This window comes from Ambystoma mexicanum, chromosome 10, assembly GCF_040938575.1.
Source record: "Ambystoma mexicanum isolate Mex_15411 chromosome 10, UKY_AmexF1_1, whole genome shotgun sequence".
NCBI lineage: Eukaryota > Metazoa > Chordata > Amphibia > Caudata > Ambystomatidae > Ambystoma > Ambystoma mexicanum.
The window spans coordinates 902,747,212-902,819,300 of NC_090932.1; positions in this window are offsets into that span (position 1 = coordinate 902,747,212).

The following is a 72,089-nucleotide window of genomic DNA, read 5'->3' on the forward strand; positions in this document are numbered from 1 at the left end:
ACACTTGTACAGATACAGTAACGCAAGTAGACAAAGTGATCTTAAGGCTGGCTATCTAGTGAATAGTTTGCTGTGATGTGCAATGTATATACATAGGAATGTATAGAACCTGGATATTCCACAATGCACTTTATCAGGGCCTGAAACCCTGTGACTGGAAAGGGTTTTCAGTGTGGTGCTGTTGGAAAATAACTGATGGCAGAGGAGGCATTCAAGAAAGGCTTGGCTGGCCTAGCACCAAGAAGTCGAGGCCACTGTGAGCCTCAATGGCCATCCAGTAGTTACATGAACGTGAGAAAGAAACAAACTTTTGTTTGAGGTGGAATGAAAAAACACTGGAGGCGTCAAAGGTTCATTATTTAATGGTATTAAATACAGAAAAGAGTTGGGAAACATGGTCTCCAGTCACATGGTCAGATCAAAATAGACATTGGGTCGAGCTACACCAAAACCAAGAAGATACTCCCTTTTATTCTCAGGCCCAGAGAGCTTCTACAAAGCCACATTCAAAGCCTTAATTGTCTGGCAGACTGCAAGAGTGATTATAGATGTTGGGCTAATTGGATGGGGAGGTATGACCACGCTGACCCTCCCTGTATGTGCAGTGGTAGCCTGCATGCTGCTAGCGTGTGGAATATTCCAGAAGGGTACAAGGGTGCCAAACCAATGGTAGAGGGCAACATATCAAAGAGCCCTATAGTTTATGTAAGCAATAAAGTGTTGAGTATTAGTATGACACAGAAGATGACTTGCACCTTTAGTTGCCCACCTGACAGAAGAGACCCAAATATCTCCTGTCAGTATGGAACGTATACTTAGATGTTCCCTGTAAGCCTATCATATAGCCAAGTAGGTTTTTGTAGTTTGCCGTATAGTGTGATGTCACTGAAGACAAGTTTTTACTATAAAAGTTGTGTTTTTCTCACATGCGCTGAGAGAAATCGAGCAAACGTCCGTTGGTGCCCTGTTTTCGATAAATTGCAAATAAAACAGCACTAAGTTTTGCCAACTTCCTGAGTCAGTTTGATTATTGATGTTTGAGTAATTCTGCATCCCAATCCATCTCTAAGTATTGCTACCAATGTTCCCTCTAATTATTTTTCCCCTAAGTGAGGAAATGGTTAGCTTTCGTGCGCACTTTATTTACCATATGCGCAACTGAATAGCGAGGTAAGCCACTTTGTGAGCATCCGTATTCAGTGAGCCACCATCTCCGAAGAGTTTGGAAGGGTATTTCCCCTTCCCAACCACTGCAATTCTTTACAAATCAGATTAAAAGATGCATCTTACAACAATGTTTTCAAACATACATAGGCTAAAAGAAATATTTTATATGTGATTATAAGAAGAGCTCATCAACCAGTCCAAGACTTCAAGATATGCCATAGTACCTACCAAAAGTACTCCAGTGTACAGAAACAAATGTGTGTGCACAAGAAAACCTTGAATACTCAGGATACACAACTGAATAACGAGGTAAGCCACTTTGTGAGCATCCGTACTCAATGAGCCACCATCCCCAAAGAGTTTGGAAGGTTATTTCCCCTTCCCAACCACTGCAATTCTTTACAAATCAGATTAAAAGATGCATCTTACAACAATGTTTTCAAACATACATAGGCTAAAAGAAATATTATATATGTGGTTATAAGAAGAGCTCATCAACCAGTTCAAGACTTCAAGATATGCCATTGTATCTACCAAAAACACTCCACTGCAGAGAAACAAATGTGTATGCACCAAAAATCTTTGTAAACTCAGGATAAACAATATGTTTAGTTGTGGCTTTTAGTTTGTTGACATTGCTCAGAGACAACACAGAAAGTGTTTAATGCCTTTGAAATAAAACACTCATGTATTTACGAAAAAACAAGTATTTTTATCACTGATGTGGTTGTCAAATAATTAAGATAGAAAATTGAATAATGGCAGCTAAAAGGAATGTGTAAGAAAACATGCCAACAGGAGTTCATGTGCCACTTTAATGAAGTAATTCAAGGACCAGGAGAACATGCCTCTATTTGTGTAAGGGTGATTATTGCCTCAAAATAACTGCACCACAGAACATGATGAAAATTCCAGGGTCTCTGCTTACTAACCACATTACGTTGTCCTGTTGTGACACTATTTAATCAAAACAAGCCATTAATTTTTACTCTCTAAAAACAGGAAAATGTGCCCAACAAAAATATGAAACCATGAACATATAGGAGCCTTCCCCCTGCTTCTAGCCACAAGGTTCCACTGATATCCGATCGCCCATCCGAGGCCGTCGCCATGGATCCCTTGACAGCCACAACATCCAAAGGCTCGGGTTCATAGGGGAGTGAGAGTTTCCAATGGGGGTGTCGGTTGCGGACTAGAACTTCGTCTCCCGGCTCAAGCCGTTGAGGCCGAAGACCCCGTCGCAGGTTTTCTTGGTCAGTTCTCACTCGCCTTTCCGTTGCAACCCGCTGGTTGTCAATCACTCCCGGTTCCTTCTCCCCAACCTCAGGTAGCAGACCCCGGGGACATCTCTTGAACAGCGTTTCTGCGGGAGCCACTCCAGTTGAGGCATGCGGGGTGGTTCGATACACCCGCAGGAATTGGTACAGGGCCCGTTGTAGGGGTTGACCCTGTCCCTGGGCGATCCGGAATGTCTTATTAAGAGTCCGCATGAGTCTCTCCGCATCGCCATTGGCTCGGGGCCACAGCGATGATACCTTCCTGTGCTGCACCCCGCAGCTCTCCATTAGCTCGGAGAACCGCTCACTTTGGAAAGGAGCCCCATTGTCTGAGCACAGGGTGTGGGGAAAACCGTGGGCTGCAAAGATCTTCTCCACCGCCACCACCACATGCTCAAACGCCACGGATTCGACGAACTCCACGTCTGGATATCTAGAGTACTCATCGACAATTGCCAGGAAGTGGGTGCCCACCGACGTCGATCCAAAGTCCGCGTGGACGACCTCCCAAGGCCGGGTGCCTCGGGGCATCACTTCTATTGCTGGCTCCCGTTGCAGAGGAGAGGCTGCCTGACACCACACGCATGCCGCTACAAAGTCATCAACCTTCTTCTCTAGTTCAGGAAACCAGACCTTCAACCGGAGTCGCGCCTTGGTCTTGGCTGCGTCTTGGTGTCCATGGTGTGCCAACGTGATGACCTCCCTCACTTTTGACAGGGGGACGACAATCCGGTCACCGCGGAGCAGCAGGCCCGACTCCGAAAACGACAACTCGTCCTTCACTTTCCACAGCTGCTCAAGTGTTGTTTTGGCCTCATGTGTCCGCCCAGCCACAGCCTCGAGGACGGACTTCCAAGAGCCGTGTTGCATCGAGTGCCTCAGCATTCGTCTTGGGCCGCCACGGCCTCCAGCTCCGCCAGTGGCATCGCATTTGGTGTGGCCGCCTCCACCACCATCTGTACATGGCTGTCAGCCTCTTCTTCACAGACATCATGCCCCTCTCCCCCGCACACCCCCGGGTGGCGGGACAGGTAGTCCGCCGCATTCTTGGCCCCGGGCCGGTACACCAGGGTGACAGAATACTCAAGGAGGGCGAGCATCCACCTCTCAATCCTTGCCGGCGGCTTTGACGATGACCCCACCAGGATTGGAAGCAACGGCTTGTGATCAGTCACCACCGTCACCGGACGACCCAAGACATAGAGTCGAAAATGTCTGCAGCCCCACAGCACCGCCAGGGCCTCCCGCTCGATCTGGGAGTACCTCTGCTCAGTCTCTGAGAGTGCCTTGCTGGCATATGCCACTGGCCGAACTCCCCTGTTGCGATCCACTTGAGTTAGCACGGCCCCCAGGCCAAAAGGACTGGCATCAACAACGATCTCTGACTCCAGGGCTGGGTCGAAGAATGCCATGGTGTCTTCCATCGTGAGGGCAGCTTTGATGTCCTCGAAAGCGGCCTGCTCAAGTGGGCCCCAGTGCCACGCTGACTCCTTCTTCGTCAGGGCCCGGAGTGGTTCCGACCTTGAGGCGAGGTTTTGGATGAAACGTCCACAGTAGGTCACCATCCCCAGAAAACTCCTCACATCAGACACCGACTCGGGATGTTGTGCCGATTTGATGTCCTGGACCTTTCTTGGATCGGGCGATACCCCTCCCTCCTTGAACACAAAACCGAAGAATTCAATGGAGGTGCGCATGAACTTACATTTTTCCTGTGAAGGGTAAGGCCCAGTGATTGGAGTCGTTCCAGGGTCTTACCAAGGCTCCTCATGTGGGCTACCTCTGTCTTTGCGAACACCAGAATGTCATCGCTGATGTTGAGGACGCCCTCGAGATCTGCCAGGGCGCCCCTGATGATGTTCTGGAACACCTCGGCGGCAGATGACACTCCAAAGCTCAACCTCTTGTATCGGTACAACCCCCGGTGGGTGGTAAACGTTGTTATGTACCTGGACTCAGGGTGAAGAACGACCTGGTGGTAACCTACTTCGAGATCCAATTTCGAGAAGAACCGAGCCCCTTGTACTTCCGCAATTATGTCGTCGATCGTGGGTGTGAGATGCCGCTCCCTCTTTATTGCCTTGTTAGGGAGCCTCATGTCGACACAGATGCGGACCGAATCAGGTTGCTTAGGTTTTCTGGCCACCACGATCGGAGACACCCAGGGGGTCGGGCCCTCCACCTTTTCGATAATGTCCAGGTTTACCAAACTGTCCAGCTCCTTGTCCACTTGCTCTCTCAGATGAAACGGTACCCTACGATGTTTCAGGGCAATCGGTTGTACCGACTCATCAATGTGAAGCCCAACCGGTTCGCCGGTCATCTTCCCGATCCCACTGAAGAGTGCTGCGTACTTGTCTAGGAGATTATTGATGTCTTCCAAATAGACTGAATAGGCGAAACTGACAATGCCCAGGGCCTCGGCAGCGGCACAGCTGAGCAGGGTGTTGTCACTCACAGGAGTCACATAGAAGCGAGCCTTGATCTGTGAGCCGTCATGTTCAACACAGGCTACAAAGGCACCATCCAGTGGTATCGGTTCCAGCCTTCCAAACGCAAAGATGCGAGCCTTCGGTGTGTCCAGACCTGGGAGGGGATCAAGCGTGTCATAATATCCTCTGGCCATTACATTGACGGAGGCCCCCGTATCCACGAGCACCGGGACTGGGGAGTGGTTGACCTCCACCACACATCTGGGTTGTCTCAGGCTCTTCCTTTTCAGAATTTCCACGCTCGAGACGAAGAAGATGTTCTCCTCGTCCTCCTCCTCGGCACCCTCCACCTGGGGATCCATTTCTCCCTGATCCACCTGGGCCACATTCGGCGGCGGGTTCTGGCATGGAATCCACGTCCGTGGGTGGCCTCTCGGCACCATCACAGGCAGGGCTGCACGGCATACCCTTGAAAAGTGATCGGCCAATCCACATCTGCCACAGGTCTTTCCCACCGCCGGACACTCTGTCGGGTGAGGAAGGTCATACCCGCACTTTTGGCATGACTCCGCGGCTCTGCCTGCCCTGTCACGGGGTCCTCCACCAGGACGTCTCATGCCTCTGCCACCTCGCCACACAACGCACACCTCCTCCGATCTCACTGATCGGGATCCTGCCTCCATCTTATTGGCCCGAGCCTCTGCCACCTCATGGCAACGGCCGAGCTCCAGTATGCGGGGCAGAGTGATGCCTGGCTCTCTGAGGACCTGCCTCCTGAGTTTGCCGGAGGAGCATGCCTGGATTAACATCGTGCGCATCATGTCTTCTGCGTACGTCCACGCACATCCTAGGGAGAGGCGGCGCAAACGACCATAGAAGGTGTCCAGTGTCTCGTCATCCTTCTGTTTGGCTGACAGCATAACAAATCTCTCATAGTCCACATTAGCAAGGGGAAGGAAATGTGCAAGAAGTGCCGCCTTGGCCGCATCATAGGAGGCATTAGCAGGTGTGAGGGATTCAAATATCTCCTGGACCGCAGGCCCTGCAGAATACAGCATGGTGGCCACTCTGCTGTCATCGCCCGTCACCTGAGAGGCCCTGAAATACATGTCAAGGCGACTCATCCATCTCCTCCACCGGGGGCCCATGCTCGAAGGTGGCCCCAAATTCCAGAATGGGCTGCAGAGCAGCGTGGGCCGCAGGTGCTCTCGCCTGAGCCATGATGGGGATTCCAGGTTGGGCAGCTGGCAGCACTGCGGGAGGTCCTTGCAGGGGCAACTGTGGAGCCGGTACCGGCTGTTGCATTGAAATTATTGGAGGCTGCCCAGGCTGTTGAGGAATCGAAGCAGCCCCTGCCCCGTCATCCGAGTCTTCAGAGTCAAGCATAGGTCTGAGCGCACAGGCACCCCCACCAGTTGTTCTGGAGGCCGCAACTCAGCCACCCTTCACCACCCACAGTGTGAGTGCATTCAACAGTCAAATCCGATACCAGGTACACACTACGAGCCTGACAGCTCACCTGGGACGGGCACCAGCTCCAAGGACCAAGAACACAGAATGCAGGCGTGAATGTCTCTCAATCACAACCTTCTCCGATGATGAAGAGGATGAAGAAGATACCACAGCGACATGATGATGAAGGGGACGAAGAAAACTGCTGTCTCCATCCGCTGGCATCCACCAATGTATAGGTGTCCCAAAAATTAAGCCATGAGCATGGATTAGGCTAAGCAGGTCCAGCCATATTAACCCTTCTTCTGGCTTTCACACGACGTAGTTGCACCAAAACTACATAACAATCCACAATCCAAACATGGGTGTGCAGATCAAGCTGCCTCCAAGCAGAATTGCCAAAAATTTGGCCCGGATTCACTTCCCCCTCCAAACCGGAGCTCGGAGAACATCCGCGGCCTATCAGACAAAATGGCCGTTGGCCGCGTGTACGAGCCGCAGCCACGGCGTAAGACGAAGCATCCAGGCGCTCCGTATATGCAGAAAAATTTGGAAGCCTGCACCGCCGGGCCTGGGCATCCGTACTCGCTCGTCGCCACTGTTGGGGGGAGGTCCTGAGCCCCCCCGCTGCGTTCCCGTAAGCCCCCCCACCTGAAAGGACACACACACACAGCCTTTCGGTTCGGGCTTCCCGGTCGCTCTGCTCGCGGCCGGGAACGCTCCTTTATTTATACATTCGGCGGCGGCGTGCTACGTCACGCCGCCGCATAAGCCGGTCACTACGGGCAGCGCCACACATACTCTCAGCAGGATGTTGTGTTGCTTGTTTTGTTAAAAGTTAAAATAAAATAAAAACAAGCTAAAAAAAATGTGTCTGGATAGCGCAGTATTCCCCCTTACATAGTGGCACACATTTTTCTGATTTTTTTGCTAGCCCTGTTTTCTTTCACTTAATAATGTTGATGGAATTGCCCTTATTTGAGTTACAAATCGATGTGAATCAATTTTCATAAACCCGCTATTAAGAACTATGATTACAAATGCAACACGAATGCAGCTGTGCATTCTATTTTCAATGTGGGCAAAAAAGAATTTGGAAAAACTTACCACCGGAAACGCTGCCCTACTGCCAGAGGTGATAAAGGACACGTGATTTGAAAGAGCCGGAAGCGCATCTGGGAAGACAGTGCACAGGAAGTGGGTTTCTTCTGCTGTCTGACGCGCCCTCAGGGCGCTGGGGATGACACTTGTTATCCGTCTCATTTACCTGATGGCGCGGCGTGATAAGATGACATGAAACACTTTTAACTGGAGGCAAAGTTAACAACTCCTCGTGAAACTCCCAGCGTAATATTACAGCGGCAGTCACTGGGATCTGCTTCCAGCCATCAGAAGCGAGGAGTCTGCTTGCAAATGCTAATGTGCTTAGTGGTCTCTCCCAAAAAGGAAACATATATAGCAATGTGCAGGATCCCATTTACAAACTGATATTTTCCCTTAGTGACCAAATTCCAATTTAGTATTGCAACTTCCATTTGTGAAATAATAGCGTCATGCACCTATAAATATTTCCTCACTTAAAATGGTGGTTCTATGAACCTTTGCTGCACATTTGTCGCCGAATTGCAATTTTTCTGTCTGCAAAATGTGGGAGGAGAACCCCCTTGTAGCTCCCTCTTACTAGCCCCACACCCATATATACCTTACCCCCACTTACCATATGCATTTTGCTGCAAAAGAAACTGCATAAAACCAGTCAAACATGCATTCAGTGAAAATACATGCAGTGAAAGTGGGCTAGACCAAAATTGTGTATAAAACTGTTTTACTGGTTTCTTTCTCAGTTGAACCGGTAAGGTGATATGTTGAGTTATGAGTTCTTTCCTGAGATGTGCATGTGAAGTGCAGGGCAAATTTGAAAGCCAACATGGTAACTTGTGTGAGGCAGATAAAACGAGTTGCACTAGGTTTGGCTGTGAAGGCACCTCTCTTTTAAAGTGCTAGTAAAGGACAATGTTGTAGCTTCAAGTGCACACTTCCACAAACTACCATATTGAAACATAAAATGTGCATCGAATTATTAGTTAAAGAAGACATTATGCACTAGTTTATTTCTGAAAATGCCTAGGCCAAAATGTAATTTTGAACAATTATGCACTACTTGCTGTATGTACCCGGCATATATATATATATATATATATATATATAATATATATATATATATTTGTTATTTCTCTCTCTCTCTCTCTTTCTCTCTCTCTCTCCCTTTCTCCCTCTCTCCCTCTCCCTCTCTCTTTTTCACTCTATGAGGCTCATTATGAGTTCCGCGGTATCCCGCAGGTAATTTTGGCAGGATACCGAGAAACTAGTGTACCATCTCCGCTGACCGAATATCCCAGTATTACCAATATTACCAGGAAAATAGTGGCAGAGCAGACGCTGGTAACTCCCCATTCGGGTTGCCCGGATCACTGGCACTGTTTGTACCGGTGCCAGTGATTCAGGCATTTATCTGTAGGTCAGGGCCTGATTTATAGGTAGGTCAGGCCTGCCGGTAGATCAGAGCCCCTACCGGCAGACTTGCAGTTTGCCGGTCCGGAAAGGTGCCGTTATTACCAGCACTTTATTTCCGGACCGGCAAACTTGTAAGTCTCTATCTCTCAATCACTCCCTCTATCATAGGTGTGTATTTGCCAGAGTCACCCCAGTCATTGCTGACATCAGCACAATCAGAGAAAAAACACAGATATCCATAATGAGACGCGGTGCTTTTATTGTTAAACGTAGAAGAAGAGCAGCAGTGTCAAAGACATCTTCCAAAGTGAGAACAGGCCTTTTATATGGATTATCCATTGTCCATGCATTGTCCTACAGAAATGTCGACATAAAACGGAGGCACATTGTCCATAAAAGGTGAGGCGGACACGCTATGCTGGAGGTGCTGGGGTTCTGACGGTCCCTTTTAGGGAGCAGACGACCAGGCTGCAGGGTAAACAATTCTGTTTGTTAGTTTCGTTTTTATTCTTTTTATTCGTTTTTCGGGATACTGTAACACATGTATGTATTCAGCAGCCCCACCAACAAATCAGTTTCCTTAGTGTTCCCAAAAGAAAACGACAATTGGTTTTAATCTGAGCATGAACATTTTGAAAGATAACATAGTTTGTTTTTGAGGCAAAAGCAGCTATTATAAAATGGCATTTATTTGTAAAAACAGTGCACATTGGCCCATTTTCAAACTTTACAATGCTAATTTAAAATCTGCACTTGTATATATTTATTATAGTCATTATAAGAATACAGCATGTCAAACCCTAGAAAAAACGTTTTGATTATTTTCGGATTACAAGATTGACAGACTAGTAAACTCACCCTGTACTCTTTCGAAATGCCCTCATGGGAGATGGGGAGGTGGAAAATAGCACCAATGATTACTCCTGTCGTCTTTGCATAAAATAAAGGAGCATTTTGGCAACAAAGAAGTCACTACAGATCTTTAAATTTGACAAATGTGTCTCTGTTAAAAGTCTGCACTCTAGAATCTCTACACGCATACATAGTGCACACTGTGCTTGGTGCTCATTTGATTTTGTGCAACACTCACCCTGACATTAAAGTGTTTACAACCATGAACCATATACACTCTTTTGGGCAACCTCAGTATTTGGATTAACGGGTAAAATGGCTGCAACACCTGCCACTTTGTTGGGGTCTGATTATATTTAGTTTTCCAAGTGATCAGAGCCCTGGTTGGCTGTTTGTGTGCCCAGTCCCCAGTGCACATACATCTTTATAGAACTATTTATATACGATTGTAGCAAGTTATACAGAATGGGTCTCAAACATGTTTCACTTACGTGGAAACGTTGGAGGAATTACAGCCTACTGGCCAAAGTTAAAACATGCACTTAGACTCTGCTGAATCTGAGGGGGACCAGTATCTCCACTCATGCTAGAATATGTGCACACTGCTTTTGGACCCTCATGACACTGTTGCTTTAGGTCACTCCTTCAGAGGATTGTATAGCTCTGCTGTAGATAAACCTTTGTAGAGGAGGTCCCAGACATGGCCTACACCCCAACCCCACAGTTTGAGGTACCAGGAACATACTCGCCAAAGTACGCGACGTACGAGGAGCAATTGAACCAACAGAGAGCTATACTGGGCCTATGCCCAATGCCCATCAGAAGAGCAATACCTGTTGAAGTGCCTATAACCAGACAGCCATGTGCATCTCGGTACCCACTGAGACAGCCGTACCAACAGCTGACACGAAATTAAGGCTACTCACAGGCTGTCCCCGAAGAGACCCAAAGAGCCCTGATGGAGGGTAAATGGTGATGACATAAGAGCCTGAACAGACGTACAAATAAACATAAACGACGAATGAAATTTGACACACAAGGGAGAAATGCTAAGAATAACGATGTAATGGACATGTAAGAGGAAACGATGTTAATATAAAGAAACGTAACCATGAAGGGAGATGAACACACGTAAACTGACTGAAATGCCTGTAAATAGGCTTGGAACGCAAGAAGCTAAGAGAACGGTTCTGCTTGCAATGTTTAGTAGAAGAATAGAGCGGCATGCGCCAATTATATATCTACCTCAATTAAGCACAGTACACAAGTGCGACTCCATTTTGTAAAGCAGAATTAAGCCTATGCTGCAAAGGACTAACAGGGCCAAGATTCATATTCCAGCCAAAGCCAAAGGAAATAGCGGAATCGAAACTTAGTAAGAGGCAACTCATGCCTGGGAATTCGAGGTCAACTCCAGGAAGGGAGGCGAGCGGAAACTCTGAAGAATTGTAACTTCAGAGCATGACTGCCCACCAGTGAAGGTCGAGATAAAGAGGCCCCAGGCAGGTGACAAGGCTGAACAAAGAATTAAATACACGAAAAGAAGGAAAAAGAAGCAAATTCACAATGAACAGACACGTGACCAGCCAAGGGCAAAGAGGTACCAACGTCTGATGTTACCCAGAACCTGAGGATGCCATAATTTTTCCTGATAAGAAGCTACAGTTTCGAGGCCATCCTCAGCCAACTAATTGACACATAGCCCTAAAGCACTGATTGATGGAAGGGAGGCAGGGTGAAACTTGGGGCACTCCACATCTGGGTGTCCATTCCGCATGCTGCTAATTAAAGTGGAGATTTATGCCTAGGGGTGTAACCCACCCAATCACAAGGGACCAAGTAATCTAGGGTCCTATAGTTTGTAGAGCCAATCAGACTTCGTAGTTGTAGTGACGTCTATCACGAGTGATGTAGAGGGATGGGTGTAGATGCCCACCCGATAAGAGTTATCCAATCCACACGCTCTGTTACCATATACAGATATAGCACCTATACCTAAGTTACCTTTTCCAACAAATAGAATTGCATGCCAAACTTATGAGTTTTACACATCAATGATGATGCGAATTTGCAATAAAAGTTACTGTCAGCATGAAGAATTTGGAAGTTGAAGCGAGACAGGTGATCGCAATACTGCTAATTTCCATTTGTTTCCCCGTTTCTTGTACTTGTCATTAAACAGACTTCCCTTTGCCAAACCATTGAGTTGTCCTTATTGATTGGTGTTGGAGTAAGAGAATCCTGCACCCCATCCTCCTCAAGGTGCAGCTATCTTGTTTTACAGGTACCTGAGGGTGAGCTCTGACCTATGGGCCCATCAGAGGACGCTCCGCCCTCGAGTACACCCTTCACTCCCAGGCCTTGTATCCCTGGGACTGTCACCTTAATACAAACCCTCTGCAGCCTTGGTAGTCTTGGAACCCGGGTATAACCTGGCTTTCAACAAATTACTTTGTAGATTTTGCAAAAAAAAGGACGGTCAATTGGAAACCCCTTAACATTTAGTTGTACATTGTAAAACCCTGGTACTATAGAGTGATACCTGTTTTAGGTGGTTTGCTCATAATTCCTTGACCGTGTCTACGGGTACATTTTGGCACTAGTTGCAGCTCAGGACTCAAGTTTCACTGGTGTTGGCAACTATTAGTTTGTTGGAAGTGTATTTTCTATGCTTGGTGAATTGGTTACATTGGTGTTGCTTTTGCAATTGAAGAACTGATCGTTCAGGATTGTTGTTCATGTTTGTTTGTTTTTTCTTTTGCCAATTCGGTGTAAATTTCCTACTTTAGAAAGTTTTTCTTTAGTTTGTGAACTTTCTTAAAACCATATCACCATAATCATTTTTTTAAACCATTAAACTACATTTGTACCTTGGATTACTGTGCCTCGTGTTTTGTAGGTCTGCCGCACGTTAACATGGAAAAAATGGACTCCACACCGATTGTTTGGGTGCACCCTATCAGAGAATGCACACGCAGGCAGGAAGATCCATCTTTCAAGTCGCACTTTGCCAGAGTTTGCAGGGCAGAATGAGGCATGATGTTTGGCTTCTGTGAAACAGCTGCCTCCTGGCTGTCTGTGTTTGGCCCCCTTTCCCGTCTGCTTTACCTGTCTCCGTTTCTGAATAATTCATGTTACCATCTGCATAAACAGAGCACCTGGCCTAAGGCTAAGACATTCACCTAAATAATTTAGCATAAACCTCTGTGGTTTATAGTTAAATAGTGTTGTGGCTTCATACGACAAACCCTCGACTGTGCATCAGCGCGTACCCAAGTCCAAGCTCCATAGAAAAAAAGTGTTGCGCAGTGTGAAGACTTGTTTGTCTTGACGTGAAAAGTATTCCTCTTTGGCAGCGTGTTTTTTCCTAGTGATTTTCTTAGAGCAACATAGTATTCACTTAGGTTTTAAAACCAGAACTATTTTACTCCCCTGCAGAAACGTTTGCTTCTTTAATTGATGGGGAGGAAGTGGGTATGTGACCACAACTCTACCGGTCGGTCCCAACGTTGTTTATACATGTGTTGATTTTATTTGTTTTTGATAATTTGATATAGCCGTGACCCAGCAGCAAGGGGCAGCAGGAGGCTTTACACAGAATATGCATTGTAACAGGGCCATCTCTGACATCACGTACCGCACACAGGACAGCATCTAGTGTGTGCCGGGGTGGGCTGTGGTGTCCGGTGGATACCGGATTGCAGAAACCAGGATTTGAGATTGCAGAAATGAGAGAGGACTTTGCACACAACTAGGATAATGCTTTGGACAGAAATATTTTTACAATAAAAAGAGAAAAGGGTCTTCATAACAGTAACTTACCATGTCCTCCCTTCTGGTAGACACATTGGCCCTCATTACAGTTTCACCGGTATCCGGCTATATATAACAGGCGGCGGAGATGCTGGTAAATTCACATTCCATGCAGTCCCGTACTCCTTGGGATGGGATTGCCGGAGTTACCCTCATCGATAATACCAGTGCCGGGGATTCCGGCAATTATTTGCTGGTAGGGGCTTGAACTCCAGACAGGTCAGGCCTGCCACTAGTTCACTACCCCTAGTGTTTCCCCAGTCCGGGAAAAAAGCCGGTGCCGGTATTGCTAAAACATTTTTAGGCATTTTTTCCAGACCGGCGACCTTGTAATGAGGCCCATTATGTCATGTATTTTACAACAATAACATGCCACCTTAAAGACACAGGGTTGCAAATATTGCCCTGTTAAGGTGCATTATAAGTCCACACTCCTTGCTCTTCCCCAGGCGAGAGAATAAAGCGCTTGATGATGTCATCATGATTGGACGGTAGCATATTGGAGGCTCCTGATATTGTAATACTCGTTTTTGTTTGCTACTTTCAGTTATGAACAATCTGCAGCAGGCCCAGTTTTGCAGAAATGCACTATATTGGCAAGTGCTGAAATGTGGTCATTTGCAAATCTCCCGAATTGCCCGCTTTGTGAATCCGACACCTTGCCCGCTTTGATGTTATCATTACATATGCAACCGGGCACAATTACAAAGAAACAGCTTCACATAGCATGAATGAGGATGACACATTGGACATTCAAGAGGGACAATAACTGGAGGCGGCAGAGATTCCCATTAGCAGAACAACAGAGAACGACTGAGGAGGATCTGAAAGAGAGTTCGTTTGACTGCCCTGGAAAAATGCCCTGCACTGCATTGCAAACAACTGTATAGCAGTTGGTTTGGCCCGAAGTGCAGAATCATGACTGCGGTGCCAACAAAGGATGGTGATACCACCCATTTCATGCCCTTTGACCATAACTACGAGGAGCAGCATGCAGGCAGCATGCAATATTGAAGTGAATGTCCCCTCTTTCCGAACTCCCATTTTATTAATCTAGTAAATATAGTTCGTTCATCCTGTTCTCCAGAAGATCCTTGTACCACAACCATCGCAAAATTAGCCAATGGTCCTCTGATTCGGGAGCTCACATAAGCTACTAACCTATCTCTTCTGGCTGCTACTGGGGCTCCTGAGCTCAAAGCAGCCGTAGAAAAATGACTTGCAGGACAGTCCACGCTGGACCCGTTGCAATGCTGCCTATGTCTCTCCTTTCTTTTACTGCTAAACTGCTGGAATCAATGGTGACACCACAGTGGCAAACATTTACGGTAGAGCACCAATCGCTGCGCCCTCACCAGGCAGGCTTTTAACTGGTCCAAACTACCGAAGCAGAGGTTGTCTCATGGCAGAAGTGATTTCGAGGCACCTGGATGAAGATGGTGTCAGAGCTCTGATTCATTTGTGCCTCTCTGTAGCCTTTAACACCAGAGACTATGATATTCTGTTTGCTCGTCATATGAGACTAGGCGTTCAGGCTACACTGCTAAACTGGTTCAGATCCTTTCTTAACAGACGCATACAAATGGTTCCACTTCCATCTTGTGACTCTGAACCATTTGCTTTATCATGGGGGGGTGGACAAATCTCTCAAATTTCATCTTTGCTGTTTACCTTATACCTCCAACCGTAGGTACAGCTGTCACTTCATTATACCATGATATTCTATACAATCGCTGAGGATACTGTCTGGTTGGAGGATAACCTGGAAGATATGGTGTGGAAGAAACTGTGGTGGAGTTCCTCAAGCAGGCCTAATGGGTCTGAGGTGTCTGAAGGTGTTGATGCAGCCAGTATGTGGGATGGAAGTAACCTTCATCAGAACTTTATGTATGTTTCTATGTTCATGAATCCTGTTTTATTGAAGGCTATGTGACAAGTTCCTTGGAGCAACCCTGATCAGCGAATGGTCTGATGACACTTGGTCATTGCTGCCAAGTTGCTCCATGCCATGTGTGACACCTTCAGCCTGTCCATGTTTTGCACATTGCACGTTGGGACTTGTAGTTTAAGCTTCTCATTGAAAAAATAGGCCTACAAGTCCCAGCATGCAGTGTGCGAACCTTGGACTGGATGGATGTGTTGCATATGACACAGTGACACATGATTTCAATGCTTGGGGATTTACTGATACGCTTATTGGATCGGTGTTGGCAGCCAGGAGTATGTGAAGGGTGCGTTCAGCCATGTGGTGAGTTGGTCTACTCTAAGCCAAAGTGCTGCCACACTCTCTGTAAAGTTAGTCATCCATTTGCTTTCGACCTCACCTGACCGTTAAGGCCAAGAACGGTATTTAAATGGAAGAGCGAGGTGGGTCATTGGAGTTAATCGGTCAAGCTTTCATGCCCTGGGCTGCTCCACTGCTCTCCCTGGTGTTTCATAGCCTTTATCTTCCACCCAAATAGGGTTTTCCAGCAGGATGTAAAATGGCCGCACACGTGTCCTACTGATCAAATATTTCAACTATCAATGATCAGGGGCACGCTCAATTCTGAACCAGTCACTGAAGAGAGAACGTTTGGAGTGTTTATTATTCGCTCATAATGTTTTCCTTATTTTGAATACATTTTATGTTAATGTTCCACATTTGATGTCTGTCTGCTCTTTTAGTTCATGTTTTAACCCTTTCTGAAGCAGATAGCTCTATTGTGAGTTCCAAGGTCACACAATTATCATTTTCCTCCGTTCATTGTCTGATAATTGACAACTGGTAAAGTGCACACAATAGAAAAGAAAGTGAGCTAGAACAAAAGCACAACGAGTGTCCAGCACCCACTCTTGACTTCCTGCCGTCTTCTAAATGTACAGTAATACATACATGAATCAATCAAGGTGAGGACGCAGGTTGGGCACTGGGCAGCCTCGCCTTCCCTCCGTGCATCGTGCAAGTCAGGCTACTCCGCCCTCCCAAAGTCCCTCCCTTAGGTATCAGGTGCCTCCGCCGAGCTTTGAGGTCAAGCAGACTCTTCCCCTGAGGCTCACCTGGGCTGAGGGATAGCTCTACTCATTGCTCCTGTCAGGCGGAGAAGCTGTTATCCGAGCCCGGATGAAAGTGGGCGCCGGGGCTCTGAAGCCCATCTCCCAGGCCGCGCGCCTTTCCCCGGGATTCCAGTGAATGCAGAAGCCGTCCCCGGGGACGCCAGTTGCTCTGCTACTGAAAGCCCATCCCTCTCGCGAGTCCCTTTCATCAACGGCGACGTAAATGGCTCCAGGGGAACTTTATACAAAGATGCATGGTGTACCACACACTAGCTTCTAGAAGTCGAATGAACGTCGCAGCAGTTTCACAACTGCGTCCTGTTGCACCACGGTGTAGGAAGTGTTATTTAATTCCCATCGCTGTTACTTTTCAGGCTAAGGCTCTGCTCCTTACAGAGTTTTTTTATTTGTTTATTTGTTATTTTGACGATGTTTGTTCCTGACAATCTTGCACGCAGCGTTAAAACAGAAACAAAATAAAAATCAATTCAACTGCTATTTACGGCACAGTTTACATCACAAGCAGTGGTGGAAAAGGAAAAAATGTGGTGGGGGATCCCACAAGGTCCGGGGTGGGGACGGAGTTTGGGGGGGCGAGGAGGCAGGGTTTGGGGGGGGGAGGGCGGAGCTGGCAGGTGCCCTCCGATCAAAGTCCAAAATAATAGTTTAAAACTGAGCTATTTCTTTCATGCTGCTTCTTTTCCAAACTATATATCAATTCCACTTTAAAGCACTTTCATGGCACTGATGATAAGTTACTTCACTATGCGGATAATAGTTTTGACTAGTGTTGCTGAGTACATTTTTTTTTAAATACACAATTTGCCTCCCATTTTATAAAAAAAAATCACCCCCTTGGGCACTATTCAAACGGGGTGATTTCTGTTCGCCATAAGCAACGTTTACTTTTATTTGAAGCACACCTGGCACAGCGCCTGCAGCTCCCCTCTGAAAGCAGTTGGGTGGCTGCATCGTGTGGAATAGTTTCAATGTTAATAGGGGTATTTATTTGTGCAATGTTTGTTGATACCCGTATATTTATTTATTTCATTATGCAATGTTTGTTGGATACCAGTATCGACTTGCTTGTTGAATTGTGTTAATGGGGTTCGGTTCCTTTCTTGGTTCATGTCAGGTGTGTTCTTTCCGTCCTTGTTTTTGCTGGGCTCCTTTTCTGTGTATTTACTAATTTTGTCATGCATAGATGTTGTTCAGTCGTTTTCATCCTGTTCGGAGCTGACAAGCCAGGTTTTTAGAAGTTTTATGAATTTTATGTGGTCTTCAGTAGTTCATGATCCTCTCGGTACAGAGTTTAATGGCTAAGAATACGGATCCGTCAAGTGTTTTTCTCATGTAGAGTTTGGGTTCTAGGTGAATGTCATTGCTGGATCTAAGTGTTCTTGTTGGTTTTTAGATGGTGATTTTCTTTTGTATGAATTCCGCTCCCTGTCCGTTTATTGCTCTGTGTGTTATGCACATTGTTTGGAAGGAGATTTGTTTTTTGACTGGGAGCCAATATAGCATCCTTAGTGCTGGTGGGATGTGGTCTCTTTGGGAGAGTTTGAGAAGTCTGGCATCTGCAGTCTGTATTTGTTGCAGTTTTCTTAGTTCGTAGTCAGGCATTCCAAGGTATGTGCTGTTTGCATAGTCTATCCTGGACAAGACGAGGGAGATGATGGCAAGTGCGTTGTGCGTGAAGGAGAGGGAGGGTAGAATCTTTTTGATTCTGTGAAGATGGAAGAAGCTTTTCTTAATTATCGCATTTACTTTTGGTTGTAGTGTTTACTCATTGTCCATTAGGATTCCAAGGTATCAAATCCAAGGTATCAAATACATGCATGTATTTATTCACGTTCCCTTCTAAAATATGTCTCAGTAAGGACACTTGAGATTACTTTTATAACTTTTCAGTGCAATATGAATGGGGTGTAAACATATGAGGTAAGATATAAATGTGATTGATTACTTTACCAGACTTTTAGTTGCTGTTATTTTAAGTTCACTGAATTTCATGGTCCTAGTTCAGTAAATGGCCTGGGACACTTTTCAGCAGCTGTTGGCTTTGCCATTGGGTTCAGTTTGTGCTTGTCTTTTCTGTTGGGTAGGGCCTCTTGCTCACAGGGAGCAACTTCCATATACTATTACCAAAAAGTAGATTTCTTGTTGCACCCAAAATATATACCCCAATGTGCCTGAATTCAGATAGACTATTGGTACACAAAAATACCTACAAAAAAAGGCACTTACTGAATTCAAAGATGACCGATTCTTTGGCATAATACAAGAACATACCATTTTTTTCATTATAGCTCTATGATTTTTTAAGCATGAAAAAAACAATAACATAGCACAAAACAACAGCAGAAGAAAGTGTGTTCAGTCTTGTTTACATAGATTTAGATCTTATGCTATCACTCCAGAAAGCAGCAAATGCCAAAATAGGTGTAATTTTTAATAATGATTTAATTAAAAGGACTAGTCCGTTTGAAACCTCACATTGGAGATTAGGAGACACATTGTTTCATTAACATTTATGTAAAAAAAGGGAGTTACAATGGACATCAACGGACGTTCGCTTGAGCTCTCACTGCATTTCTCATAAAACAGACTTATGTGCAGCCTTATATGCAAAGAATATGTCAGACGTGACGTCATACTACGTGGCAAATAAGAAAAACCTACAAGGGATTGGGATACATTCAAGGGGAACATCCAAGTATACTTTCTATATGGGCTGAGATTGTGATTGGCTATCTACTGTCAGATGAACAATTTATGCCTACCTCTAAAACATGTCATCTTCAACACTATTAAGTACACAGTTTATCATTGGTCTTCAAACTATAAGGCCCTTGGTTATACTGCCTTCTATAATTGGTTGGCACGCACGTGCCATGTCTGGAATATTCGGTTCACTTAGCAGCACGTAAGCTCAGACTCAGGTGCTAGGAGGTGGACTTGACTTTACCACCCCACCCAATTAGCCCAACATCTCTAATCACCCATGCCTTCTGCTTTGGCCTTGCAAAGTATTGTCTCTTTGAATATATGGGAGTACATGCTTTCACTATCGTTGTTGTCAGACTCCACGCTAAACTCTATTTTCATCCTTGGCCCACGTGACAGGAGACCACGTTTTGGTCCATTTTGCAGCATTCAAATGTCTTAAATGAATAAAACTTGCCACTCTTGGTGTTCTTTCTTTGCACCTTAACAAGGGATGATTCAGCTTCACACATTTGCTGCCTTCAAGAATAGATAACTGACCTTAGCTGCTTCAGCTTTGACACCAGGCCAGACAGCCTCGCCAATCGTTTCCACGATCTCACCTTATATTTATTGCGACACAGTTCTCGCCTTTTCTCTCCATGGATCCTGGTTTACTAAATTCATGACACCGATGTCCCGTTTCTATACAATGGCGGTTTTGCCTGTAGTCTATTCACTACATATAGCCAGATTCCAAGATTACTTAATCTACTTGCGTTACAGCATCTGTACAGTTATTTAATGGCTTGCATTTTCTGCAGTGCTTCGCACACGTGCAATCTTCTTTTCGCATATGAAAGTTTTCTTGATTCTTAACTTTGTCATCAGTTTCCACAAGATCCATACATTTTCCTCAAGCCAGTATTCTCAGTGTGTCACACTCGTCTCTTGTGACTTCACTGGCTTCTCTTTCACTCTTCTTCATATTCCTTGAGGAAGTTCCTCCTTCAGATTGTTATCCCTTTAGGGATACATTTGATATAGTTTTCTCAGAGGATACCGTCTTTTGAATACTAACTGCAGAATTGGCACAACTGCTGGTGTTAAGCATGGCACAATCTCAGGCTTCCAACATATAGGAAGTAGGGGGGCAGGATTTCCTACAGAGGCATGTAACTGCTCCTCTGCAAAAGTTATTTATGCCAGACATGCTAGTACTTTGGCATAGGTAGCTGACGGGTTCTCTTTCCACTCTTTCAAGAGATTTACGTGAATACATTGAATTTTCTGTTTCCTATTTGGTTGGGCTACTCTATAAGTACAGGTTCCTGTTCTTTCTACTACTTCATAAGGTCTGTGCCACTTGGAGACCAGCTTCTTTTCTGAGGTTGGTAAGAGGACCAGAACTTTCTGTCCTATGGAGAAAGATCTTAAATTATTATCTTGTCATAAGTGGCCTTTTGTTGGCTCTGAGCTTTTTCCATATCAGTATAAGCTAAGTCTAGGACGAACTTCATATGTTCCGGCATTCGGGTGGTGGTTTGCAAGATGGGAATAGGGGCCTCCTCTTGTTCTTCCCAGGTTTCCAAGAGCCTATCCAGGACATATCTCGCCTCTCTTCCATAGAGCAATCCAAAGGGAGAGAAACCCGTAGACGCTTGGGGGCTTTTCCACACTGCAAATAGTGCTCATGGGATCATTCTGTCCCAGTCTTTCCGGCCTAGTCTACCAGTTTTCGGAGAATTCGTTTTAAGGCTTTATTGAATGTTTCTCACCAAGCCATCGGTTTGGGGATGGTACACAAAAGTTTTCAAGGTGGTAATGTGGAATAGCTCTTTGACTTCGCCCATGAGCTTACTCATAAAATTCGAGCCTTGGTCCATTAGTATTTCCTTGCGAAATCCAACCATGGAGAAATATGGTAGAAGGTGTTTAAGGATCTGCTGGGTGGTATTATTTCGCATTCAGAATGCTTCCGGATATCAGGTTGCATAATCCACGATCACAAGGACATATTTATTGCGTTATATTGAGGTTTCAAGCGGTCCAATTATGTCCATACCAATTCTTGAAAAGGGGATTTCTATAATCAGCAATGGGTTCAGAAGAGCAGGTGATGGGATGTGCATACTGGTCTTTTGACATATTTCGCAGGTCTGTATGAAAGTGTTTACATTGGTGTGGATACCTGGCCAGTAAAACTTTCCACAAATATGCACCTGGGTTTTAGATTGTCCTAAATTTCCCCGGTAAAATGTGAATGATTGATTAATAGTGCAACCTTCCGGCTGCTTTTCGGTATTGCCAATTATGTTTTTACCAAACCTTCTGGGGATGTTTCTTCTCTGTAAAGCAATCCTTCTTTTAGAAAGAAAAAGGGACGCCCCTTCTTTAAGCCTTCTTCTTCTTCGGGAATTGCTTGTAAAGTGCTTCAGCGAGAACTGGATCATTTTGCTGGGCAAAGGCTAAGTCAGGATAAATGGTGGGTTCCTTTCATTTCTTCAATGTTAATTGATGCATCAGCTTCCTCAAAGCCTAACTTACCGCTTTCTGTTTTATCTGGTTCACTTTCTTTAAAGTGAGGAAATGGAGCTTCTTCCAAAATCCTCTGGGCAATTTGATCTCCCTGAGGTTCTTCAAAAGGGATATCGCCATGGTTTTGTTAGAGAACCTTCACATCTCCCCTAAAGTCGGGATCTATAATGCCTGCTAAGACATCTATCCTGAACTTCCATGCTAGGCAGATTTTGGGGCCAATCAAATGTAACTCCCTGAAGGGGGTATCAAAACCAAGTCTGTAGGAATCATTCTTCTTTTACCAGGGGTGAATAGTAGCTTCCCTACTGCTATAGATATCAAACCCTATTGATTCCTTGGTGGCGATGGAAGGGCGAGAGGCTCTCTGACCAGTTTACGGAGAATTCGTTTTATGGCTTTATTGAATCTTTCTACGAAGCCATTGGCTTGAGAATGGTACACAGAAGATCACAAGGTGGGAATGTGGAGTAGCTCTTTGACTTTGCCCATAATCTTACACATAAAAGTCGAGCCCTGGTCTGTTAGTATTTCCTTGGGAAACCCAACCCTGGAGAAATACAGTAGAATATGTTTAAGGATCTGCTGGGTGGTATTATTTTGCATTCGGAATGCCTAAGGATATCGGGTTGCATAATCCACGATCACAAGGACATATTTTTTGCCTAATCTGGAGGTTTCAAGCGGTCCAATTATGTCCATACCAATTCTTGAAAAGGGGATTTCTATAAATCGGCAATGGGTTCAGAGGAGCAGGTGATGGGATGTGCGTACTGGTCTTTTGACCTATTTCACATGTCGGTATGAAAGTTTTTACATCAGCGTCAATACCTGGCCAGTAAAACTTTCCACCAATATGCACCTGGGTTTTAGATTGTCCTAAATTCCCCCTAGGTAAGATGTGAATGAGTGATTTCTAGTACAAGATGCTGGTTGCTTTTGCGTATTACCAATTGCATTTTTACCATACCTTCTGGCAAGGTTTCTTTTCTGTAAAGCAATCCTTGTTTTAGAAAGAAAAAGGGACTTCCCTTCGCTAAGCCTTCTTCTTCTGGAATTGCTTATAAAAATGCTGGATCATTTTGCTGGTCAAAGGCTAAGTCAGTATAAATGGTGGGTTCCTCTGCCTTCCTTTCTTCGATGTTAATTGATGCATCACCTTCCCCAGCCTAAATTAACTCTTTCTGTTTTATCTGGTTCACTTTCTTTAAACTGAGGAAATTGAGCTCTTCCCAAAATCCCCTGGGCAATTTGATTTCCCTGACGTACCTCAAAAGGGATCCCGCCATGGTTTTGTAAGAGAACCTTCACATCTCCCCTAAAGTTGAGATCAATAATGCCTGCTAAAACGTCTTTCCCAAACTTCCGTTCTAGGCCAGATTTTGGGGCCAATCGAATGTAACACCCTAGAGGGGGTATTAAAAGCAAGTCTGTAAGAATAATTCCTCTTTTCCCAGGGGGAATGGTAGCTTCCCTACTGCTACAGATATTAAACCATGTTGATTCCTTGGTGGCGATGGAAGGGTTAGAGGCTCTCTGACAACGTTTTTGAAATTGTTCGGTTCCCCTTTCAGACCTCAGCATCCCTCCTTCGGGTTTACTCTGGCTTTTCTTACTTTTACAAGTCTTAATCTCTTTTCAAACAATTGTCCAGGCTTTGCCCATTTTTGTCGGCTTCCCTCCGCCAGATTCACTCCGGTAAACTTTTACAACACACTGTTCATGCGCTCATTTCACCAAGCGGGATTCACTTCCCTTAGCCTCGCAATAATATGTCAGTCAAAGACTTTCAACGGTACATAGGATTTTACAAGACCCCTGTATGACCACTTTGACCTCTTTTCACCTCTTCCCAAGGGCTTCTGGTTACAGTAGCTTCTACCATTGGGTAATTGCCCAGAGTTTCCTGCCTGAGCACCCAGATGGTGCCGGACTCCTCTGTTGCTCGTTCCCCACCTCTTTCTTCAATAGTTTCTTTTAAAGCTTTTCAAAGTTCAAATTAGCCGTTTGGTACTTTTCATTCAACACAGTCCAGTTTCTTATCGACCCTCCCTCTATTCAACGGCTGTGATGAACCGCTTGGCTTTCTTTCTCCTTTGAGTCAAGGTTGGTACCACGGAGACCAGCATCTCCCCCCGGCTTGGTTATCAGTGGAACGGGCTTGTGTACCATGCACATCTGCTTCAACACATGCTGGCTAATGTTTGCAGTCTTATGATTCCTTCTGTGGAGGATTCACAGGCCTTGGTTGGAAAGAGCAAGGTCACTTCTCTCCTTGCCACCCCCTTGGTATGCGCCGTCTTTCTCCTCCTCTTGAACTGCTGTACTAAGTTAGCTCTCATGTCATGCGGTCTGCCTTGCTCGCCCTGTGCTCCACCTTTTATCTCTGTGGGGAAGGGAAAGGGGCATCGGGTGTGTGATTCTGGTCAATTGCCTGACTTTGCCTGACCCTTACATTGGGACATGTCAGGTAAACGGCTCAGGTGTCAGTCCGTTGCCTTTCATGTTGTGCGAAAGTGTTCATGTTGAAAAGGTGGGGGCAGTGTTTTGAAATATCCTACGTGGTAGGATGTGGAAAAGGTGTTGAAAGAAGGGGAATCCCTCACCTCACCCGTCAGTGTCCCACTCCCACTCCCCAAGGACCCCCCATCCAAGTGATCCTCCCTCACTGGTCTGACCGTAGGACCTGGATCGAATAGCGATGGCTGTGTCCTAGCCACCTGGATGACAGTTCCCCGGGACTAGCTAGTGACAAACATTCATGTTTCTCACAGGGCATAGAGGAGACAGAGGACAGGATGTCCTGGGTTTAGGTTGTGAAATGGGGGGCCAGGTCTATTCTAGGGCATCCCCTTCTCCTGGGTCTGTAGCCAGCCAACCAGAGTGTTGTATTAGTGTCTGCCTAATCTTCAGAGGCATTAATATTCTCATGCGCTTATTCATATCAGCTCATGCAGGGTTACATCACTGAATAACACTGAGGCTCATCTCTATTAATAGGCAATTCCTTTGCCAAATTACTTAAATCTCTCAGTATCCATGGAATGTGGAAGTGAGTATGTGTGGCTCTATTCTGTCCTCAACTGGTGTTCCTGGCACCTGTCTTAACGGAGCTCTTATCAAGGTAGGTTTCACACCATATACAGAACCCCCCTTGCCATATATGGGGTGTAGGAGAGAAAGGTGTGGACAATATAATCACTGGTACAGGGGCACCTGGTATTTGTGCCACAGATGCAAGAATTAATCATGGTCCTGCAGTAGGCACAGAGTAACGACCAGAGTGGGGGCATTTGAGCTTGCTGCAGGTCCCCCAATGTCACACTGTGAACATCAGTGAAGAAGTCAATAAAGTCCTGCACGGATTACTCATCTGGCTTCTAATTCTCCCTCTTCTCTATAATCTGTGGGCACACTAAAGCAGGAGATCTACATGCCCCTCCTGTCCATACCCGAATCTGTCCTCATAGTCATTCGTTAGTGTATGTTAGGCCTCTAGAATTTGGTGCGTTGTGTCTTACTGTAGCTTCCTCAAGTAACATATCATACACCCCCACTGTCTAGAGTTTACTTTCCCTCCTGGCACTTCCAGTGCACATCTTAAAGCTAGTAGTTTGTCCAAATGAAATGTGGCCTCTAAATTAAATTGGTTATGTCTTTTACTTTGGGTTAACAAATGCTAGGCTTTGAGAACTTCACATGTAGCACTACTTTAATTGGCATACATAAAATGTGATGGGGTTCCCACCTGTTTGCTACATTCTTTGCCCATTTTCTGTCACTCATTTTAGTTTCACTCACCATATAGCTTTCACCCCTGTACCACTCCTCAGTTGACTCCCCTCATTTGCGGTCCTGAGAAGGGATGCAGATTTACAAATACTGTGCTGAGTGGTCTTGAAAGAGTCTATTGACCACTCACTCTGTTTTTCACCCCCATTCTTCCTATTTAGATCAGGCATACTTTAATCTCTCAGATCGAGTAATTCCCCTTTTATGCCCCTTTTATTTTACCCTATTCCTAACTAATTATTTCACCAAAATACCAGAAACAGTTTGGGATCCAAAAACATTTACCACACGAAAGCAAAATATGCCAGTGAGTCAACGGACTTAATTCAGACCAACCTATCTATTGTAAAACTGCACGTATTTTCCCATGTTTTTATCAAGACACAGCAATTATATAACTCATGTAAGGATCATAATAATAAACCGGGCACAAACAAGCTGTAAATTAAATAGCCTGTCCAGTATCCACCCTGTGTTCAAATACCCCTGAACTAAGTCAGTGTCTTCCTTATCCATCATCTAAAATCTCCGCTCCCCTGTGATAGCTGCCCGGGCACACCCACATGTGGATTGCTTTCTCCCGACCACTCCTTTTTTTTTAACTAGGACTTCTTACCTCTTTTCAGTTATGCTCGTGGAGCGATCGAATAGAGACCATTGGCGAGCCCAGGGATGCGTACATGTTGCGGACAGGTCCGAGTCACAGTGGCAAACCTTGCAAGAATAACAGCACATTCTTTTATTTGGGAGATGGCAAAACAGAAATGATTGTATTCATTGGCCTGCAAGTCAAGAACACAGAATAGCAACCCCAGAATCCCAACTAACTAACCTAACCCACCTTATAGGCCTGTGTTCTTTATACACACCTGATAACAAAACTAAAGAAAATTCAAGAAACCCCACCCACTGGGCCTTCTGGCACAATCGTCCCACCTTGGCTACAACAATAGATCCAGACATGGATATGGAAGTCCATTGTCAGTTTTCATGGAATAATTAGAACGTAATTCTGGTTTGACGTAACCTACCAGGGGTGGGCATTACCTCCGGGAGAGTCCTTCCAAGTCAACCAAATCAGCCAAGGGGCATTCCTTCACTGCCCCTATGACTACTTCCATTGTTATTCAGCAGTCTGTTGTCCTCACAGGTTCAGAGAGTTTAAATCCATTGGTAACTCTAAGCTTGGATACTACAAAAGAGTTCTTTCAAACACACATGTGTAAATGTCCAGCATTGTTTTCAGCCAACGGGAAAGGGGAGGTATTACATGTCCACTAAAAAGGGAAGAAAACAAGGCATGACATCATCGGAAAGGGAATTCAAAACTGAAGATCATATAGGGAGTTCTCAATCCCTTCTGCAAAGGAAGGTCCCCCCCCACCCTCCTCATCATATTCCAGTTAATTATGTTCATGGGTATTTTCTGTTTGAATTATTCCTGAATTTGAGCTATCTCTTTTACAAAGGAATTATCAATATAGACACATTCTCCAAAGGGTATTCAGGGCTGAGTTCCGGAAGTGGATTAAGACAATAGCTGACTTTAATAGAAAATACATTTACATTGGCATATAGATCTCCTGAATATATTCACTAGATTTAGCTTCCACAATGAGTTGTTTTCAGTTGAAATGGGAGCTGTGGACTGTTTTAGAAGATCCTTTTGGGAGCTGGATTTGAACCATAGTTTTTCTAACCACCTCAGTGTATGTATATCTTAGTATATTTTAGAGAACGACAACGAGTGACTGGGAACTAATTCATGACCAGAGCAGGATTGCCAGTCGATATCTGCTAAACTGAAGCCGATTGCCCTGCAATAGTATGTACACTTCATTGTTTGGATGTGGATGACTTGAGTGTTCTTAATCCCATGAGCACTATCTGTGTAAAGGTACAGGCTGTTGCTCTATTGCATGGTTTGACCTGCACCACATGTTATTACAACCAATGTTTTTTGTGCCCCTTTGGGATCACTCTCTGTTAGGAGTAGGTTTTCTTTTTATTGTATACCTTTTCACTCAATTGCTTTCTTTGCACTACATGTTTTGTGCTTAAAGAAATATATCATGACATTTGGCAAGCAACCAAGTGTTACGTTTGTTGCATACTCACGGTTTTACTACTATTTCTACATTTGTGCAGTGCCATAGCATGTATATATTGGGGTTGTGTTACTGTAAGTGCACTGTGATACACTGGAGTGCTGCTCTACAGTAAATATTTCTGTTTTTCTATCTATTGCTGTACCTACTAAAATGTGTTTTGTGGACCTGTGAATTGTGTTTTTTAATGTATATTGTAGGACATGTTGTGGAGATGGGTAGCCAAATATGGCTCCAATGTTAAATTTAGCTGTTCCCATTTAGAGCACCCTTGATTCTAGCAACAGCTGCTGCTCATCTTGTAATCTGGGCCCAAAAAAGTAACTCAGCTCACTAACTGGCAACTGCCAATAAAACAGGTGGCAGAGGGTGGAAATATTTTAAGTGCTAGATAATCCCAGCTCTTTATTCAAAGTATACAAAAAGCTAAGAGGAAAATACAAAATCCCCAGTTACGCCTTCACCCAATTTTTCCAATGGCTCCATTGCTGGACGATTATGTTTTAAGACAAAACTTGTCACTGGTGATGTCATCATGACATGCAAACAGCAAAACCTATGCATATCATTCATTGGTTTGCACCCATAGTATATGTATATTTCCTCTAGGTGCAACACTCAGGATTGGAGGGCCCCTTATCTACTGTCCAACCCATTTAGGCACTTACATCCCCTTCCTTTCATTTAAACTGAGGTAATGTGGATTCCTATTGGTTGGACAGGCTGTGCTCAACCTTCTACTGACCAGGTGTTAAATATATGGAGTTTGTTATAAAAAAAGATAGAGAGATCAGTGTACAACTTATAATTTGCAATTAACTATGTGCTCTTGTTATCTCAATGCTATGTCTCAAATTGAAGGCTGTACTCTCTAAGTAATCTCCTACAGCAGGTGTGCTTCTCTTAGTTGTTGACATTTTGAAAAACTGCAGTCTTAAGTGTTCCTCGAGACCATGTCTTCACTTGGAATATCTATATTTTATTTAGAATTTAGCTACTGCTGAACTCAGAGATCGTCTGGCTGAATCTATTATTGTGTCAGCTAATCCATTTATTTTGCCTCCCTCGGCCATGCACCTGGACATGAAGGCCTTGTCTGCCTTACACTGAAGCTCATTAAATTTAGCTATTGCACACTGGCAAGCTTCCGAATAACTTTCCTATGTTTCTGCCATGCTTAACTTATCGCGTGGACTTGAAATTCCATTCTCCTGAGCACTGTGGGACTCTTCAGGCTTGATTGAAATGTATAGTTGTCTAATTCATTTTGAGTTTCAAGGCCTAGCTGGATTTTTAAACCCTGCTTTTCATTTATGCTACTTTTAAAAATGAACTTTTCATATTAGCAATTCATGTATCTATTTTACTGGGAGTTAAATGCATTTTCTGCCATGCATGAATTCCTGTAAGTGTATGCAGCATCTTGCACCTGTCATTTTGAGCTTTGTCTGTACCACTGTATTGAGACCCTGTCTATTGTATGCTGGAATCATAGCTCCTTCATGAATGTTTAGCACACTGTGCGCTTCTGTTCTTATCTAATTTTAATTCTACACTAATGCCATTTTAACGTACTCATTCTTATTTCAGTTCACATATGCATTGCATGTTTAAATGTAAGTTTGTGGATTCTGCTTTTCAGTGCATGCAATCATGTGTCATTTTTATATCTCAGGAATGGAGTATTATTTTCACCTGCCTGGTACTGGATTTAAAAGCTGATACAGCCAGATTCATCTGCATGCTTACATTCCCCCCTCTGTTTGAGTCACTGACCACTCCTTCATTTTTTCTCATCACATTATAGCCATCCTTGGGCAGCAACACTTTAGTGACCCCCGTCAAGCTACACACTTGTGCTGCGTATTCTGCTGAGCCGCATTTCAGAAACCAGCAGTTGCCATTCTCGCCACACGTCATCCAGCACTCATTGTGGTTGTGGGTATCTTCTGGACATGTAAACAATGCTCCAGGTGCTCCATCTGGATGACCCAATGGGGACATGTGACCATAATCTTAATCATCAGTTTTAGTTTACTAATGTCCATTGTCACCCACATTGATCATTATTGTCGTTTCAAGTGCTTTTTTGCCAGGTTTTTTACATTGGCGTTTTGCTATTCTCGGGATGTAAAAAGCTGTTGGGACCAGTACCAAGAATGTTAACAGTATTTTGAAAGCATCTGTCAACCAGGTAGGCATCCAGGAGAACAGAAAACTGAACCAGCTCCCATCCTCAATGTTATTAACTTCCTCTTCCATTTTATTATCCAGCTCTTGCAAGGACTACATGGCGTCTGTTAAGGTCTCATTCTCCTCATCGTGTGAGGGTACAAAATGTACGACAACTTGGGCCTATCTTTGTGCACACTCCTCCCTCCATTGCTGTGAGGAGGTCAGAACATGTCTGTTCTGTAGGGTCATCGGTCTGACGGCTCGTAACTTCGCCTTGATGGAATTGAAGCCTTTGACTGTGGCATTAATAGTTTGTAACAGTGCCCATCTAGTTATTTGGGTGCATTGTTCATTAGCTGCCACTTGCAGGGCAGGCATTAGAAAGGATGTGAAGAACATTGAACATTGCTGTTTTACCAAATAATGTATGCTCATCTGGTATTTCATTGAATGCAGTTTTGGCCTTCTTGGAGAAGTAGTTAGTTCTTTTTTGTGTGCTTTAGGCCTATTGATCATTTCTTCTTGTTGAGTGCCATTGAAGGAAAAGTCCCAAATTGAATCTCACTTTGTAGTATCAACAATGTTGGTGCATTCAATAATACTATTGAATTTATGCCACCCCAGTTAGGTGGAAGCTGCATACAAGCTCTTATGCCACAGGCCCAATAGTGGTCCATGAGTACAGCTGTGCCAGCTTTCGTACCTGGTAAACTCATAATGCAATTCTACCCTTCTTTTTTACCAAGTTTCACTGAATCTTTATTTATAAAACATAATTTTGGTGCTTTATGTAAATTATGGGTAATGGTCCTGCTTAATCTTCCAAACATGTTAAAAACCTGATCGTTTCTTTCCATTCTCTCATGGCACACTTTATCTGTATTTTTTACCACCTCCATTGATGCAGACACCACTGCCTCTGCTTTGCATCCCATTATTTTGTTTATCCATCCTCCCAAGAAGAATACCTTTGCTTTTATTTGCTTTTGAGATCTGTTGAAGCAATAGCTTTCTCATTCCGGTGGGTATCTCTACAGTTTAATATGTACTGATCCACTATTTGGACATATCCTCTATTAGGGCCTGATAACATGTACTTCAGCACCTTATTTTAGGTCTCATATTGTCCATCATGTCTCCTTTATATAGTTGTCTATGTATGGGAATTCTGACACCGTCAAATACTTTATCATGGCCGATTGTCCTTGGAACTGTCCTCTTGTCTGGCACACTGAAAGATGTACCAAGCAGCGTTCTCTAGGTTTAGGTACATCTTGAGATATAAATACACTAGAGTCAGTCATGGCATATGGGATACGTGAGCAAACAAAGCAGCACTCACTCAATCTCTCGCTGCCCACCTTCTCCATTGACCTATACCAAGAATTTCTATCAATATTTATAGAGTTGTCTAAATACCTTTTCATGTTATATTCATTGTCTCTAATAGTTCTGCTAGCCCTTACTTTCTCCACAATTGGGTGCAATACAGTTTCCTGCTCTAACTGGAAATTAGCTTGTCCTTCTACTTCTTTACTAACATTGTACCATAGGGACATATTCTCAGTACCAACATAAATCCACTGTGCGCTGAAACAATTTAGGAAATAGAGACAGCAAGAAGAGAAAAAGAAAACAATAATCATGACAGCTATGATGTCTCCAGTCTGAAGATGTGGGCTGCAACATATATATTGAGGAATCAATAAAACGTCTCTAAAATGGTGAGAGAAAACCTTGTATATGTATGTTTGTATATATATTACAGGGCCTGCGGCAGCAGCACTGTAGTTATGGTTAAATTGTCCAACTCATAGACAGAACACTTCTTTGGCGGCTTATAACTTTGGCACGGTTTGACGAATCCTCACCAAACTCAGCAAATAAAGTAAATGGCACCCTTAAAATGACTTTCTGAATTTTGTTATAGTTTTGTCCATGGGGGGAAAAGTTATAGGGGGTCCCAACATTTTTGAAATCCTCATAGACACAATAAAAACAAATGTTTGCTTGCGCCTACAACCCAAACTTCTGGATGGATTTTCACAAAACATGTGCGAGGAGTGGCGGCTTGGTCTCAAAAGAATGCATTTGCAAATTTGGTGTAAATTCGTCCAGTCATTTTTTTTTTAAATGGGCAAACAGTAGGTACAAAAAAAATGTGTGATATCCAGGTCTGGTCTGCAGACTCATTTTCTGATTCAGAGTCTGCAGACACCTCTGGACCAATCAGATCATAGTGTGATGGCCATGGACATCGTACGCATCCACTGATTGGTCAATTAAAAACATGAGCTGTGTCAGATTTTTATAAATGGTCGCCATGTTGGATCGGTGGATACCGGCCATAGTCTGAGGACAGTGTGGTGAAGAAAAAGTCTGCAAAACACATTAGGGGTTATTTGGTGGCTGAAAGAGGGCCTGGAAAGGGTCAGGGAGTGGATTAAAGTTGATATGGAGCTGTTTTTATAGGTGAATAAAAGCATTGCAGGGGCTGCCGAGTTCACGGACATCACAGTAGTCTGTGGACCTGCACGAGCCATCCGGGTCTTTTAAGGATGTCTGGAATGGAAAGAGGACATTGGGGGACTAGCCAATCAGTTGTGTGGGGCTGGAAGAGGAGTTGAAGGGTACAGAAGTGCAGTGAAGGAAGTGCTTTCCTCATTGTTGTATGTAGAGAAGATGGCTATGGCTAAAAAGAAGCACAATGTGTGGATGGTGGAAGATTTTGGGATTCATACCTTAAGCTTTATACTGAGTCTCGTGGAATCGCTACTACTATTGGATTGGGTGAAGTGGAATTGTTGTGGTATGCAGATTCTATGTCAAGACCGTAGGCTCCCATTATGCTTCTCTTTCTTTATTAAAGAAAGCACTCAGCAGCAAGATATATATATATATATATATATATATATATATATATATATATATATATATATATATATATATTTTTTACGGAAAATATATCACAGTAAACTTAACAATGAAAAGATGTAATCTGTCTTAAGGGTCTGTAAACTAGGAAAAACTACATTTCCCAGGAGACTGAGGAAAGGTTCAGCACAAGGTCACCAACATGTGACCAGTATCCTCCAATGAATGTCCAAGTCCCCACATAAACAGCCTTCAATATGTGCACTTCCTCTTTCTTTGCTGCTCACAGCAAGAGATAAGTACATCATATTCAGTTCTGTATTACTATCATCTGTTGTGTTTGTTACACCTTATAATATATTTACCTCGTATTGATATCAAATTTGCTGACTTAGCCGCGCTCATTGCAATTTGTGTATATTATACGCTTCACATGATTCTACTATGTGTTTTCCCCTCCGACGCCAGCTACTTCCTGCTGGCGTCGGACAGCATGCGCGGCAAAATAGTTATATTTCTCGGCTTTCGAGCCGTGTATTTGTTTTGAGACAGTTCGCCGCGCGAACCTTCGCCCACGTTCTCCTTTGCTTCCCCGATGCTTCCGTGTGAAGGGAAAGTTTAAGGGAAGCGGTGGATTCAGCCTCTGTGTGACCGCGGTGCCACCCGCGGTCACCAGAGGGAGCACCTGCTCCTGCAGGTGCTCTTTTCAGCTTTCTGACGCTCGCGATCGCATTTTCCGGTCCATTTGCATAACGAATTTGCGATCGCGGGCGCCAGAAGCTGATTTCAATCACCTCATCGATCCACTTTAAAAAAAAAAAAGAAAAGGGAGAAAGGAAGAAGAGGGAAGAACAAGTGAGACAGACACGTCTATACTACCCTTTGACAGGGCTGCTTTGCTTAAGACTCTACCAATATCTGTGGACTTGAGAGAAGGTGGTCTGTGCCCACAGACATAAAAAAATAAAAAATAAAATAAAAACATATATATAAAAAAAACTTCGCTCATGAGGACCAGGATTGGCCCGAATATGAGGAGGATGCCTATGAAATTGACGAAGTGGCGATGGCAAGCAGCCTAGAAAAGGTACTGTGTTCCACCGTGGAGACCGGCATCAGGAGAGCTGTATCGGAGATGCTCCTGCCTATCCAGCAGCGCCTGGACACCATGGAGGAGCAGCTACAAGAAAACTCCCTACCGAGAAAAAAGACACATAAAAGAAAGCACCTTTTCGGATGGGGCATGTATTCCGGCTCAAATGAGTAAAGACTCTATTACCCCCCCGAGCCAGACAGAACCCGCCACTGCTGCCCTTTAAGACGCCTTCTCCAGGCTGAAAAAGGCCTTTTTGAATAGGAAGGAGACCCCTTCCGCTCATGCACCCTCTTGCCCCGAGGAAGAAAATAGGGGCACTTGACCCTCTAGCCCGGAGGGATCCCAACAGGGCTTAGATGAAGAAAGTTGTGACTACAACAGTCTGTCTCCCGCTTCTTCCCATGAAGACATCCAAATATCAGGGTCACGACCCTTTACTTCAGGGATTGCGGCATGCCCCATCCCTAAGCAGGCAGTCGACGACCTTTCTCCTTCCAAGGAGATGTTTTACCCTGAAGACTTAGTGCACCCCAGATCTTCTGACTGGGAGCCTTCTTTAAGAACAACAGAATACATTAAAAAAAGGCTGCGCAAGCCTTTAGAGAAAGAAGTTTGAGCAAAGCTCTGAGCAGAATGCCCAAGACCAGTGATCCCAGGCAAAATAGCCCTGACACCGGAATTGGATTCCAAGATGATTACCTTTCTGGGCAAGAATGTCAAGGATCCAAGAAAAGGTATTGGCCGTGCATGGAGGTCCTGCCAGGACAAGGTGCTAGACATCATCAGTCCACTAGCCAAAATGATGGATTTGGCTGAAGCATCCATAGCCTCTGGTACTCCTGTTGACCTTGCAATACTTTCAGGCTGGGCTCAGAGAGCCATGTGTTTGCTGGGCAATGCCAGTTGCGCTATCTCAGCGGAGCGCCACAAGGGCATCCTTTATAAGATCAATGCCAAGCTCTCTGAACTAGCAGACACTGAGTTAGGATGTGCTGCCCAAGGTCTACTTTTTGGTGACTCCTTCGTCAAGGAAATGTCTAAATGTGTGGGCACTTTTACAGCCCTTGATAAAGCATAGTCATCAATCAAAAGAGTTTTCTCTGTGAAAATTTTCGCCAGGGCCGGTCGAGGTAGAGGTTGCTTGTCCGGCCGATACTCTATCGACAGAAGACCTCAAAAATACAGGGATCATCAGGCGTGGCAGGATTGAACAGACACCTTCTTCCTGTCAAGGGGGCGAGGAAGAGGTCGCGGCTGGAGGAGAGAAGCCCAGTATCCAGCACAGCAATAATCCTCAGGTCAGTCTGCCTATCAGAGCGCCCGCACCATTGACACCTATAGGAGGGAGGCTAGCTCTTTTTGCGCATGTATGGGATTCCTTATCTGGGGACGCTTGCGTCAGGGACACAGTTTGAATTTTTTGCACAACCTTTTCAGACAGGTCGTCCCGTTCCCATCACAATGTCCAAAGAGGACGAGGTAGCGTTGGACAAGGAAATTCAAGTGCTAGCATTAAAACAGGCGATTCGTCCCTGCACAAGTCTAGGGGTTTTTTTCAGCCCCATATTCCTAGTACGCAGGAAACAGAAAATGCGGCCAGTCATAAACCTCAAGGCCCTCAATGACTTTGTCATTTACCGACACTTCAAGATGGAGGGTATTCACATGCTCAGGGATCTCCTGAGACCCAACGACTGGCTTATGCGTCTGGACCTGAAAGATGCGTACCTTGCGGTACCCATACATCAGGACCACATAAGCTACCTAAGATTCTCCTGGAAAGACCAAGACTGGGAGTTCACGAGCCTGCCTTTCGGTCTCTCTTCAGCTCCTTGGGCATTTACCAAGCTCCTGAGACCAGTGGTGGCACATCTAAGGGAACAAGGCATCAGACTGATAATATACTTGGCTGATATTATTTTCATGGCGCAATAACAAGATCTGGTAGAACAGCAGACCAAGCTGGCCATACATCTTCTTCACAGCCTCGGATTCCTCATAAATTGGGAAAAATCTTTCCTCCAGGCATCCAAAAACCTAGAGTTTTGAGGATTCGTCGTCGACACCGAAGCGGCTCAACTCCGTATTCCGGCAGCCAAGATTCACTCCACCAAACGGGAGATATGCAGACTCATGCAGAGGGACGATATATCTCTGCGAGACCTAGCGAGGGTGATAGGACTTCTCTCCTCCTCCATCCAAGCTATCTTTCCCGGACCTCTACACTATCGAGAACTACAGAGAAAAAAAGGATTACACCTAAGACACGGCCTCTCCTATTCACAGAGGCTGACCCTATCACCAGAAGCGAGAACGGAACTTGACTGGTGGCTCATACACATGGAGGCCTGGAATGGCCGGGCGATCTTCGGATCCGCCCCAGACATAGTGATAGAGTCAGACGGCAGGCATTCAGGCTGGGGAGCGAGATGTGGTCCGGTGGCCACAGGAGGGACATGGTCGCCGCAGGAACTCGGTATGCATATAAATTGCCTAGAGCTCTTAGCGGGTTCTTTCGCAGTACACTCCTTTACCAAAGACAGAGTGAGCTGCTGCACCTTACTGAAGATGGACAACATCTCAGCGATAAGATACATCAATCCTCTGGGTGGCACCAAATCCCGGCCTCTAGCAGAACTGGCCAAAGATTTCTGGCATTACTGTCTGGATCGCTGGATTTCAGTAACAGCAGAATATCTACTGGGACTCACGAATGTAGTAGCGGATTGGTACTCCCGACATGCAGTCGATTACAGTGACTGGAGGCTCGACAGGGAAGTCTTCCTTCGACTTCAGCAAATCTGGGGCCCCATGTCCAAAGACCTGTTTCCCTCATGTCTGAACACTCAACTACCAGTGTTCTTCAGCTGGAATCCAGATCCAGCAGCGACTGCGACGGATGCTTTCCTCCAGCATTGGACCGAAGGGGTGCACTATGCCTTTCCCAACATTAATATGATCGTGAGGACCCTGGCGAAGGCCCATCAGGAACAATCGGAATTGGTTCTTGTAGCCCCGGTCTGGACGTCTCAGACCTGGTATCCAGTTCTTCTGGAACTTTCTTCAGATTTTCCAATCCTTCTACCCCAATTTCCGGATCTCCTGCTGGATCCTGCAGGACGTCTCCACCCCCTCCTCCTTCAAGGATCTCTAGTCCTAGCTGCCTGGAGGATTTCAGGTCTAGGTGGAGAGTCCCAGGCATCTCTCACATGGCAGTTAGCCTCATCGAGGAGAGTTGGGCCCCAGCCACTCTCAAAAGATACTCTAACTCATGTAACGCATGGAGGTGCCAGTGGCAAAACAAGGGTTTGCATCCAGTTTCGGCACCTATAGAGGAAATTCTAAATTTTCTGGCATCCCTAGTGGAAAGGGGCCTAGCCTACAGAACGGTTAACGGATATCGCTCTGCTATTTCAGCAGGCCACGACCCCATAGAGGGAATTCCAGCTGGTGAGCACCACCTAGTATGCAGGTTGCTTAAAGGCGTCAGACTTACTGTTCCACCCCCGTCTCGATACGGTGAACTATGGGATGTCAACAAAGTGTTGAATCTTTTTCTATCCTTGCCAGATAATAAGGAACTATATCGCTCTGCCTTATCCGGTAAGCTCACCACACTGCTCTGCCTCGTACCCTGCAGGAGGGTTTCTGACGTCAGGGCCCTCGATCTAGCAGGCAGAACTTTCTCCCCCTATGGCATAGTGTTTCACATACATAGAAGGATGAAGTGCAACTCAAGGGTAATCTCCTATCCAGCCTTCTGACAACAGCCCAAGCTTTGCTTAGTCAGATGCCTTAAGGCTTACGAAGAGGTCACAGCTCCCCTTAGAACCTCAGCCGATGGGCAACTTCTAATAGCCTAATGCAAGCCACAAAAGGCAGTTTCCACCCCAACCTTAGCACGCTGGGTGCGGTGGACCTTAGCCCAAGCAGGCATAGATACCCTGCACTTTGGAGCCCACTCCTTGAGAGGAGCTATGGCTTCCAAGGCATTCCAAGTCGGAATCCGTTTGGAAGACATCATGAGAATGATGGATTGGGCAAGCAAATCGGTATTCAAACAGTTCTACCTGAAACCGGTAGAACAGCCGGCATCTTTTGTGGTAAGGAAGCTTTAAACGAGCATAATGGGAGCCTCCAGTCAGGACATAGAATAAAGATTTTCCATAATAACTTACTAGAAAGTCTTAATTCTATTAAAGACACGGAGGCGAGCATTATCCCACCCGGCGAGAAATTAGAATGTACAATGCTCAGAGATTAGGGATCTGTTTTGATGATTTATGTAATTTATGCAATTTTGAATGCTTACTGCTTTGTTCAGATAACGCAATGTATTTCTCTCCCACCCTCTTAAGGGATATAGGGATGTAATATACATGCTCTAACTGTAATTATTTCTTTCTCTCAACAGCGTCTACCGATAAATCCACCTAACTCTTGGAACCATTTTACCTACTATTTCGAGTCATCAGTTCTGAACATTTTCAGTCAAGTTCGCAGCTTCGAAAGAGGAAGTGCATCATATTCAAGGCTGTTTATGTGGGGACTTGGACATTCAATGGAGGACACTGGTCACATGTTGGTGACCTTGTGCTGAACCTTTCCTCAGTCCCCTGGGAAATGTAGTTTTTCCTAGTTTACAGACCCTTAAGACAGTTTACATCTTTTCATTGTTAAGTTCACTGTGATATATCTTCTGTTAAAAGAATATATATATATCTTGCTGCTGAGCGCTTTCTTTAATTAATTAATAAAGAAAGAGAAGCATAATGCTCACCTCCGTGTCTTTAATAGAATTAAGACTTTCTATTAAGTTATTATGGAAAATCTTTATTGTTGTTTAAACTGGGTAACTTTATTACCATTCTGTCAGAGTATAGCTCACTTTAAACGTCCATATATTATTATTGTGCATTGTGGAGGCAACATTTTGGGCTATGTGACTGCAGGTTCTTTGCAGTTTGCCATGAAGGATATGTTCAGAAGCCTAATGGAATTGTTTCCAGCTGTGAAAATCATTTTTTCTGAAATAAATCAAAGACAAATATGGAGATGCCCAAACTTTTTTCTCCTCAAACAGAAGAACCTAGACAGCATGCGAATAAAGGTATATGTGCTTTTTTATATGCTTTAAGAATGGCATCTTTTGACAACAAAAACATCAATTTGGATGGCGTAAATATTTTTTGAGGAGATGGAGTGCATTTGACTGTCAGAAATCCGATTTTTCTTTTGAATATCCAAAATGCACTGAAACAATTTTTGTGAACTCGTGAAATATGTTGTGAAGTATTTTTTTAGTAGTTGTGGTAAATAAAAAACAAAAACTGAAAAAAATTCAAAGTAGTTTTTGGGAAATTTATAAAGTTCAGCAAAACATTTGTTAGTTCAGTATATAAAACCTTAAAAAAGGTTACTTTCAAAGCCACCATATTGGAACGAAAAACAACTTAATTGATTTTAATTCCCCATCCCACGCCTGGAATTAAGGTTGGTGGCTGTGTTTCTTGTGCTCTTTAACCACACCCTCGAAAGCACTCTGAAACCTACCCCCCTCAGATCGGTGTGTCGAGAAAGGAACAGTCCTTATCAGAACATCCGGGTGGTTGGAGCGAGTGTGGTATCGCATGGAAGTGGTCCCAAAATAGTACTGCCCAGGTTTTCCACGACTGAGTACGACCCAACACTCAATGCATTCATCCATGGCAGCCCAAGCTTTTGGTAAACCCCTAATGGTTTTAAATAACTCTCTCTGGGTGCTGGAGGTAGGAACTTCCTCTACCTCATCTTCCTGTTCCTCATGATCTTCGTCTGCATCATCGCACCTGTTACCCTGTCCAGGCTCTACAAATGGTGATGGTGGTGGCCCCTGGGAAGGTGGGATGGCCATGACAGATGCCATGTTTGAACTCCTGGAAGTTTCCTGGAAGTAGCCATCAAAAGATGCCTGGTGTGACATATTGAAAATGACTAAAAGTAAAGAGTGGGTCCCTTCAGAGGGACCGCCTGTGGACCGTGTGACTGTCCACAGACAACTGTGCCAAGAATAGCCCTGGTAAAATTATTAAAAGGTGACAGACCAACAAAGAATGGGTCTAGGAGCTCTGGAAGGGTACACATTCAACTTGCTTGACCTGACAGGGTGCAATGTTCGCAGACGCCCCATTGTGTTGATGGACTCTCTGAACAGTCGTGATGTCTGCAGACTATTACTTGGGATTTGAAAGAAAAAAAATAGATTTTATTACACATTGATATACAAGATATTTATAGTAGAAAATCTCACAATTTATTACACGGCACACACAAGCCATGGATCTCCTTCCCCTGCACTGAGTGTGGCACACAATAAAAATGCTTGGATTTTTTACACTTTAGGTCCTTTTTGAGAAGGCCTCCAATCTGTCTCACACCCAACCTCTAACAACACCCTGTGTCACAATGGACTAGGAACCAGGCAGGTGTGTATCAATTAGATATTTATTCATGTATTATTTAATGTCAAATTAGAACCAACCAATTACAACGTCCACCAATGGTGTGGCAACACAAAGGCAAATATCTGCTTTGGTCAAGAAGCACCCGGGGATAACCCCAAATATACAGTACAAGAAATCACTTTTACTTCTTTCACTACTACCATCAGAGGACAGTCCGAAACACACCAAGAAAATGAAAGGAAAGTGCATGCGTACAAAATTATGCTTAGTCACAGCAACCCTCACCCCCACTATCCCCAAACATCCACTAGTCTTGTCACTTTTGGATGGAAGGCAGTGGCAAGGAGTGGGAACCCCAGGGAAAATTCGGATTTCAGATATAGTTTGCAGAAACAATATGGGGATCATGCAAAGAATGGGAAAGTTCATTTTAAAGCGCAATGGAAGAATGGGTTTTTTAGTTACTACTGTGGGAAAGAATAGAAAGACAGGAATTCATTTGCTAAGCTTAGAAGGACAGGCAGGGCTTCTAGAGAATACTGGTCAGCACACCAGGGGAAAATCGGTTTTGGGTATGTTGCACACAATTTCAATGGAAAAGAAAATGCAAAAGGAATTAATTTCACTTATCATAAAAATGACAGGCAAGCTCTGGGAAATTGGGTAGCTCACAAGAGGAAAATCGGTTTTGGTTTAGGATGACAGATGCAATAGAAAAGTAGAGCTGCAGATGGACATTTGTTTAGCAGGGCACAATTGAAACACTGGGACAAATTTGTTTCTGAGATATGATATGATATGATATGGCATTTATAACTCTCCTAGACACAAGATTACAATGGGATTAATTCTTTTGGGCAACACTTTATAACTATACCAATTCACTATGCACTGGGAAAAGATGGTTGGTTTCAAATTCCAATGATGCAAATCCCATTAAATAAATGGACAAATTACTTGATTTACTTATTTTACTTACATAAATATACTAAGGATGTACACAGGCTAATGGGGGATTCTTCAGTGGGAAACTGTCTTGAATGCACAGGCAAACAAAGGGTTCTCCAATGGGAAAATAACTAAAATACACAGGCAAGCAAGGGAAGGGAATCTATATGGCAATGCTGAAAAAATACAGTGCCTATGGAATCTATGGCTTGGGGTATTTATACTTACAAGGGAGGGCTGAACTGGACATCAGGGATCATCAGAGCACCACAGCTGACACATCCTAGGGGGTGCTACTGTGTCTCCTGGCTCCTCTGCAAGATTGGGCTTCACTGCTACTGCTGGGATATTCCTCCAGAATTTGGCAATAGATCAGCTCAGGGATTAGTGGGAATAGTCCTGATCTGAGGCGGAACGACTTATTTATAGGGCAAATGACATCATAAATGTGTCATACTTCCCGCGTAAGGGATTGGCAGAGTGTCACTCGTCCACTCACATCTGTGTGCTGATAGGCCCAGAAAATGTGGGAGTCCTTGGACTGGCTAGGGGAGGAGACCACTCCATCATTTCACTTTGACAGGGGGGCTTGGTCTGGTTCAGGGACATAGAAACCGCACTGCGTGACAAGTGCTCTTATTCTCCCTATTTTGACAAATATGATTGCATTTTCGAAACCTATATTTTGCTATGAGTCACATAAGCCAGGTGTTTGTAGGTCATTCGCATGTTGAGCTACAGTTTTTCCTCATTTACTCCAGAACTATATCCGTGAAAAATATAGGCCTTGGTGGGCAGCATATGCATCATATGTTGCATGTTTGATCTCATTTTCATATCTCTCAACTACACAAGGAGGGCCCCATGATGTTTTCATCAATACCTTGGGTTGTGTAGGTCCCACAAAAATCACTTTTGGGTGACCAGAAGGGCTGGGTTGACACCTTTTCAGAAATCCTAAAACGACTATTGTGGGATAATTATTATTGATTTTACACAATGAAAACCATTTCTCCCATTTTACACAATGGACAGTTAAACCACTCATTGGCTTCTGGCCCCCACCATTGCAGTCCCGGTTCCTGGATGTGACATCAAGAGGGGTTCTGTGTTGAGATTAGCTTGCACATTCCAAGTGCTAATGGCCAGCTAATGCAAGTTTATTGCAGCTTGTGGGGCCTGGGTTCATAAAACTGGAGACTTGCCAGATAAGACTTGCTGCCAACAGGACAAGAGCAACATCCTCCAGTGCACATGAGACACCACTCGATCGGACATGGGCAATGCCGGGTATCCTAGTTCATAGTTGTTATGGGTACTACAGGGGGAGTATATTGTATGTGTAATATGGTATAATGATATAATTGAAGTGTATATGATATTTATGATAGTAGTACAATTGAGGATAGTGCTCCTCGATCTCTCCTCTGCCTTTGGATGAGGACAGCAGAGAGAAGACAATGATTTATTGAAAGTGCTGGAGTCATTAGTGAGGAGTTTGCTTAGGTAAAGGAACATAAGCATACAAATTCAGCCAGAAATCAAACGAGGGGAGGATCTCTCAGTAAAAATTGGGGTGCTGATGAGAGTTTACAAATGTGTACCAGGAGTGAGAAGAAGACCGAAATTATTGTATTTAGTGCATGAGGGACATATTGGAGCAACCCTGACCAACAGACGAATTAGAGAAGATTACTGGTGGCCAAATATGCATAGAGAGGTGGGGCTTTAAGTTAAAGGGTGTAGGGTTTGCTGTATCACTGTTAAGAGAGTGACAATAAGACAGAACCCTTTGCAGGTTGTGGAATGACCTGTGAAACCACAGGAGGAAATAGCATCAGATGTTGGCAGTCCCAGAGAAGTGTTATCGGGTGTGCATTGGGAACCTTTGACTAGGATTCTAATGGTCGCAAATAGAGCTCATAGTGCACTGAACAACGGAGGAGGAACATTAGTATTTTAATGCATTATATAGGAGGCAACGAAACCCAGAGAACATGTTAACTGATAATGTTTGCAATTCATAGTTACAGGGAAACCAGCCTTTTCTTTTTGACATAGGTTTCTGGCACGAGAGAACAGCTTGGTGCCAATCCTTGAGACGATGGGTTGGCTGAAAGGCCTAATCAAATCATGAAGGGACGCATCCAATGGTCTGCTGCCATTCAGGTACCTCTAAAAGAGGCAGTGCCAGATCGTGTATGTCGCTATCACACTGTGCCATGTTTACTGACTAACGTAAGCCCATTTGAGTCATTGAGAGGGACAAAGGCTATGTCTAGATAAGTACCATCATGGAGGTCCCAGACATGATTTGCACCCCTGCCCCTCCTTTGGAGGTACCTGAAAGGTACTCGCCAAGATACGTGACATATGAAGAGCAAATGAACCAGCAGAGAGTTGCACTGGGTCTCTGCCCATTTTACATTAGAAGATCTGTACCTGTTGAAGCACCCATAACCAGACAACCCTGGGCAACACGGTACCGTTTCAGACAGCCTTACCAGCCACTGATACGAAATAAGGAGTACCTACAGACGGTCCACGAAGAGGCCCCAAGAGCCCTAATGGAAAGCCAGTGGAAATAACACAAGGGCCTGAACAGACACATAAATGAACAGAAGCCACTATCGAAAATAACACGCCAGTGTAAGTGATTACGAAAATAAATGTAATGGATACTAAGACGAGACAATGTTAAACGTGAGAGAACGGTGCTACAGGACAAGATGGAAGCAACCGACCTGTTAACCATGTGTAAATAGGCTTGGAACGCAAGATGCTAAGAAATCGATACTGCTTGCAGTGCTTAGTAGAAGATAGAGCGGCAAGCGCCAACCATATATCTACCTCAATAAGGCACACTATACAAGTGCGACTCCATTTTGTGAAGCAGAAATGGGCCCAGCCTGCCAGAGGCCTGGCAGGCCAAGTTTCACAAATCAACCAGAACAGAGAGGAAGAGCAGAATCGAAACTCAACAGAGAGCGGCCCACGCTTGGGAAATTGATGTCACCCAGAGAAGGGGAGGAGAGCGACAGCTCGTAAGAACCAAACTTCAGAGCATACCAGCTCGCCCATGAAGGTCAAGAAAAGAGAACCCAGGCAGATGGTAGGGCCGAAGCAGAATCAAATGCAATTAAGGCTGGAAACTGAACCAAATTCACGGTGAACCAACACGTAACCAGCTAGGCGCAGAGATGTCCCACCGCCTGATGTCATCCAGAACCTGAGGATGCTATAACTTTTCCTGATAAGAGACTACAGTTCCAAGGCCGTCCTTAGCCAACTAATTGACAAATTGCCCTAAAACACTGATTGATGGAAAGGAGGAAGGGTGAATCTTGGAGCACTAGGCACCTGGGTGTCTATTCTGCATGCTGCTAATTAAAGTGGAGATTTATGTTTAGGGATGTAACTTGCCCAATCACAATGGACCATGTAATCTAGGGTCCTATAGACACTGTAACCAATAGGATGTCGTACTTGTAGTGACGTCTATCACATGTGATGTAGAGGGACGGGCGTAGACTCCCACCCGATAAGAGTTACCCAATCCACATGCTTTATTTCTATATACAGATATAGCACCTATACTTAATTTACCTTTCCTAACCAATTATATTGCATGATGATTTTTTATAGAAATTAGACGTCAGTGATGACGATTTGTGCCTATAAGAATTACTGCTCTACCAAAGTTCGTGGAAGTCGGAGCGAGACCGGTGATCGCACTACAGCTGATTCCCATTTGTTTCCCTGTTTGATGTATCTATCATTAAACGGACTTCCCTTTGCCAAACTACTGAGTCCTCATTATTGAGTCGTGTCAGAGTAAGTGAATCCTGCACCCCCGGTCCTCGCATGGTGCAGCTATCTTGTCTTACAGGTTCTTGAGGGTGAGCGCTGACCTATGGGCCCGTCAGCGAATTCCTCTCCTCGTGAACACTTGGTAGCGTGAGGATGGTTTTGGCCATCAATTATTGATTATCGATTGATATAGTCATGAGACACCCGTAGACTGAAGGCACGAAGTAACTCTGAACCTTCGGCAATATCACGAGTCCTTTCGCCATTCCGGCTGAGTAGACTGAGAAGCTTCCCGTGGACAATGACAGAGTACAATTTCAAAAATCTGCAGTGGGTCTGAAGGAACCCACCTTTCCAAGCATAACCCTTCTCATTCCCACAGACAGCGGATCAGACGAAAACCTTAAAAGCAGGAAGAGGAAGGGGCGGTGATCCCGAAGTTCCAGAGAGGAAATGATGCAATCGGTGAGTGAAGCAATAAAACTTGTTACTTTGGCAATTGTCGTGTAGGCATTAGAGCAAGCAAGAGGAAGGTAACGGAGGGTGGTGGAGAAACAATAAAATAGTTTGAAGTAGAAAAGACTATATATATATATATATATATATATATGGGGGAAATGACTCGAGCATATGAAGTAAAAACGTAAATCAGGGGGGCACCTGAAGTAAAAACGTTAATCAGGGGGACACCTGAAGTAAAAACGTAAATCAGGGGGGCAACTGAAGTAAAAACGTAAATCATGGGGGCACCTGAAGTAAAAACGTAAAGATTCGCCTTGTTTCTGCATTTTAAAGAGTGGTCAGAACTAACGTGAACCAGGGGCCCATAGTGCTTTTTGGATTACGCGATTCTATAACTGAGAGGGAATCGCCACTGAATTGATGAGTTTTGATTAAATTGTTGGTATAAAATTTGGCGGGAAAGGATTGGATTGGAGCTTGCGTATTTTGTGCTCGCTCATACTATTGAAAGATTGAAGGAGCTGTATAATTATTGATGGTGACAGAATTAAGAATGGAGGAAGTTACCCCGCTTGCAGATTAATGCAAGCAAATGCCCAAGCATGCAACAAAGCTGAAGAAATATAGCCAAGAGTGGGTTAAGGGCCCCGCAAATAAGATGTTTGTGCCGTGGCCCCAGAATGGGTCACTCTCTAAGGCTGTTTTACAGCACATGACCACCTTCCTACATGCCACACATACTCGAAAAAAGCTTGAGAAACGCCTTGCCATCCTCGAACCTAGGAAAATGTTCGAGCAAGCGAAGGAGGAAGAACCACCCGCAAACTGGATAGTATGCACGGAGGTGGGTGAGACGCCTACCGCACCACCAGCCCTGCCGGAACCAGTCATTGAGGGAAGCAAGACAGAGGGTCTTTACCCGCTGAGAGAACTTAAGGCAGCCACGGGGTACAGCAACCCGGCATACGAGTCGCCTGCATGCAGTGGTGACGACATCAAAAAAATGGAGCAGGAAGCTGATCTTGCCTCCACAGTCTCGAGGGACAAGGAGAGACGCGGAGACGAAGGAAAGGATCCGGCACAGAGTAGTGAATCTCTCTCGAGAGTAGGAAAAAAGCAGAAAGGAAGCAGCGAGTTATCATTCGCAAAGGACGAGTGGATGGGAGGTCAGATATTGCTAAAACTTGATGGTAAGGGGAGTGATGACGTAAGACCGAGGGAATAGTCTGATGAGGTGCAGAGAAAGGGAAAAGAGAAGGAAAAGGAAATAAGAGACGAGAGGGTAAGAAAGAAAGATAGGTTAAGGCGAGAACAACTATATCGCGAAGAGCAAGGAATACCACTCAGTCGCACACAATACGCAGCCTACGAAAAGTACAGGCAGAACAGGCTAAAGTTAGAGGAAGAAAGGAGAGTGCAAGAGAGGAAAGTAAAGAAGCGGGAAGACGAGGAAAGTAGAAGGGCAAAAGAACGTAGAAATGAACGGATGAGGGAAATAGATAAGGCTAGAGAAGAAGCAAAGAAGCGAAAGGAAATAGATGAGGAAGCAGAACGTAAATGCAGACAGAGGGCATGAGATCTAGAATATTTGCAACGGGAAGTTAAAAAACCTAATCCTGTTGTAGAATGGGAAGACATAGAAGAGTTCTTTCCTGCAAGCGATGCGGTACCAGGCACATGTGGGACAAATATTGATGATGACTTCGACACCAGAAGCATCGGGGAAACGATTGAGAATATTTATGATGAGATGGGCCTGGAACTAATTTCCCAAGGGGGAAGGGAGGATGAGCACTTAGAGAGTACTCAGCTATACGACACTGAGGATGTCACCCGAAGTCGTGGGAGCAGGGGACTGTCCCTAGACAGGCTGGAGATTGGGCAGACCGAATAAGATGCAAGAAGTTGTGTAAACTGGGAGTATTCAGGATCTGACTCCGGTGGGGAAATGGAGGAAGGGGCACATGACGAAGGGAGATGGTGCGAAAAAAGGCTCCCAAGGGACTGAGAGGTACGATGGTCGGATGCTAGAGGGCCCACAAGTAGGGTACTGAAGTCCACTGAACAATCCAGCCGACATGAAGAAACACCCCACGGTCAGAGGGGGGCGTCGGCACCTGCCTATGCAGACAGGTTAAGGGCATTGCCAGGCAGATGACAAGGCAAGAATGCCACCCAGGCGGTAGACCAGGGAACTATGGGGAAAGAGAAGGAGGACTGTGCATTCAAATTCCCATTGCTAGAAAAAGGGGGTGCAAGACCACAATATATTCCATGGCCACACATGGACCGAGAAAACCTAAAAAATAAGCTTCCAATGCTGACATCGGGAGCCGGAAAGTGGATACATGAGTTAGAGAAAATGACGGGGGGTGTCACCTTAGCTATAGGGGACATTAAGGGCCTCCTAATTGCCATACTTGGTGAAAGAGCAGATGATATATGGTAACGAGCAGGCTACCCTAGGGTAACCCTAACTAACACCTCCAATAACTGTAGAGCAGCAGTGTGGAAAGCGCTGTGTACGCTATATGCAGACACTTCCGACATGGGAGCTATAATGACTCAGAAAATGAAAGAGTCAGAGCATCCATTGCTTTATATCCAAAATTTTCAAGACGCGTGGGTGCTCGAAACGCATGACTCTTGGACAAAATCCATCCCTGTACTCTACCATATATTGTGCCAAGGGTTACCAGAACCGGTGCAAAAACAACTCAAGAAATTGGTAGGAATTGAAGCTAAACCATGGGCCGAAATACAGTTGACAATTGCACACTATTGTAGATTGTTGCAAGAAAAGAATTGGAAAAAGGAGGCAACTCGTAGGGGAGAGGAGGCAAAGCTGGTGCAAAGAAAGCTCTAGAAGTATGCTCTCCAGGGAGCCATGCTCACTAACCCAGCCGAACCAAGCGCACAACCAGCAACTAACCCACCGCAAAATAATCAGGGTAATACAGGATTTTACCCGAGGGGAAGAGGTTTTGGAGGTAGAAGATGGCAGAGCAATCAGGGAGGGTTTCGAGGTAACCAAGGAGGTTTTCAAAATGTTCAAGGTGGTTTCCAGAATGCACAAATGGGTGGTCCAGCTATGCTGGATGGACAATGGTCTGGCCGCCGCCAGAGTGTTGGCTGTGTGGAGTGACAGGACACATTGCGCGCATGTGCAGAAGCCAAGGCATGTGGCAAAACAGCCAAGGGACGGGGACAGGCATGGTGAATCAACCTGCCGCCCTGCAGCAGGGCGGTGCACAAAATTATACAGTGCAGCCGCAGGCATCAGGCATGCAACAAGGTGCACAGCAAGTGGGTCTACCACCTAACATGGGGAACTTGCCGCAGGGACAACCCCAGCAGGCACCACTGCAAATGTCGCAGGGCATTAACTATGGAGGGGGAGTTAATCCTGGGACTGGGGGAAATCAACAAGTGTACAGTGGACCAAACCTATATATAAAGTAGGACAGCTCCCAAGAGACTCTGATGTGTTCTATCCTATCAGTGACACCAGACCCTAACAGGGAACCAAAGGTGAATGTCACCATAGGGGGGAAAGAATATTCCATTTTAGTTGAGACGGGTGCCACGCGCTCGTGCATACGAGAAGGCAAGTTCTCCTTGTCCGGCGAGGCAATAGGTACTCAGAGTTTCACTGGAGCTCATAGTAGAGTTCCCTTTACAGACGCACTGCCAGTTTCGGTGAGAGAGCGCAAAATGAATGTACCCCTATTGTATTCGCGTCAGACCCCAGTAAATATTCTGGGTCGGGACCTGATGACTAAACTAAACTTGACCATCTCGTTTACCGAGAATGGTATAGTGTGCTCCGCCCCAGGAATGCACTACTCAAACGTGTGCGAAATGATCAGAGCATATTCTGGACGTGCAGCCATGAGGGCTATACCGCTGGAGCCAGAAGTCTTTGCATATGGCGTGCGAGTGCTTATGGCGGGATTGCCGGGCCTCACAGACAGAGCTATGAGAACCACTGATGAATTTCTATTCAGACCAAGAATACCCATGCATGAAGAGGAGGGACAAGTGTTCCCCCTAATGGTAGAATCTTCCGCAGTGCGAGGGAGAGTGGTATTGCTTGAAGGTGATGACGATGAAGGCAGACAATGGTGTGCAATCGTTGCCATTGAAGAAGGGTATCAAGTGACTGATGTCACCGATGACGATCTGTTCGAAGAACACCCCAATCTAGAAGAGACAAGGGTGGAAGTGAGTCTCATATTTTGGGTCAAAATGATCAAACGGGAGGTGCCACAGAAAATTATGTTGGCACTAATACGCCCAGAGTACTTTGATAACGACATGGCCCAGGAGCCTGCCACAATTTGGACTACATGGCCCTATGACGTAGGTCTCCTGAAAGGGGCAGGTGAAGTAAAGATTAAGCTGAAGCCAGGAGCTATTTTGCCGTGAGCATGACAATACCCCATGTCCAGAGAAGTGGATGAAGGGATGGCAAAGACAATTTCCGCCACGATGGAACAGGGCATCTTAGTGACGTCAGAATCACCTTGCAACACAGTGATTTATCCTGTCAAGAAATCAAAGGGAGGGTCCTGGCGTTTAATCGAGTATTTACGAGCATTAAACGATATAGACGAAGCCGAGTTCCCTCTAGTCCTTAATCCATCCACAATACTATGCAATATACCAACTGAAGCAAAATATTTCACGGTGATCGATTTGAAAAATGCGTTTTTCTCGATTCCATTACACCGTGACTCACAAGACCTGACGTCATTTACTTTTAGACAAATGCGCCTGAAAAGTACGAGGTTGCCACAGGGGTACTGTGAGTCCACGTCAATCTTCAACAGGGTCCGGCAAATGGACCTAAGCAATATTGCGGTGGACAGTGTTGTTTTGCAGTATGTAGATGACATTCTGATCTGCAGCACCACTGAAGACCAATGCAGGCGCAATTCTGTCCAGCTATTGACTATACTGGCTGAGAAGGGATACAAGGTTGACATGGAAAAGTTGCGGTACTGCCAACAGTAGGTGTTGTACATAGGGCAACTGATCTCACATGAGGGGAAGAAGCTAACCCCAGAAAGGGCTGAAGCTATCATGAACACAGCCAAGCCGCGCACGATAAAAACAAATGCAAAGCTTCTTAGGACTGTGCAATTATGTCCGAGCATGGGTCTTTGACTACAGCTCGTATACCAAGCCCTTGCTACAGGCCCTTAAAAAGGCCCAGGCAACAAGAGAAGAATTGAATGGAATGAAGCAATGGAGAAAGGGTTTACAGAGATCAAGGGGGCAATTTGTAAGGCCCCAGTGCTCGGGATTCCTAATTGTGCAGAGGAATTCTACCTGTTCTCACACACCGACGGAAATTTTATGACGGCAGTGCTCACGCAGCGAACCTCGCTGGGATACAAGCCTCTAGCATATTACAGCGGGAGTCTGGACCCGGTCATGAAGGGCCATTTCCCATGCGAAAAATATCTAGCTGCTGCCGCGTTCGCCATCGAGAAGGCGTCATCCATTGTGTTGGGGTGCTCCATGACATTGTATGTTGAGCACTCACTGTTCTCCATATTAGAGAAACCAAAGGGCACACTGACGTCACAGAGAGCATCCGCCTACGAGGTGATTATCTTTAATCCATCGATTAAAGCAGTGCGATGTAAAACTGTGAACCTTGCCACATTCATAGCTGAGCCAGTCACAGAGGAAGAACCCATACACGACTGTGCGAACTATGAGGAATTCTATGATGAGATCCCCAGGGTAAAAGAACAGGCCCTGGCAAGTGGAGAGATCGTCTTCAAGAATTGACCAAGAAGACGGACAAAGGTATACAGGCGTTGCCGTGGTAAAACACATAGCAAATGGAGAGTTTCAAGTACTCGTTAGTGCACTCACTATTCGGCACAGGCTGCAGAGCTATTGGCATTGATACTAGCCATTGAGAACCATGCAGACCAGGAAGTAACGGTGTATAGTGACTGCGCCTATGTGACGTCCACAGTTCACGCAGGACTTGTGCGCTGGAAAAGGAGGGGCTACCTCCGAGCAGACGGCACGCCAGTGCAATATGCAGCCTGGTTGGACAGGCTGATAAAAGCACTACAGCTCCCAGTAGGCATAGCGGTCGTGAAATGCACCGCTCATACCAAGGGGACGGATTTCGTGTCCCGCGGAAATCATGAAGCGGACATGGAATCCAAGCTGAAGGCATCCAAGAATGAAACAATCATGGACGTAGAGGTGGAACGTACCCATGAAAGAATGATGGTAGCATGAGCCACACCAGAGGCTTATAGCAATATGGGGCAGACTCAGCTAATGGAGCTCCAAGGGGAGGCACCTCAGGAGGAGAAGAATTTGTAGAAGCGTCAAGGGTGTTCTTTAAACCCCTCTGATGGACTGTGGAGGCAAGACAGCAATGGTAAACCAGTAATGCCTGTCACCCTTCTAAAGGTAGCGTTAGAACAGCTTCACTACCCCATACACATGTCAAAAGAAAATATTGCTGCAACGCTCGCAGAAGACTGGTTCACACCGAATTTAGCGGAGCATGTTGCATTTTTTATGGTAAACTGCATTATCTGCCAGCAATTCACCTCTGGGCACACATTAAAAGTAGTGAGAGGAATCATCCCTAGACTAAATGGGCCTTTCCAGCACCTGCATATCGATTATGTTGATATGATCCAGGTGTGCAATGGGTACAGGTATTTACTTGTGGTGGTGTGTCCCTTTTCATGATGGGTAGAAGCAGGTCCCTGTACACACCCCGATGCAACCTGTGCCGCAAAGTTCCTGGTGAGGGAAGTGTTCCCCAGATGGGGGGTGTGCGAGGTAATGAGATCAGATAATGGGGCCCATTTTGTAAATTCAGTTTTCAAACAGATCAGCTTGTTGCTTGGTATAAAGCACAAGTTTTCGTCGACGTAACATCCTGAGGGGAATGGGAAATGTGAACGAATCAACGGCTTACTTAAGGAAAGTATAGCCAAGTTGAAGCTCACTTTAAGGAAGGGATGGTTGCACTGTCTACCACTGGCACTGTATGCTCTTCGGAACCAGCTAGGCTCTGACCATCATCTCACGCCGCACGAAATAGTTACTGGTAGAAGGATGAGGACCCCTCCTACCCCCCGAGACAGAGCTAGATGTGATGCCCAGCCAACTAGGGAGGTACTAGGAGGAGAGATGAAAGCCTATCTGGACAGTTTGACATCCAGCACCTTTGTCATTTCAGCAGTGGTCGAAGTATACGAAAAAAAGTAGTGGAACTATGTTCCCTGCTGGTCGGCCCCGCTCCCCACAAACCCCATCCTTGCTCCCCTCCCACACACATTCCAAATCCCCCAAACAAACACACCTGCAAGCTTCAACTTCTTCCTACACTTTTATTTTAAAACTAAACCATTCTAAAACGGTTTCCTTTTAAAATAAAAGTATAGGAATGGTAAAACTTAAAAATAAAAAGTATGGGAGCACCGCTCCCGACCGCTCCCGCCCACTTCGACCTCTGCATTTCAGACTAGCTGCAGTGATGGCAGAAAGGGGACAGCACAGCACAAACCACAACAGATAGTGCTGATGCAGGCGCAGCTCACAGCCTTTGCGCACCCCTCATCTTCCCTGGTGACAGCGTCCTCGTAAGAAATTTCACCAGAAAAAGGTGAGATGAACCACGGTTTAATGGCCCTTTCATCGTAGAGGACTTCACCCCGTCCGCTGTCAAGCTCAAGGGCAGGAGAGCCTGGATCTTTCTGAATGACATTAAGCCTTTCATAGGAGAGAGCCCTCCTGCAGCACCTAACACCAAAGAATCTACAGACAACGACAAAGGACCTCAGCACGTGCAGACAAGATCTATGGCGAGGAAGAAGGACGCATGAGCAGAAAAGACAAGACTAAAGTACTTGTTGTGAAACGTGTGGCTGTACATTGAACATTTCCTCTGAGCACTAAAGGGGATACAAGACATTCAACAAATACTCTGTGCTGCCAAGGTTGCAGGGTAATGTAGAGAATCACACATCCAAAAATGCAGTGACACTGATAACATGAACGTTTTTAGCCACACAAGGTAGTGAACTCAAACTATAAGACTCTGATAGCGGCTAATAAGACATTTCTGAGACCCAAAAACGATATACTGAAGCATCTAGTATCCAGACTCTGTTCACAAAACTTATGGTGCAGGCCAGCTGAAGTCTTAAGTGGGATGTCCTTACCTACTTCCAACTTGTGGTATTAACATATCCGTCACTCATAGGGAGAGGAACAAGTGTCACAAAATTCATTCAGGATCCAGATAACAAGAAGGTAATCAGGCAACTACAGACTGTCATCGCAGAGGTCTTCGCTGAATTGCCCGAGCACAGCGAACAAAAAGCAAATGCTTCCACCTCATGTGATCATAGGATGAATTGACTTATACCCTGTTCTTCCAGGTCACAGAGGAGTGTCCAGGACCTGTTGGGAGAACCACAGATACACTAACCTTTATCAGAGATCCAAGAAACAATGAATTTCTCAACCAAGTATGGTACAAATTACATTACTTGGTTGCAACCCACGCAGCAGGAAAGTGTAAAAACTGTTCACGTCAAAAGAAAGGATTGTGATCAGGACCCAACAAACAAGGCAGATGTCCCTGTTACCCGCAGATACCCAACCGGCCCACCATGACATGCTCAGACTAGTAACAGACTATCCTGAAATGGTAGGAAGGCCTGCAGATGTTGACGTCATCACCTTCCTCAGAGATCCAGCCAACGCCCCACACATGGGCGCACTTCCCCATGGAATAATGCTCCAAGCAGAGCTGTCCAACTTCCAGCGGGAATTCCTAAGGAGATTCCAGTGAGACCTTTCGCCGAGGGACAGATCGAGGAGATAAAAACTGTTAACACAGCAAAAAGGCCTGTGATCTAGAGACTAGAAAACAAGAGCAAATGTCGTTGACATCAGAAGACAGCAGATACGTACTCCGGGTCTTCTTCCACCTTATTGAAAACTTTCCAGAACTAGTGGGTAGACCCAGCAATGTTGACATACCTGCATTCCTCAGTAAACCAGCAAAAAACGCGCAACTGAACCGGCTCCTGGGGGCTATTGCAGTGCAACTAAGAAGCAATTATGGACATCCACTGCTGAGGAGAGCCTTAGAAGGAGGAAATCCAAAATAAAACTTTGTTGTCATCACTTCACTGTGGAGCGGATAGAGAAGAGAGACACTGTTCCTCAACTCATCACTGAGAGACCAAACAAAAGGAGCAGACACAAGAACTTCGCCATCGTAGTTTTCCTGTCCTGCATCCTTCTCAGCCTTCTTATTTTTTCATATATTGACTTCTGCTTTTATTTTTTTTCCTGTTGATACAACATTTCATTTTTGCGATTCTGACTCGTTTTCTATTTTTTCCACATTTTCATTTTTATTTTTGTTCCTAATTTTGCAATGCTATTTTTGTGAAGTATAGCTCAGTTTTTCCTATTTGGCCACACGTACACTACAGTTTTATTTTTATTTTTTACTTTTCCAGCATTTCATTTTGTGTGATTTTGTAGCAGTTCCATCGTTTTATTTTTCACATTTGAACTGTTTCCAGCACGTCCTCAGGACCGAAGCAAATTCGAGGCGTGTACTGGGACCTCACCTAGTATCGATATGCTTAGATGGATGTGATGTACCAGAGTTGATAGCCTAACCTTTTTCCATAGTCTAGTGAACAGAACCATGCTGCATACCCAGAGACTGCCATCATCACCTACAAGAGGAGGCGACTCTGAAAGCACTTGACACTTTAGTAGTAATAAACTTTCAAACTGTGAGATCGGAACAAGAAAAGAATAAATAATTAACTATGAACTCGATCGACATGGGGGCCGAGAGAAGTAACATAAGTTTACCCACAACAGAAGGGCGCCCCGCTTTCCTGGAAGGAAATGCTGCAAACTTTCACTCAGAATGATTATGTGCATATGTACAGTGATCATAATTGTTTTTCTATTATTAACAATCAGGACTTCTTTCTTTATTGGTGCACGGAGTGTCCCCCTATCAGTACACCCACTGGATAATGAATGTCAGGGGCCTAAAAAAGCACCCAGACCCTATATAGTGATTCCAGTTCTAAGAAAAGCTAATGATGAAGCAAATGGTTTAAATATGAATGTAATTAGCAGCAATACGTATACACATGAGGTGATGAATGAGAGAAAAATCTTGAGACAGGCTCAGCACGGTATGAATGATACTATAGCACTGGCCACGGCACGCACCCACACACAGAATGCACTCAAACAAGGGCAAGTGTCAATGGCTACAAGGCCTCCAACGAAGGCAGCAGAGAAGGAGAAACTGCCTACCGAATATTTAAGTCCAGAGAATAGTGGAGATAACCAAGAAAAGCCAAGTGAATTACCAAAGAAGCAGGGAATAGCAAGATACCTCAAAAGAACAGAAGTGGCCACAAAAGAATTCACAGAAAAGACACAAATGCTAATAGACTACTTGTTCCCATTCATAGCCAGAGCAAAGAAACTGCATGAGGAGATGAAAAACAGAACTATAGAAACTATAACTGCAAGCACACTTGCTCTGACGCAAGGAACAAGCCGCAGGCCTACAACACAGCCACAAGTTGGGAGGTTGGTGAATCAATGGTGGTTACGGGAGGTTTATGGCAGACTACATAAGGGAAGGAAAGGAAGCACATATCCGAAGTGGAAAAGCAGCACAGATGCATTCAGAGACGTAGCCATAGCAAACTACAGAACAACGCTGAGAATCAAGAGAAGCCCTCATGAAGATAACAATGAACTTAATGATTAACTGGACAGCACAGCCCATCTTGGAAACAACATATGATACCAGCATATGAAAGAAGTAGGACGAAGGCAGTCGGAAGGAGAATGCTTTGCCTTTGCACTTCTGCCATACAGTATGGGAAAATCCAAGATCTTCGTGGCTGTAGAAATTGATGTATCTATAGCACACTGTATGTCACACGTAGCAATGTGTAACAACAGAGGACAATTTATGGGAAGAGATGCCTCATTGATATGGGCCAACGAAAGGGATTACCCGGATGAAGATGGCTACGTCCAGGACATTAAAACAAGAAACCGAGCGCACACCAGAAATCATGTGATCAGGTACGAGAACCCTGGCGTCAAAGGATCAGGGATAAGATGGGAAGTTAACCCGAGGCTGAACATTCGAGGGAAGACTACAAAAGAGGCTCAAATCTGGAAACACAGAGGCCAAATGCAGATATGGGGGTCAGTGGTCTCCCCAGACAGATGGGAAGACGGAGTAGTAATCTGCCGAGCATGGATGGTTCTTGGAGCCTGCAAGGAAGCAATAGAGAATTCACAGAGGTTATGCAAACCTCTGTGGCCAAAGCTAGTAAAGTTACTAACATGGGTCAAAGATAGAGGGGGACCCCTGCAGATAATGCCACTGGAGAGCCTGAAACTATGCTTCAGAAACAATGGCACAAGGAAGATGGGAGAGAATCAAATACGGGAGACGAATCTTTGAAGCTCCGGGAATGATCCAAGGTACTGCAGTTATTATGGACCATTACTGGGCGTGTGGATCCAAGGCACACATAAGGCTGCCGAAAAACTGGGGAGGCATATGCACACTAGTGAATGTCCATGTTCCTGCACTAGTGATCCCCAAGAATGACCTGAATTTGGACAGATTCCCAAAAGCAGATGCCCACCTGAGAAGATCTGTGGAACTGGTATCCAGGAAGAAGAGGGAAAATTACTTTTCCCCCAAATCAGAAGAGGCATTCCATCAATCCCATATGAACACAGGCTGTTCAGCCTCACTTCAACAGTATTCACAACACTACTCCTGCCCCACATCCAAGTAGGAGTGAATGCTAAATGGTTGCAGATAACCAGATGGGAGTTGTTGCAGACCATCAATACCACTATAAAAGGATTCAACGCGAATCAAGAAGAGCTGAGAGCAATCAGACTGATAACCCTCCAAAACAGATATGTGCTTGACATGATCACTGCAATGGATGGAGGTGTTTGTGCAAAGATCGGAGAATCATGCTGTACATTTGTACGATCACACAATGAAGAAAATGGAACCCTCAGAGAGGCCATAAGCATGTTGAAAACTCTAAAAAACCAGATGACCGATGAAACGGATGAAGTGGACGATGACAGCTGGTTCGGGAACCTATTCTCGTGGGTCCCGCAATGGATGGCAGATATATTCAAGTTCCTGGGATCCTTGCTAGCCATGGTACTGCTAGGATTCTGTGTTATCAAGATATTCATCACACAATGCCAGAAAACTGCAAAGAAAGCCATTGGGATGAAAATTATGGTCGATGTCGAACCAGGTTGGAAGCCAAGAGACCTGACAGATGAAGAAATCTTGGACTTTGTGAAGGCCAGTGAATTTGCACCAGTAGGAACAAAGTTCACTTATCCCAAGAAACGAAGAAGGTATGAAGGAAAATGGATCTGCTGCGGTCTAAATGGACAATGCCAGCTAATGACCTGGAACAAAGATGAACACGTCAAAACAGCAGGGAGTTTGAAAGGCGTAATAAAAATATGGACTCCAAAGACACACATGTTCACGCCATCATGTGCCAACCCTGGAGACAATGAACAAAACACTGAAGAATCAAAAGAAGTAGAGATCAAGAATGAAGCAGAATTGGTCGATGAACCGACCAGAGCGGGGAGTGTAAAGGAGGCCCCAGACATGATTTGCACCCCTGCCCCTTCTTTCGAGGTACCTGAAAGGTACTTGCCAAGATACATGACGTATGAAGAGCAAATGAGCCAGCAGAGAGTTGCACTGGGACTCTGCCCATTGTACATTAGAAGTTCTGTACCTGTTGAAGTGCCCATAACCAGACAACCCTGGACAACACGGTACCCTATCAGACAGCCATACCAGCCACTGATACGAAATAAGGAGTACCTACAGACGGTCCATGAAGAGGCCCCAAGAGCCCTAATGGAAAGCCAGTGGAAATAACACAAGGGCCTGAACAGACTCATAAATGAACAAAAGCCACTATCGAAAATAACACGCCAGTGTAAGTGATTACAAAAATAAATGTAATGGATACTAAGACGAGACAATGTTAAACGTGAGAGAACGGTGCTACAGGACAAGATGGAAGCAACCGACCTGTTAACCGTGTGTAAATAGGCTTGGAACGCAAGATGCTAAGAAATCGATACTGCTTGCAGTGCTTAGTAGAAGATAGGGCGGCAAGCGCCAACCATATATCTACCTCAATAAGGCACATTATACAAGTGCAATTCCATTTTGTGAAGCAGAAATGGGCCTAGGCTGCAGATTCCTGGTAGGCCAAGTTTCACAACTCAACCAGGACAGAGAGGAAGAGCGGAATCGAAACTCAACAGAGAGCGGCTCACGCTTGGGAAATCGAGGTCACCCAGAGAAGGGGAGGAGAGCGACAGCTCGTAAGAACCAAACTTCAGCTCACCCATGAAGGTCAAGGTAAGAGAGTCCCAGGCAGATGGTAGAGCCGAAGCAGAATTAAATGCAACTAAAGCTGGAAACTGAAGCAAATTCACGGTGAACCAACACGTGACCAGCCAGGCGCAGAGATGTACCACCGCCTGATGTCATCCAGAACCCGTGGATGCTATAACTTTTCCTGATAAGAGACTAGCGTTTTGAGGCCGTCCTTAGCCAACTAATTGACACATCGCCCTTAAACACTGATTGATGGAAAGGAGGAAGGGTGGATCTTGGGGCACTAGGCACCTGGGTGTCTATTCTGCATGCTGCTAATTAAAGTGGAGATTTATGTTTAGGGGTGTAACTTGCCCAATCACAATGGACCATGTAATCTAGGGTCCTATAGACACTGTAACCAATAGGACGTCGTACTTGTAGTGACGTCAATCACGTGTGATGTAGAGGGATGGGTGTAGACTCCCACCCGATAAGAGTTATCCAATCCACATGCTTTATTTCTATATACAGATATAGCACCTGTACTTAAGTTACCTTTCCTAACCAATTATATTGCATGATGATTTTTTATAGAAATTAGACGTCAGTGATGACGATTTGTGCCTATAAGAATTACTGCTCTACCAAAGTTTGTGGAAGTCTGAGCGAGACCGGTGATCGCACTACAGCTGATTTGTTTCCCTGTTTGATGTATGTATAAACTACTGAGTCCTCATTATTGTGTCGTGTCGGAGTAAGTGAATCCTGCTCCCCCTGTCCTCACATGAGGCAGCTATCTTGTATTACAGGTTCTTGAGGGTGAGCGCTGACCTATGGGCCCGTCAGCGAGTTCCTCTCCTCGTGAACAGATGTGTGAAAGTAAGGGAAAGAAAGTGCTAGGGATGCACCTTAAATAAGTGAGGGGCACTTGAGCAAGAGAACAGGGCAGACACATTTATTTATAAGAGTTGGCAGACACATTTATTTATAAGAGGTGGGAGAATACTTAATAAAGTGCCAAGTGAGTGTCGGTAAAATAAAAATAGCAAAACACAGAGAAGTCTCTGTGCTTCCACTGGCGCCCCATAGAAAGCCTGTAAAGGAAAAAAAAGTAATGGCAAATCTTTTTAATTGACTAAAATACATTTCACTTTTTGCCGAGTCCAGAGCTACAATCAGCTGCAGTGCGATAACTAGACATACTATGAAGTGATCAACCAAGCATCTCTCATCTCTCTTATACGCAGCATTCACTAGATTCATTGAGTGGCACAGGCTCATTTGCCACTCCTCATCCCTATTATACAATGCACTGTTATTCCAGACTCCCTCAGCACTCCGAGGCAACAGCATAGACAGTGAAGCACTTAACATAAGTCAACATCACCCTTTCTGGTGTGGAAAATGCTATTCTGGGGATCTAATTTGGAGCAAATGAATGTATATTTCCACAAGTTTTAATGTAATTCCTTCTGGGACTTTAAAGAGTTTGTGAAGGATTCCCAAGTCTACCAATTGTCCAAATGCACATTGGTATCTCCTCCTGGCTAGATACAGAGACTTGGAGAGCGTTTCAGAGATAATGGGCCTCATTAAGAGTATGGCGGTAAGGCAACAACGGCGCCAGTATCGCTACCGGCACCGTTGTTACTCCGTTGTTACTGTACCACCATACTATGAGTTCTGCTTGCGGGTGCCCTCACAGCCACCAGGTTTTACCGGGTGGCCGAACCGGCACCCACGAGCAGAACTTAATGGTAGCAACGGTACCATTAATAAGGGTACCGTTGCTACCACCCTCCCCATTCCCATTGAGCCCTATTGGGCTCAAAAGGAAATGGGAATTAATTTTTAACGGCGCCCAGAAAAGGGAAATTACCGGGTCTGCCAAGGTCGTAATGACCCGGTAATTGCCTTTTTCTGGACGCCGGATAAAAATCAACACAGGTGGCAGCCGTGCCTGTACTAGAGGCATGGCTAACCCCATAGTCGTAATGAGACCCAATGTGTTTATCTTAGAACAGGTTGCAATCCCGTATTGACTGTGCTTTTTAAAAGGTTTCCAGATGGATCAGCTTCCCAGACCACTATTTCTACTGCCAGAGAGTCCGTTTTGAAGTACATGTGCTTGTTTTTCCAACTCAATGTCTTTAATTAGTACATACAAACCTTTCTGGTCCTCGGCATTGCTATATCCCATCGACCTCCCACCACAAGACCCACACGATTTGATGGCATACAACATTTCCTAATACTAGGGTGCCACGGTGTAAGGGGCACCTCCTATCACCTGCCTTCCCACATGTTTCCGCTCACCTTCACGTATGACACAGCCCAGGTCAGGTTGCTGTTGCCCCTTTTGCCTGGCAGACACAGTGTTACCATGCTGGTCTTTGTTTTGTTTGAGGCATTAAATGCCCACTCACACAAAATAAGCCTTTGTACTTCCAGGGCTCATTTACACACTTCTCAAATCTATGACACAGCCATGCACTAATGTTTTATAATATCTCATTAAACTGCCCTCAAGCAATCTCTCCTTTGTCAACAGACACCTTCTCACTTTTCCATGCGATTCCTAACGTTCCATGCATATTGGAGTTTCCTGCCTCCAAGCAGCCATAATTTCTATCCCTGGCTTCTTTACCCTATTCGTTTCTCTTGCCCTACTCGTCCTTTATTTGGTGCCCTCTTTCTCTTTCCTTCTAGCTCCTCCCTTTTCCCCTTCGTCACAGCCTACGGTCTGGAAACCCCTGACAAGGGCACCACGCACCTCTTTGAAGGCAAGCCTCGGCACCTTGAACCCCACATTATGATTTAGCACTTTGTAACATAACATATTGAATTCATTTGAAAACCATACACGGGCTTAAAAGGAGAACCACAATTGTTTGAAGCAGAGAACTACAACTAAAGTAAGCACAAGTGCAGTAAAAATGGAAGAGTAATCATTATAGTTTTGTCAAGGCTAATAGTGGAGGAGCCAGTGGAGGATTTGGTGAGGACGAATTTGACATAGATGGTCCTAGTGGACCCGAGAAAGCTAAGCATGATACATAAAAAATGGAGGGGTTTGAATTGATATGGCACTTTGAAGGGAAATGGGCAGGAGGTGGATGGCGTAGTCTAGGATTGAGTGGGGCAGAGTAGTTAAAATACAGATTGTGGTAATACCTCAGAAGTTAAGGGCTTGTTGTGTTTATGGTGTATAGAATTAGCCAACAAGTGTTCCATAGATATCTTTAAATAAAAAGAAGGTGGGGGGGATTTTGTTGCTTAGTCTAATAAAATGAGTTTTGAATTGTTCCCACATTTCTTCTGTTAGGAACCCTCTTTTTGTACATTGGGGGATATGTGGTGACATGCTTGCATCAGGGTTAGCTAGCAGGCTGCGAAATGATGCATGCATGTGCACGTTAGTATGATTGTGGGTGTAGAGTATGCATGCATGGATTGGTGAGCAGTGGAACTGGAAGTTAGTGGTTGTCTGGTCTGATGTTAACACATGTATTATGTGCTCCTCCATAGACACCAACCTTAATGTATTGTACAAAGTTTAATCCTTCCTTCCCTATACACCACTAAACACTCTACCTAACACACTCACGCTCTGATAGAGTTGCTGTGCTCCTGTGCCAAATTTAACTGTTATTGAAATATCTTGTAATGTGTGTTCTGGGAAAGTGAGAGAGTGATTATAAGTTCAGACTCCTTTAACCAACCCACACATGGTAATGGGGATCAAGCCTGATTTGCATATGGTCTTTCCCCTTTTGTAATGGCTTGGCAGGTGAAGAAAGGTGGTCTGGAGAGTTGCCCAGAGCAATGCCTGAGGTTAAGATTAATTCTAAACCTTCCAGCCATCACCTCTTTTGTTTTACTGTAAGTCACCCTGAGTGTGTATGGGTAGGTCCACACGTGGATCCCATATCTGCTGGGCCTAGTGACCCAAGATCCTCCTCAGTGATGAGACCCAACAAGGTCAAAACAGGTTTGGGGATGCTTGTGGTCTTGGCAGAAGGAATGCGACCAAGCAGTTTGGGCTGGACTGTCCCCTTTGGGGTGGGACCAAGAGTGATTTGCATATAGTCTATCCCCTTTTGTAATGCATGGCAGGTGAAGAATGATGGTCTGCAGGGTTGCCCAGAGCAATGCCAGAGGTTAAGATTAATTCTAAACCTTCCAGCCATCACCTCTTTTGTTTTGCTGTTACAGGGAGGGTTTGCATGATTTTGAGTTATCTTATGTATCTTACGGACACTTGTAAAGCGCAGCGTACACCCGAAGGCATCATGGCGCTAAAGCTACCGCGGTGAAGTCAGCCAGAAACAGGGACTAAAAGAGAAAGGTCTTTAAAGGTCCTATGTGGATCCTTCTGTTATTCGTCACCTTCGAGTCCACAATACTCCATTGCGGACATGTGGTAAAACCGTACACGGTAATACCTCATGGGTTATATCACATGAAGTCATTCTTTTGTGTGGAGGAATTTTGCGCCACAGGAAAACTGGCACAAAAGGAGAGATTGGGTATTCGGAAAGGCAGCTTGTTTCGCCACTACCGCCAAACTTGTAATTGGGTCCTACAGGAGAGTGCGTATCAACAAACATATAGTTTAAATGAACTAACGCACTGGAGAACAACAATTGTTTGGTTTCACAAACAAACTTCCACTTCAGCTTCTTATAAAATGCAAAATGAGCATGAGTACATACACATTAAAAAAAAAAAAAACAAAGACACTCTAGATGGGAATAAAAAGCAACTGTGCCGTTGCCCGTGGCAACAGAACGTGGAAGCAGCCAATCAGAAAGGTTGATATATTGTTTTGACATGAATGCACATATGTCTACCTCAAAAAGCAACAGAGACCTAATAACAGTGGTTTTACCGCCAGAAACTGATGTCATTTTAATGTGTCAATCCACGGGAACGTAAAAAATAACTGTTCTTCCTAGCTAACTGACATTAAATATATGCTGTAAGAGCTTTAAAAGTAATAGCAGATTTCTATATGACTGTGTGTGATGCTCGCTGTATAATTACATTTTAGCCTCTGGGAACAGTCACTTAAGGGATCCCGCAAATCTGACGGGAGAACAACGTCTCTATGACAGAAACGCGGCCATAACACGTCAACGGCAAAACAGAACGTCCGTCAATAATGCGACTTTCCAGCGGCTGTTTATTTCTCTATGATGGCGGCACAATGCGCGTTTCGGGCGGAATGCAGAGCTCGCCTGGTTGCTCTAACACACGGTTTGCTGTCGCATTCCTTCGTTCAGGGCCGCTATCAGTTATTACTGATCCAGCAAATATCGAAGCTATTGTTCACATTGAAATCCACCTTTCTTCTGTGGTGAGCTCGTTGCTGTGCATTGAGATGTGACTTTGCTGCAGCTGAATGCGCTTCTTTGGGTAATTGGCGTCGAGGGCATTTGTCCGGTATTTATGCATGAGATTTCAATACTGGGCCGTCAAGATGACAGTGGTATTGCAGAAAATCTACACTGGTGCAACTCCAATTAGCGCTAGGGCAAAAATCGTCCCAGTGGTAAACACATACCTTTTCATTGCATGTTTCCACCATGGCAATGCTTGCCCTAGTTCTAGTCCGTAGTCGTTGCGCAAAAATGCACGTAAAGAATATGTTTTTGGCGCTAAGGCAATCTTCACCTTAATGCGTATTGCCTCTTACATGTGTGCAAGGCTTCTGCTGCACAGGGACGTTTTTATGGGAGGGCAAAAGGGGCACTTGCCCCGGGCCTCCACCTTGGGAGGGCGGGGGGGGGGCGCAAAGCTGTCTGATCTAAAGAAGTAAGATTCCTTTGTTCACCAGACTTAAATACCACACACAAAGAAATTGTATTGCATGGTGCTTAGCCTCTAAACCTATTGCCTGTCTGTTTTGGAAAGTACATTTTACCTCAATCAGTTCATCATGTAATGCTTTCTGTGTTCACTGTGGTATATATAGTTTGTGTGTTCCTTGCGGCACAACTCCTGTAGCATTCTTTCCTTTCTGCGGGAATTATGTTGATCATGTGCAATAGCCACATTTGAAATGCATACTGGTAAATTGAGTGCCACTGTGGTTCAGAAGTTAGCTCAGTGTGTTAAGCACTCATTGCAGTGAGATGTGTTACTATGCAAGATTAGAATAGCACATTCCTGTAAGGCTGGCTGAGCCTTTCCTATGTCTGAAGTTTATAAACCTGCCTGCATATGTACTTGGTCTTGCAGCACAAAAGGTGCTATAATCAGCAATATACCTGCACCAGATAGGGGTTGCTATAAACACAAACATGTCATCCTTATGGTGAAGGTCTAGAAATTGGTGTGCTCAGATGGGGTGTTGTAAAACCTAGGCAATTGCCTCCAATGATGAGCATAAACTGTTAGTCCAAGAGATGAATAAGTATCGGAATTTGGAACCAAAGCATTCATGCTTGTATCCTGGATTTGCCAGCAGACAATGCAGTGACCCTATCAATCATCTTATATCTCATACATTAGTATACTGTCTTCTGTGAAGTTTGCCTCCCTGCATGCTGGTGGCATCGTTTAGCCCATTACTTGTTCTTTCTTCTTATGTAGGCTATTTGAGTGGAAGGGATGGTAGACAGAAGGGATTTCCTCCTCAGGGTATGATTTTCAAAACATCCTCACTCATGGTTTCACTGGGTATACTGTTGCTTCCACTATAATAGTGAGCATTGATATATTGCACACCACAGGAACTTGTTCCTTTGATCTCTAATGGCAACACTATTTGAAAACTATGTCCCACTTATAATCTCATAATCTGGATACAGACACCTTCCTGGTAGCTTCTAATGTACATCCACTATCCATGCTATGGTACGTGTAGCTTTCTCCTCCCGACCAATTGGTCTGCTCCATCTATGCTTGAGCACGTTTGCATTCTGTGAGGCAGCAAATGCGAGATCTCTGTCTATTCTGGGTTACATGTACCTTTTACATACAGTCCTGCATTAATACTACAGGCTGCATACCTTCCTGGGTTCTATTGATATAAAGTCTCCTGTATCTATGCTAGAACAGAGTAACCTCTTCCTAGACTGATAAACAAGTAGCATTTGAAGGCCAACATTATCAGTCTGATTAGAGCAAGAATGAATAGGGTAAGGGGACTTAAAGGGAGTAAACATCCTTATTTTTAATGCTGTGAGGCAGCATATCAACTTATGGGTTGTGATTATGGCGGGGAGGGGGGCATCTCAGATATTCTTGATCACTTAATTCCTTTGGTTTGGTGGAGGGGGGGCCCAAAGAAGTCCGTGCCCAGGGCCCCAAAAGTGCTTAAGATGGGCCTGCTTCTACAGTGCCGCTCCTAGCGCTGACAATGTGGATCATTTTCAATGCTTAGAATAGCAAGCACACAATAGGGTAGGTACTGGAGCAAAGAACATACATGACTTGAGGCACCCACCGCTGAAAGAAAATGGAAAACCAAAAATGTGTCTCTTTCTTGTCTACCTTTAACCATCCTGGAGCCATATTACTGAAACCTTGCACCGGTGCAAGTGCACTTGTGCATGGTGTTGGCACTAAGACACACACTGTTCTTGGGCAAATGCCTGAGCTTGCAGTTTGTTCTAGTGCTAATATTGTTGCATTTTAGCACTAAGGCAAATTTTGCCCTGTTGCAAAAATGGAACATGTTTTTGCATCAGGACCATTTTTGCCTTAGTGCCGATCCCATGGAAAATGACACCTGCTACATTGTAACATTACTTGTTACATTTCTGTAATCTGGTACCCTGAGGGTAGATAGCTCCCGAGTCAAAAAATTGCCTCTGACTTGGGGGCAGACTGTACTTTGCTTGAGGACTAAACCATCCTTCATCCTCTTTAGGTCCATAAATTGAGCGCATTACACTGGATAATAATTGCATCTTTTATTTTGCAGAGCTTTAGAAGCATGAAACCGGCTTGCAGGGCTATATTACAGCGCAAATAAATAATTATTGTAACCAACAAACATTTTCATTTTGTTGGTTTCCCAGGTGTTTGATTTTGTGGGGTGAAAAAACAAAAAAAACCTCTCACTTAAGTCTGCTTTTATGCGCTGTTCATAGTCAGAAGAGTTGCTTCCTTTGAACACTCCCCTTAATGTTATTGCACAGTGCTCTGGAGTCTTCTGGTGATTTGTACGCATTCACAAATTGACTATATAGAGAAATAGATAGTTAATTAACAAATACATCAATTAATACTAATAGCGACAGTTGGGTGTTTTGCACTGGTAAACCTATAACTGCAATCTTGCCATCCCTGCATAACAGGCATGGATCACGTTTAAGGGCTCGAAAGATGTTCAGGAATACGACTCCCATGATCCCTAGCCATTGATTATGCCAGCCAAGGCTGATGGGAGACGAAGTCTAAAACACCTGGGCTCTGCAATCTTTTGTGTATTCCAAGGGAGACATGAGTTTGAAGGAGAGCCTCAGTCAACTGCCAGCAAAGTGACTGATTCAATTTCCTCATGCAAGTAGCAACATAAAATGCTCTTTAGTGGAAGCGATATCTAGCATGCACACTTTAGTGCACCCTCTTTTCATCTTTATTTAACTAGTATTTGCATTTTCCATTTCCAAAACCCTTATCAATCAGGTAGGCTATCTAAGTGTTAAAAAAGTTATACAGAAATTAACTGAAAACAGTTCGAATACGAATAGGAATGCCTTTGCCAGTCTCCGGAGAGCCATCTGGTTATCCATTTTGTAGTTCTCCAAGAGAACATGGTTCCACCATTTAGAGGCTTGGTGAAAAAACCTGCTACTGTCTGAATCAGATCACTTATCTTCGGAACAACTAGTAAACACATGGCCAAGAAATTAAAAAGGCTCTTGTGCCGTTTGGAAGAAATGCACTTCTGCAGATGAGAGGAAACTGCCATGAAATGCACTTCTGCAAGTAGCAAGAGGATTTTAAAGGTGATGCAAAGTTTCACAAGTAGCCACTTCAAGCTCCATAGAGCAGGGGCCATGTGCATTGTCCTTTATTTATTGGGAAGAATTTGCAGAGCATTAGTTTATCCAATCTGAAGATGGTGTCTTGAATGCTGAGCTAAGAGAGCATATAGAAGGTCACCATGATGGAGTTTGGTGTCTTTCATGACCTGGGAGAGAAATGTTTGGATCTGATGAAAGAGCTTGAGATAATATGACTCTGAACGATAAAGTCGTGGCACTACTTGACATGTTGCTGCGCTACCTCATTTTGTAGTTAATAGGCTACCGAGTTGTGTGATGTGTTCTTGTAGGCTGTTGTCAACCTGATTTGAGTGCCGTTGTTCAGGGGTCTGAAGCCTTTGTCCCTCCAGATGTTTTGAACTGTAACTGCCATCAACCCTGGCCAGTACAGTCAATGGTGACAGATGTTGGGGGTCATTAGGAGTTGGCTGATCTGGAAATAAGGTGCCGGTAACAATGTATAAGGACACCTTTCCAGACCAGGCCAACTCCAAGTCTGCCAGTAAGGGCTATGATCTAGTGGCAGTCCTGACCTGCCACTAGATCAGGCCCCTACCCGTAGATGAATGCCTAAATCACCAGCACTGTTAACAATGGTGCCAGCGGTTTAGGCAACCCCATCCCATGGAGTGGGATTCCATGGAACAGGGAGGCGGAGACAGTACACTAGTTCCCGGGTATGCCGCCGAAATTATAAGCGGGATTATCGCAGAACTCATAAGGGGCCCCATTGTCTAAAACATATATAGAGAGCCTCAGGCCGCAGAGCCCCAGGATGCTATTTGATTTACTGATAACACTGAAGCTCTGTCCAAATTGATGAAATCAAGCACAACGGCTGTTTTCTAGTTCCTAAATGGGTTTGATATTCGTTGTAAGGTCAGGTGTATGCCAACACACGTTTCACCTAGAAATTTCCCAGTGTCCAATCCTTTTTTAACAAGAGGGGTAATTCAAGCCTTTTTTTGAATAATCTGGTTTGATGAATTCTTGAAATGAGCGGTTGATGAGATTTGCAAGAAGAGCGTCTCGGTGGTGGGTCTACGCCACAGCCCTGCTGGACGAGAGCTCATTTATGCTTGCTGCTCACAGTACCCTTCTGGGATTTCGTGCTCTATGCATGATGAATGCAGACAGAACACTATCAAATACAGTGAACTGCAACACTACACTATACCGCATAAGATAAACAGTGGACACTCTGCAAAGGCAGTGCAATACGTGAAAGTAGAAACAAATGGCTTCACACGTATTTTATAGGATTGATAGTTAACACAATACCCCAATATTAAAACAATACAAGGGATACCATCTAAGTGTAACCTCTGCACAACATGTGGGGAAAACAATTACCCCCAATGCCACGCCAATCGTTACACTGCCACGATGGATGCAGGTTAAAATGAAGCATGTTCTGAAAACTTTAATGATGTTAGTTGGATGCATACCTAGAACTCTACTCATCGAAAACCCAACTTGACGGGCTTAAAAGTGAAGCTGTCACAAATGTTAGACAAAGACACTTGGCAAACCTATAAGCTCCTCACACTTATCCACTTCTTCAAATTTGGGGCTAGTAAGAACCTGTGTGGTGCTTGCCTATGTCCTTTCCCCAAGTGCATCTCTCACTCCCCTCGGCCCCAAAAAAATCACCTTATCCACAAAAGTGACTTCAATCTTAACATGAAGAGCTGGCCAGCCCCCATGCATAAATTAGTTTCAAGAGTGCTCTCCCAACAATAATGTATGACAGGCGCTGAGCACCCTGGGGTCACATTTCCCAGATCACCTCATTGTGAAATGTTAAAAAAAAATCTATCCCTGTTTGATGGCTAGAAATGCAAGTGGGACAGCAGTGGTTAGACTGCTTCCGTGTCATTTAAAAGAAATTGCATGACAGGGTCGACAATGACCCTGTCATGGATTGCACGTCCCCTTGAGCTTATTCCAAATTCCATATTGGCACAGGGGCTGCGCTTTGGATGGACTCAGGATGCACTTTGAAACGCGTAGAAACTCACCATTATTGGCGCAGAGGCACAAAGGTGATGAGAAAGTGCCCTAAATGAGCACATCCGTGAGGCAGACATCCAGGAACACTTTCAGAAGAAGACGCACGTGCTCTCTGGTGCAAATGATGAGAGGCGCAAGCAAAAAAAGCTTTCAGAATCTGCCCCTCCATTTTTCAAAATATACATGGGTTGCAAAAGTGTTTTAAAAAGTGTTTTAATCGAATTCGAGCCACAGTGACCCAGGAATCGATTGGGTCATACCAATTCGAGCATAATCAGACTTCTCGTCGTTTCTATGTGAAATTGTCGAATATTAAAGGCAGCACACAAAAATGTCCGATTTGGAGGGGCTTTTATATATCATTTTTTAACCTCCATCTCTGAAATGGGTGTGTTCTACCCCCGAAACCCCCATTAATCCTGCACCCTCCCCCATAAGCGTCCCTAAGCCCCCCACTAACACAAATACACACACCCCTTCCCTCCAGCCCCTTCCCCACACACTTCAAAAACCACCCCACAACATACACACAGACGCGCAAACAGACACACACTTACCTCCAACTTCCGTCTTCTGGTGCTCATCTCGGCTACGCCCTTTCGCTCACTCTTGTGTGACCGGGGTGTGACAGTTAGATTTAGAAAGAGCGCTCTCTGCAGTCACAGAGTAGTCTTTCTAAATCAGTCTTTTTTAATGCTGTTTTTTTAAAACAACATTTTCACTTAATGCCATCTTGTCAGCTCGGCTCGATTCAACTCACAAGCCATCTCAATGGAGTCTCGATGGACTTGAGCAGATTCACACCTTTTCTTCAAAGGTTCAAACCAGTGTTCGAGTCAATCTCCTTAAGGCTCACTCATCCCTGACCATGATGGATCATAGAACACTCATTCTTAGACTGATAATCTTCTATATGGAGAACATACAAATGATGTCTCTAATATTTATTGGATATGTGTATGCTTTAATGTTTCCATAGTTTCCAGTGAAAAGTGTTTAATTCTAGCATTTTATTAGTTACATGTCGGAAGTGGCTGTAGCTCTGTTGATGCATCGTTGCAGTGTGGCTTGACACGCATAATGTTTATGTACAGTGGTCCTTTCCTCTGAGGTCTAGTCTACAGAGGTCTACGGGGAAAGAGCGAGCAACGCGTTCACAATACGCGGAGAACACAGCGCAGAATGCAGCCAGTGGAGAGCAGAAATCACTCAATGAAGCATCGGTGCATCTGGTGAGAAGAGACGAGTTGCAAGGTGCCGAGAGCAGTGGTGCTGGGTGCGCAACGCGTGTTCACTGGTGCTGAAGTCGGAGCTCAGAGGTGTGCGGATCGTGAAGTTATATCATGTACGGTGAGCTCTGTGAGCACTGTGCCTTCTGCACAGCCCTGCCCTTTCTTGCACTTTTCCTCTTTAGCATGGGTGTGTGTGTGGCATGGTGTGGCGCTATTCCTAAGTGAAGATTCTTGCGGTCAGAGTGAATAAGAACTGAATAACGCCAAAACGGCGGCGCCTCCTCCACTTGCAGGAGTGGACATAATTCATTCTTACTTTACATACAGTACGCTATCTGTGAAAGTCAACAAAATTCTTTGTAAAATGAATTAACCAGAGCAAAAGCGCAGGCAGATAGGTAGGGGTGGTGGCATATGCCAATTTGGATTGGCTTAACTTGCCTCTATAAGAGATATAAGACATCTAAGTCTCGTCTTTACTGTGCTAACCTAAATTACTGATTAACGGTGTGTGGCGCCGTGGAGTGGTGAAGAGTATGAGGAGTGCCTTGTGTCTCGTGGTGAGACACTTGAGCCTGGCAAGTCTTGAATCCTCTATATAAGCCCTAAGGCCCACTGAAATGAAGCACACAGTAGCTCGCAAATATGGGCTGCAGCTATTCGCATGGGCAAGAGACCTAGGAGACCGGATGCTTCAAATACTCTTCGCAACCAAAACTCTCACACCAAAAAAGACAGATTAGACAAGAGTATTGAAACACAGCCTATTATCACCAGCTTCTTCACTGTTATTCTACCTTCTTCTATGACTGAGACTCAAAGTGAAACATTGCATCCACAGATACAAAGCAAAACCACTGCACTGTGTATTTCCCCTACAAT